Source organism: Watersipora subatra, chromosome 10 (genome assembly GCF_963576615.1).
Source record: "Watersipora subatra chromosome 10, tzWatSuba1.1, whole genome shotgun sequence".
NCBI lineage: Eukaryota > Metazoa > Bryozoa > Gymnolaemata > Cheilostomatida > Watersiporidae > Watersipora > Watersipora subatra.
In genome coordinates, this window is record NC_088717.1 from 45,919,338 (window position 1) to 45,991,426 (window position 72,089).

A 72,089-nucleotide genomic window follows, 5' to 3' on the forward strand; every position below is an offset into this window, starting at 1 on the left:
AGTTTCACAGTATGTGGTATAGGGCTGGCATATTTTTTGGCCAAGGCTCACACTCTTTTTGCTAGTCCTAGCACATTGGTGTTGGGACCCTTTTGAACTCTACCATGACTGGAGATTGCCTCAACTTTCCTGGACAAGTATGGTCAGGCTCCAGCCATCCGTTGTTTTTGATAGGAAATTGCCCATACCACTTAACCAAATAGGTTTGGTTGGGTCAGAGATAAATGACTTGTTATGACTCACTAATCTGGTTTGCAGGTTGAATTTATCTCAGCTTTTTACCACTTGGTAATTATTCAAAACCAGTTTCTAAGCATATAGAAGAGGGTTCTTTTTGGTTTTCTTGCTTCATATTTACCTGCTTTTGACAGAGAGTGTTGGGCACCTCCAGCCTTTTCAGTAGTTTCATCATGCACTCATGTGTTGGCTAAGACCCTGCAAGTGTAGGGTAGTTCTCCAAATAGTCGTGTCTCACTTCAGGTATTAAATGTGGCGTACCCCGATAACCCATCATCAGCTAGAAAAGCCACTGATCTTTTTTTCCTGGTCGCCTTTTACCAGGAGCATTCTGAGTGAGTCACTCAGTTGCTGATTGTCGCAATCAACTACATGAACTCCATTGACCTGAAGGTGGAATGTGGTAGGATGGGATTTTCTCATCCACAAGATTTGACACAGCTCAGTCATCAGTGGACTCTCGAGCTGTGCCCTTTGCTTCATGTAGATCTGTTTTGGCAGGCCAATGTAGTGAAAGAGTATTTTATTCATTGGCTAGCTAACACTTGTCCATGGCTACAGTAAGGGCCAAAGCATTTTGTCATTGTGTAAATTGGACGATCAACACTACCATCTACATGTACTTGTTACTCTTTAGTGTTGTTGGTAGTGGCCCAACCAAATCTAATGCTATGTTCTGCCAAAGTTCCCTGAAATACAGCCTTCACCTGTTTCTGGCTGTCTTTCTCCTACCATGCTTTGCTGCTTGGCAACACTGCAACTTTCTGAGCAGCTCTCTTACAGTTGCAGCCAGCCCCAGTTAGCACTGGGTCAAATAGAGGCGGCTGCCAGACCTACCTACTCCGAAGCATGTTAATGCATGCATTTTTCACTTGTTGGTTTTTCTGACCGCTGGTGCACAGACCAGGCATTATTTTGGTGTGTTCCTAGGCAAAGTCGGAGTTTTGAACACTATGCCCTATACAAACAAATTTTTAGAGTTTGGACATTTTTCAAAGCTCATGGGCCGCAACTTCAGTTGATACCGGGTCAGCAACTCTCTCCATGATTGGGATTAGTGGATGGTTGTCAGGAAGCCTCAAGCATTGATCAGCATCGATGCCCACTGATTTCCATTGCCCCATAAAGTATTTACCCAAAGTGTATCACAAGGTTTCAGAGTGGCTTCAGTCAGCCGGAGGTAAACTTCAATAGCTACTACTTTGAGGCCTGCAGGTTAAATAGCTAGTCCCTATTTTCTAGTTTCAGGGTTAAATCTTTGTGGATGGGTTTGCAATCTTGTAGGATGATTAGCTAGCACTATTGGCTGTTTTTGCTATTCTGCTGGCTCAGCTCATCAGCATTCTCACAGCAAAGCTGGTCTGACTAATTAGTGTGTATTGGAACTTCATCAGGATCTCTAACCATTGTCACATCTATTTGAATGACTACTCCTTTCTGCACTTCTAGAAGAAAAATGCACAGTCAGTTTTGAAAAAGAGTTGTTGAGGTATGTTCGGAAGTGCTCAATGACCTGGACTACAGCCTGCAACTGCCTCAGCTTGACACAGTACTGCCTCTTTGGCAGGGTTTTCTTAAAATAAGCAATCACTCTTTCTGGTACATTTTAGACTTGAAAAAGTAGTATATCCATTATACATTCATTAACATTCATATCTAGGATTTGAGGCCGATTTAGGTTGGGGCATCTCAGAATTTTTCAGGTTGCTTTAGACCATCAAATTCAGCCTGATTTGCCTCTTTCCATGTCTCATGTTTTAACTTCTCTGTCATCCTATGCAAAGGCTGGGATGTGTGAGCAGATAGAAAAATGTACTGACACGGTAGCCTACCAATCCAAAATGGTCCTGTGGTTTCTTGAGCTCCTCGGTGTAGGCCATTCTTTTCATGGTTATTAGTCAACCCTTCTCTATTTACCACATGACCGAGGTTTCCCAATCGAGTCTAGAAAAGTTTTTACTTGAATTGTTTGAACTGGAACTTGGCTCTCATCAAATGATGGTACCTATTTTCTAACTGGAGCGTGTATATGTCAAAATATGGGACAGTTACTACAATGTGGGTCGAGGTAAAATGGTAGGATTTGCGAATAAAAATCATTCAGCTCTTGCTCATTCAGTTTCTAAAAATGGCTAAAGCAAAATGGACTGAAAACAGCAAGACTTCTCGGTAAACAGTGGTTTGCTCTCCCTGTACAGACATGTGTATTCAGGTGTTCGACAGGTGTCAGACACATGTATACACATGTGTATACACCCTTAACCACATGTACTGCTATTTTGTACATGTTCATACACAAGTCATGCGCAAAAATACATATGTATACATGTGTATCGGTACATGTGGTTACACATTGTGTATACATGTGTCTCAAATCAGTATACACATGGATATTCAGCTTTCATGTGTATCGGTGTGTATTACAGATGTATGTGTGTGTACCGAGTGTGTATCCAGATGTTTCAACATGGATACATGAAGTACTAATCTTTCACTAAATCAACCTTTTCTAGAGCTAATAAGCAGCTGATACAGTGTCATGACAGTGTCAGAACACTGTGCTGTACTGGTGTATGAAATATCATGCACTGGAATGATATGAAGGAGAAACAGAAGGGTTATTGACCTGCTGTTTTGTTTGGAACTTCCTTTACAGGTAGAATTTGCCACTCTCGTTTTCATCGTACTTATGTCATATACATGTATCTGAACCGCCTAGGCTACATGCATTACCCTTGCTGTATATAGTCATTTTGATAGTGGGACAATCAAGGAGGGATGTCACAAAACTACAATAAACTATAAATTATGGCTATGTGATGGGCGACAATGAAGCAGTATTATCCATCTAATAAATGTTTGCCATCAACTAAATACTTATAACCAGCTTTTATTTTACAAAGAACAAATTTATATCAAAACATAATGTAATACTTTATGCTGTATGTATAAAAAGCACAAATGAAATGCGGCAAAGTACAAATGAAAGGTCGCAGTCAATACACTTATCCATGTAGAACGTTGAATAAAATAACAAAACGTTTTTACTAACTGTTTAGTAAATCTATGTTGAAACATACTTTATGTACTTAGTGTTATGTATAAATGCAAAAAAAAACATCGCCTTAAAAATGTTGAATGATATTTCTAGACAAAGCTAATTTCTTGACAGTTACTTGACTCTTTTGTTTCCAACCATTCACTCCAGCAGCTTTCCCGCATTCTTAGCTTCTTCTTTCAGAGCTTCGATTATGTGGGGCCTGCATCTCAATCCTAGATCCCCTAGGCTCCTCCCATCCCATTCATTGATTATCTGTCAAAATATTCCACAAAATATCAACTAACAAAAATGCAAAAAAAAATTGATTGCTGTTTGATACTAATTTACAGTTTTACGTAGCCATGAATATCTGAAAATCACATTGCAGTTGTAATACAGATAAGACTCATGGCCTATTTGGTGCCATGGTGGTTAGGTCAGGTGCATAGCTTGTAGCTGACAATTACCAAACGGTTGCATTAATAAGAATTGATATTAGGCAATGCTTAAAAGATAGTCAATGAATAAACTAACCTCACGGAACTTGTCGGGCCGTGTAACCTTTAGTTGAATTATTGGCGCCACCCTTCTCAGTGAGGTAAAATCTTTATTACATTTTTTCAGAGCCTCGCTCTTTGTGGCGCCACTCTTGACTTGTTGTAACAGAAACTCATAAAACTCCTCAATCTCCTCTACGCTGGTCACTAAAAAGTAGTATGCAGTATCTCTTAGTTTCATGAAAACACTAACTACAAAATGAATCACTTGAGGGAAAATAATAAGTAATAATAGCTAATAATAAAACATGACTTTTTGTATGACCACTAATAAATAATAGCTTAACTTACATCTCGTATTCCCAGGTACAGGTGATGCACTAGGGGGAGTTGTTGTCCGTGGTTTGTTCGTATTGGTCACATGGTAAGGGGGCTGGTAAGTAAACGGCTGATAGGGATAACCTGGATATGGATGTATGTATGGTTGTGGATATGGTTGATGCAGTTGATGGTATGGCTGTGGTCGCTGGTACGATTGCGGATGGTATGGATAGGGTTGTGGGTACGGTTGTGGATATGGTTGAGGGTACGGTTGTGGATACGGTTGTGGGTATGGTTGTGGATATGGTTGTGGGTATGGCTGCATGTATAGGTGATTATATGGTTGTGTGGGATTAAGAGGTCCAGGTTGTTGCTGGTGATCTGGTTTTGGTGAATCAAGTTTTGGAAATACTAATGCAGGTACTGGTTTGGGCGGACGTGTATTAGGTATGATGAGATGCTTAGTGGTCCTCTGCTGCTCTTCTTTATCTAGGACTCTATAACATAAATGCAGATGGCAGCAACGTTTAACCTTGTCTGGAATTTGAGAACAACAAGTTCCGATCATAGCATCTATTGGAACTTAGCATATATAGATTCCACCATGCATCTGTTCTCCACACTGTCTCACCGCTTAGGCAAAATAGGAGAGTAGGGTTAGAACAACAACATATAGTTTGCATCTTGATAAATTGTCGACAAAAGCCAATGGATGTTCCGTCTGGACTGTTTGTTCCTGTGTGTTATATCATTTTGTTACATTATAACATAAAAAATGCAAACGACAGAAAAATACATTGTTCTTACTTTACCCTATTCCGAAGTGTGGAATAGGGTGGGAGGTGTGCGGACAACACAAACAATATTTGATTCCAGCTACAATTCATAATGGAAATTGTCACCTAAAATTACATTGGCTTTCCAATTAATGCATACACTGTCCAGCAGAAACTAAGTTTTACTACATACCTTCCACTGTTCTTCCACCACGCATCTTCATCTTTTCCACCACCATCTTCTTCACTTCAACAAGAAATTGTACATTTATGGTTATCTGTTTGATTAGCTTTCAACTATGGTAGGTATGCATGATTGACAGGCATGTGTATGGTATGACTCTTAAATATCTGAACTAAGTATGTAATGCTAACATGGGCTTTCCTCAATTTACTTGTCTTCCAGAGAACTTGGTAGTAGAATATCAAAATTGTTTTGATCCAGATAGATATTGTGTGATATCAACGCCTCAATTATCTGCAGGTTTCATGTTTGTTTGTTTATTTTTATTCATAATATAACTACAAAAAAATAATATGAAGAGTGTTTCTCACAGTATAAAAGGACAAGAAAAATAGAAAAAATGTCACTACAAGGAAGGTGATGATGAGGTCCCTGTGCGCAATAGCAAGGCTAATCAAGACGCGGAACCTGAAAGTAGAGTCAGCAGAAGTCTGTTTAGTTGGTTTAGTCTAATCTGGTTGTCTGAGGTAGCGCTTCAGTTCATTTTTGAAAGAATTAGCATTTACAATTTTACGCAGTGTAACCGGTAGTAGATTCCATAGCAATGACTCTTGATAACCCAAACAAGTTAATTACATGTGCAGCATGCATATTATCTGTCTTTGATACCTGTGTGTACCATACACATATAATGTGTATTGGTACACATGTATCAAAATCAGTTTATGTGTATGGTACATGTGAAACCTGTGTACCATACACATGAACCATGTGTACCATACACATAAAACCTGTGTATCATACGCATGAAACCTTTGTGGTTCATATTATCTCTAAAGCATAAGGGACAGTGCACTGGATAAGAAATTTATTGAAAGGTTGCAAGTCAATCTCTCATCTAGGGACTCGTCAACCTGAACAATTGTTGTCAAGGCTCGGGTGTACTCTCCTACATAATGATTTGATAACAAAAAACTCACCTGGTAAAATCACCTTCAGCTTTTCTTTCCTCTTCCTGCATGCCATCTGGTTCATCTTCTCTATGTTCTTTAGCACATGTGCTATTAAAAGTAAGACATTTTTTCATACACACCACAGCTTTGAGACGAAGGAATTAACATTCGGATGAGAACTATGTGTTTGTTGATGGTGTCTAATGCGCCTTACCTTTTATCGGTGATCAAGTCAAGTTTCTCTAGACGCCTGGCTTTGCATCTAATGCGAGCAATCAGTTGATCGCCGACCGGGGGTTTTGTTAAATCTCCACACTCATCACTGTCACTTGCACTGGCACATCTCTTTCTTGTCTTCTCAGGACTAAAACAAAGAAGCATATCGACATCGATGAATAACTGTGGGTGTATTGTGTTCCAATCATTTATGAAGTGATCACCATAAAGGTTCAACTAATTAATTTATACGTACACATTACTCTACCTACTCTACTGGTTGGCACTACCAGGCCTGTCAACACTCAATCATTGAAAGTGAGACTCACACAATCACACCAAAGAAAAAATGAAGATGAGTGAGAAATGAATGAGATTTTTGATCCAATTTCCACAATTTTATATATACTATCATTGATACATCAATTGCCCCAAAACCAAATCTCAAGCATTGACCCACTCTTGGGTTGGCAGGCCTGGGCACTATCAGAATTAGAATAGATTAGAATAAATAATCAATGAGTTTTTTTGTCTGTGTTCATACAATAATATCATTCATATACAATTGGATGATGATATATATTAATTATGCTATTTAAATAACAATTATAATTATTTTATATGATAAAATAATTTATATCATATACATAATTTGTATGTACAGTCAAACATGAATAACTCAAACTTCACTGGATCGAGCAAAAGTGTTCGAGTTATCAGAGCGTTCACGCTATCAGAGCACTGTCACAAGTCCATGTATTTATTAGTAGATACATGTACATACACAAACTATATATAAATCAAAAGCATAAATGGCTTGTTTCAAATTAAATGCTTCTAATGTAAAGTTTAAAAATTTTTTTTCAGAATATTAGAGATTTTTCTATCACTTGAGATTTGTTTGTTGTTTTAGGTGATGTGACTGCCAAGACGTTTTCAGATTAAAATTGGCAAAACTTGATCGCTGTTAAAATGCCCAGAAGAAAATACATCTTTTTCTTTTGAGCGTTTTAACCAAGATCAATTTTGCCGATTTTTCCTTAAGTTTATCCAAAGGTTACCACGCTTTTCCTTATCTTCGAAGAACCATTGCTAAGCGGATGTTTGTAAAATTTTATTTTTTGCAAAACCTTTAAAACCTATCCGAGTTTGACTCTAGATATTTGAAATATAATAATTATAAGAATAAAATGTTTAGTTGATCTAACCTTCTTTGCTTTGGTGATCCTTTTTCCTCTTCTGGTTTTGGGTCAACAGGGGGACATTTCCCCCTCCCCTTAACATGCGGCATTTTGCATTTTTTGCAGCAGATGATAACGCAGGCTTTCTTCCCCTTGGCCATCTTTGCTTTTTCTATTGCCGACTGCTAGTAGCCGCCGTTATCTTGCCGCGCTAACGATAGTCTTTCTAAAGATGTGCAGTTTTTACGTTTTAATTAAATTATTTCTAATAAAAGTATAACCTAATGTATCATCCATCTTTATTAAAAAATTGGATACCAATGGTATGCTGCTTGTCAACATGTAAGCACAAAATATCACGAAGCATTTTTTTGGCGCACTGCCACTATGAGTAATGTATTGAGTGACCAAAGATACTTAATGAAGGTGGTCACGTGGCTTGATCTATGAGTAATAAACACTATGAGCATAGATTGTACCGCCAAGTGTGTGGACACCGACTGTGTTTCCTGTAGAGTTTTGCGTCTCGATCCGTGCTGCTCCGTCTTTCTTGGTTTTTTTCAGTTTGTTTTATAATTTAAATAATAATTTTATGAGGTTTATGCTATTTCCGGTTTCTTGGTTCAGTTCACTCTAAGGATTAGGGCATGGGTGAAACGATGTATTCATTTACAACTGAGTTGATCCTCCCTCATAAAGAATTTGTGGCTTGGTTGATGTCTGTTAAGTTACTGAGCAGCACCAAATCTTGTGAAAACTGTGTAGATCCAGTCCCGATGAGGCTGCACTGCCGGACCAACCGTAAAGACTTATATGTATGGTAAGTGCTCTTAGTTATCACCTCATTAACCAAAATAAACTCCATAATCGACAGCAGAATAAGTAAAGGTCCAGGTAAATGTGTGATTTTTGGTGATTGTTATGCAGGGCAGTTGAACACAGTCGAGCCATGATCAATTTATTAAAACTTTCACTCACATTGTCACTGACTGTACTGTTGCACACCCCCTTTCCACTTACAGTTACACCACTGGTATGTAATTTTTTCATAGCATAATTATGGGGATTAATGTATGACATGATAATAATAAATGGGTAGTCCAAGAAAATTTGATGATGACTTTTCTGTTCTATCCATGTCCATGTTTTCAGGGACTGTCCACGCTGTAGGTCACAGGTATCTCTAAGAGACAAATCTTTCTTTGCCCTCTTCTCAGATTTTGATCTAAAGGTTATTCTAAGGTGAGTTTTGACAAGCAGGTCATTATTGTGGTCTAATTAATGAAAATGCCCAGTAACTATGCTTTTGTTAAAATGCAGACAGTATTGACCAAGGAGCCGGTGGTTGGCTCACTAACGTGGGCAGTCACGTGCGTGGACAGACAACTCTACAAAAGGATGGGTCATATTTGATCAAGGTTGTTGTTCCTCTTCTCTAGGTACATCTTGGCCTGGGCGTTAAACAACCATGCATATAAGAACATAAGAGTAACTATACAGCAAAGAGACATAGCTTCATACCGGAGGTTAGGGAAAGAGCTTGATAGCATTGCCATTGATTCATTCCACAGAAATTCACCTGGCATTCTTGGAGGCATAAACTTCCGCTTTCAAGTTGATGAGAGCTTGTTTGTGAAAAGAAAGGTAAGCTACATTGAGTCTGTAGAGGGTCCTTGACCTGCGCTATTATAACCACATATACAAGTACATGTATAACACATATTGATATGAATATAATGAGAGCTGACTTCTAACAGTCATGTGTACCAAATTCATTCATTCATTGCATTCCATACCTATTATGAAAGCCTTTGTTGAACATGGTAAATTTTTAGGCAGGAATTGGCAGGCTTATCAAAGAAAGATGGGTGGTAGGAATCCTAGATGAGTATACCAACAGAGCAATATTCCAAGTAGTACCTGACAGAACCCATAGGACATTGAGAGCAGTTATAATGAATCATGTCTCCCCGGGCTCCACAGTGACCACTGATGGATGGCGGGCATACAATGGACTGAACTTGATCTATATTCATCACCGCGTGAACCACAGCATCAACTTTGTGGATCCAGTGACAGGTATTTGCACTATTCGAAAAATGTGAAACACAGCCATTGGTCTTGATTCATTTGATAGGTTTGTGAAATCCTAAAGCCCAGTGATGCTAGATGAAAATAATGTTAAAAAAACTAGACACATCATAGACACTGTGCGATGTTATGTAAATACAAAGTAGCGCTCAATGAGAATTGAATCTAGATGATTTGTAACGTGTGGTTGGTAGAAATAGTGATTATATACATGTAATTATTATCATTTTTGCAGGTGCACACACTAATGGGATTGAAACTCAGTGGCGCCATGCCAAGAAGTTTGTGAAGTTAAGATGCCCTAATGGTGCATTTGATGAGGTAAAACTTCAGGAACAGCTACATGTTTACATGTGGAACCTTTGGTTGGGGAGACCTTACCCAGGAGGAAGCTCATTACGAATAATATATGACATTTCTAAGATTTACAAAGTTTGATATAGTGTATAGTATATAGTAGTATTTGCTGTCAATGTATAATTGTTAAATAAAGGTCAAAAATACTTTAATTGATTACCCTTATTGCTCTCATCAAACAGGAACATGTCAATCTCCCCTACCAGCCAAACTTGCCTATAGTATGACTTTACTCATTGTGAAGATCAATATGATTGTTTTTTAAACTTGATAGTAGAGGTACTTGCTGTAAGCAAATTTATGCCAAACAGGTGGAAGCAACCTCTTCTGACATAACGATCTGTAGGTTTACCCGGCCCGGAGGTTGGATTTGATTTCAATAACATGTTTAATGTAATCTTGAATGTGTGTACCTATGCAACTCTCAGACCACACAATGATTCTTAAGTTTGGACTACAATTAGAGATGAAAGGAACATCTGAACAGCGGGTTTACCTGGCAGAGGTACAATTTGATTGTGATTATAATAAAAAAACGGCCATGTATAGATCTGTGAGTATGTGTACTTATGCAGGGCTGAAGCGACCCAGGCAAAAGCAGGTATTACCCACTCTGAACCCATACACATCTGGTACACTGTCCTGACACTTTTTGGACACGTGTCCGAAACCTGTACTGGTACATATGAATGAGTCCATTGCTCAGCCTTATGCTACACATGTATACTCATCATACACTGGCATGACAGTGGCTGGCCACTGTATACACCTATTGTGTATACATGTGTGTACTAAACCTGTGTATCCACATGTACCAAGATGTATTCCCCTGTATAGCATGTGTATACACATGTACTGGAGCCTTCAGCCACATGTATACATGTGTACCAACAGTGTATAGGTGTACTGATACAGGGAGAGCAAACCACACTTTACCGACTTCTCACTTCCACTGGCTTTTCTTGTGTGTTGGCTTCTAAAGATACTTGCTTGTGATGACACACATGCTCACTGTAAAGTTGCTGCTATAAAATATATCAAAATTATGTCCAACTTGAAAAAAATGTTTGATCTCCTGTTTTGTACCCACTTTTCTGCACATGTAGTCAACCTAGACTTCTATCCTTTTCTTTCACTTTGTTTCCTTCTTCCGGAATAACACCACTAAAAAACTCGAGCATCTTTAGCAGCCTTAATGAGCTCCTTACTGGAAAGATTCTGCACCTGGTGTTTTGTCTCTGCCTCAATTCCCCTCCTTCAGTAAAATGGTGTGTCCTATGCATGATGCTCATCTCATGTCCTACTCTCCAGTGTTGTACATGGCTTGGTAAAGTGTTAACAGTCTTGCTACTTGTTTAGCTTGTCTTGGCTCCTGACAGTTTTATTGCTGCTTGGAACATGCCCTCTAGCTTGCTTAACACCTCTATTTCTTGGGTTTCTGCTTCCCAAGCAATGAAGTCCGAGCAAGAGAAGTGCGGCTTCTCAGTTTTTCTTTTTTTGTTTAAATTTCGACCGACGTGCTCATTCGGTGTGCTAGAGGTTTATTAATGAGGGTCAGGCAAAGCGAGATTTTGCGTCCTTTTGGCCTACGCCGATATAGGATTTTAGACAGAAGGGAATCATAAAAAGCCTTCCATTAACTCTAACTCGTAGTAGTTTCGAGTCATGGAACAGATATTTCAGCCCAGTTTGGTGTCACCATATCTTTCATCCACTGCGCCTAACACCAAGTAGATCCAGCAGATCATGTCTATCCTTTTATGACACAGGTCGTCTGCCTACAAAACTACAGGCTGCCAACACTTCATTGTACACTGGTGAGCCACCATAATTTGCATCACTCCAAATGGCATCCTTGCTGATGTTGCTCCGACAGGACCACCTTGGCCTGTACATTCCGGCATCATATCGGCAACAGCATGACTTTGTAAAATGGCAGTTGTGTCCCATTGGCCATATAAAATGGCTGTTACTTTCTTCAACCAAGTATCTTGCATTCTCAGGAGCCTGCCTAACTCTTGTTTGCTTAACATTTTGATGCATCTGTTGTAAACAAGAACAGGACAAATTATCTTGCAGAATGGGCCGGTCAAAAAGTTTTGATCAAATTGGCTCAGCACCACCCTTGACCCTAAAGACCGTGGCATTTGGCTCCAACACTCAGGAATTTGCTTAAGCGGTCATAAAGTGACCGGAATTGACTGTCTGGTCATAACATGGGGTTTGGCTAGAGATAACTCAGCGACTGTATAAGCGAGCTCATTCTCACTGGCTCTCAGTTTTCTCAGGCTGGCAACGGAGCTTACTCCTGACAATGTTGCCTGCTGTGGATCATCTTAGTTTTCAGTGTTTTTTTCAGCCTGGTCAGTGTCGAAGCATGCAGGCTTTAGCTTTTTATTTCGTCTTAGTTGTTCCAGGTCAGTATGTCGGAAAAAAATTGTGGTCATCTTCCTGTCTAAGGTGGCTGAATCAAAAAACTTTGCTTCATCTTCCAATTTCAAAGGGGTTTGGCAGAATTCTGCTGCGTCACCTCTTGATTCCAAGTGGCAATGGCAAAAAACTGTTGTGTGTTTTTCACATTACTCATTGAACCTTTCTTTGCTGGAGTGCAGCCAGTCTCTGCGCATTTGAACGACAGGCTGAAGCAATATCACCGGAGCTACAACGCTTTGGGCCTCAGTGTAAACTATAGTTAGCACTACTGCTGCAGCATCCTAGCTATTTAATTGGTTTGATAGTTTCTTGATGTAGCTGTCTTCTCAAAGTCTTCTCTCCATCTCCCACAGCACTAAGACTAAAAGAGCTTGTCCGGCACAGCCTCTTCAGGGATGCATAATCCTTTATACAAATGCTGGACCTGCTTCAACAGCCACTGCATCAGGATTGCAAGCAAACTGGTTGTGCGGTTTGGTGCAGAGCCACTTGATTAGCAGGCTTTTCTCATATGGATTAGATTGCAGTAGGTTGGCATGCCCCAGATCGGGTTTGAAAGAACTACATGTAGATGTCAGTCAGCATTGCTTTAGTCAGTGTGGTTGTAAGCACGGCCAGTAGATACCATTGCCAGTTTGGGCTGTTCAAAGTACTGCAGAGCATCTACTTTGCCGTACCTGCTCAGTAGTGGTCGAATAGGTACAAATGCCGCTATAACCAGCAGATGCCTTGTGGTGCCCTTTATAACACACTCAGCGCAGACTGAGCCTACCTGAGATATAAGCCAAACAGAGCCTGTAACGCATCAAATGAGTAGTCTGCTTGATTGCCCTGTCTGCACTTATCTGCTTAATTTAAAGCCTTGCATAAGTGCAGCAGTTTTGCTGTCTCAGTTCACCCATTTGTCTAGACTACGTTTTGAAGCTTACAAAGTTCTATAAGTCATCGGTACCGGCATATTGAGGTTATTTAAACTGGAGAGTCTGAGTCAAGTCTTGGGTACCATCATCAGCCTCTCTAATACGGTGGCCAGATGAGCCACAATTATATTTGCCCTAATGGCATACCGGGTTGCCACATCAGGTTTGTTCTTTACGAGGGTGACCCTTACAAGGTTCAATGGTAGATTGCCTTGTTTAAGGCACCTAGGCTTCTCCCTTGAGCAAGGTTTCTTGTCTCAAAATACTGGTTCTCACTGGGTCTTATATTGTACTAGCACTAGAATAGTTTTAGGAATTTCACTAGGAAGTCATCTATCTCATCTAAACTCAGTCAATATGTGTGCAGCAGACAACTGCATATAACACGGCTTTTTTCATGTTAAGTCTTCTTTTAGCCCATTGGGCTCATTTTATTCGTTTTGGCTGGCTTACCCGCCCCTTTGTCAAAATAACCAGTTTGGTAGTAGCTTGGTTCATTTGTTGTTTGCTCAGTGGCAAGCTTGTCCATTAGGTGCTGGTTTGACTACATCTTGATACCAGCTCGATGGCCATCTGGCTTGTCTTTCATCTTTGATGACTAGCAATTTGTGCTTCCAATTGTCCTTTCATGATATTGGCCTGTCCGATCGGATGCCCAGCCGATTGAAACTTTTCTGGCTCTGTTCTGCAAGACAGGTGTAAGCACCTCTTGGCTCTAAGAGGCAAGGCCATCCATATCAAGACTTTGGGTGTGGCTGATCTTTTCTCTCAAAACATTAAAATAATCTCTTTATCAAAGTGTTTCATTTCAGAATACAATGATGGTCAAATGAATTCAATATTTTTTTTGGAAAACTGAGTTTTTCAGTTTCTGTATTTTTACTACTTGCGAATTCATTTAATAACAATGACTTATATATTAGACTAGTTTTAGTTTTGTCCTGATTAGGTGTAGCTGAACCTAACAAGTGCAAAATTTTGTTTGAAATAGTTCTTTAAATAGCTGTTTTGGAGAGTTGTTTAAATTGTTCTAAAATGAATTCTAAGCACTTCACCTTTGTATGGTAAATGTAATAATCGGTACAGATATGATTACACATCATTTATTTTACTTGCTTACTTATATCAAGTCATTTACAGGCATATATCACAAAATGAGATTTCATTTAAAACAGCATAATCTGCTGACACATGATGCAATGTAACGCGATGAGACACAATGTGGTACAATGGGTTACAAATGGTGACAATCAATGTTCTGTAGCGCAATCTCCTGTGAAAAAATCTTGCACCATGCAATGCCATGTGATGCCATGTAAATTATGACATACTATTTACCATCATGTTATACAATGCCTTGCATGTCATGTGACACTGCACAAAAATTTATATCACATAACACAAATGAAAGAGAAACCTGTCACTATCTGATCCACACATAATGACAATAATACTGCCATATGATGCACTAAGTGAAGCAGTGCAACAAACATTGATGCACTGTGTCTCAATGCTAAACTCCTGAAAAAATACATTACAACACTAAATAACGTGAAGCTACACTAGGCAAATCGTCGCAATACAACGCATTCTCGTTGAATGGGAGTAAGACAGTGAAAATCAACAGATTGCGAAGAATCCAATGTAGTGCGGGTCCAAATCAAAAACTCAGTATAATGCTTTGCATCATGACACAATGCAACGGTATTGATCCACCACAACGATATGTGACACCATACAATACCAAATGACGTGATACAGTGCAATGCATCACACTATCACAACAGGCATCTTGCAATGCCATGGTACACTTTGCAATGCGATGTGTGTTTATGTTTGTCCTACAAACCAAGCGCTGCCATGCGTTAGCGTTTGATATTATGCTAAAAACCATGCAACGTCATGAGACATCATGTGATTCATTGTCATAAAATGTGATTTGTTACAGTGTATTGCCACACCAATTGAAGCCATGTCACTATATAAAACCTCATGCAATGCTTACCAACATAATTCTATGGCAATGCCATGCAAAGAAATGTGGCCCTATGGCACACAATTCTGCACATACAATGTCATGGTATGTCATTGGATGCTATACGATTCCATATAAACCAATCAAATTCTTTAAATGATGTACAACACCTTGCAATGTTGTGAAACAACGCATGATAGCAAGAGATGTCAAGTGACACACCATAATGTTAAGCCATGCAAAGCCATGTAAAGCCATGCCCCACAGCGTGATGCAATGCAACACGTTCAAATGTTAGATGATAGAATATGGTCCATCATCATGTGATGTAATGCAGCATTTTACACTATCATTTAATGTAAGCAATGTAAGGCTTCATAATGAGATCAAGTTTGGCAGATTGTGAGGGAATGCAACAATATGCAGCAGAATGCACTGCAACACAACATAATGTGACATAAGGCAATGCGATCCAAAACATGGTATTGAACTTGGCGCTGACATGGTACTGAAGCAATCATTATTAGCAATGAGACATTTGCGATGAAACATCATGCAGTTCAATGCATTTTGATGAAACTTAATGTAACATTGATTATGACACACTGCAATGCACTATAATGCATTGTGATGCTATTCGGCTCTTTGCAACACACTGTGGCAAAATGTTTGCTTGTGACTCAGTGCATTGAAACGCAATGCAATTAGGCACATTCTAATAATTTTCAGCACAATCCAATGCAATAAAATGAACTATTGCATAATTCAGCTGCATGCAACACACTGTGATGCAGTGTGACAACATGCCACTGTAAGTAATCCATGCAAATGAATGCGATGAAATGTGATCAATCGCGATGCAATTTTACGCAATGTGATGCAAAGAGACACATGGCATCACGCTGTAATACAGCCACTGTTGCATTGCCATTAGAGACATGCCAATTGTAAGACAATATCATTAGAGCCTTGAGATCCGTTTGACGACATGCAATGTAATGATGTATGTAATGCAATACGAAAAGAAACAGAAGTAAATAGCAGACTGAAAAAGCGGTGAACAATCAGAGCTTGGATACATTTAAAATAGAAATATATCGCAAGCACTATGACACTAACCAGTTTAATAAAAAACAACCTCAAACAATTATAAGTAAAAGAATTGACTTGTAGATTTTTTACTTTCACACTTAATCAACTTCGTAAAACGATATAATGTATTTTTTGATTGCAAGCAAAGTAGTTATCACCCCATGAACTAAATTACCTACGAACCACTTTAAATAACTTAACAATTGATCTTTTTGAAAATAGCATTTACCTTTTGCAGAGTTTTCTTTTTTAACTGCAGTAAATACAATTAGCAACAGATGCCACCACATCTTCTCTGCTGTGTCATTTGCTTGACATTCTTAGCTCATCAGAAATTAATGGAAAGAAGTTCTGCTGTAACTAATGATTAAACGCAGCATACTAAGTATTGTTAAATATTTAACATTGCAACAACTATGGTTATAATTTCATTTATGCTACTAATTTAAACTCACACTTTCAATTAATTAAATTAATCATATATCAGTATTCATTTGTAATATCAATGATTAATTTAATAGAGTTTCAAAATATCAAGTAAAATTCCGCAATTTTCATAAACAATTTTTATAGATTGTTAGTCATAAAGATAAAACAATTTGAGCTGCATCACACCCATATTCAATTGATTGTTGACTATGGAATATTTAACGCAGTTTTAAATATTTTGGATGTAATGTTTTTATCATCAAAGTAGCAATTTGCTTCACCTTTTTAAAATTATTTTGGAGAAAAACTGCTTGTTAGATTTATTAAATACAAACACAAACATCACGCATGTTCAAGCAATGAAAGCAAAAAGTATTTGTCTATTTTTATTGTCTTTTTTCGATAATGCCTAATGAACTATTAAATTAAAACATTGTGTATATTTAAAGAGCAAAATATAATGCAAATATTAATGCATATTTTCTTAAATCATAGTGACAAGTTATTCTGTTCAAGTTTATTGTATCTACCTCTGTATAAAACAGCATACTATTAGCATGGATACTTAAAAATGAAGTTTGATCTATCAGACTTCTTGGGAAGAACAATCAAACTTTTCGAGTGTGAAACTATTCAAAATGTCTGCCTCTGAGTGAGCGATATATGAGTTCCAACGCTGAATATATGCAGCATGCAAAATTATTTACATTATATGCACCCTCATTAGATTCCCTGAAAAAAATTGAAAAATGTTTGTAAAGTACCTTTCGCATCCAGCTTTATCAGCAAATTTCTTGTATTTCATAAAAGCATCAGTATTGGAGCCAAATTGAAATGGATGCTTGTTAAATTGATAAAAATCTGAAAGCTAGATAATGTATTTCATAATTATCTATAGTCCAAACTCTGATCATTAAAATTAATGGTTAACAGCTTGTAAACTATAACTTTTTTGCTGTGAAAGCTATATAACGCTATGCCGATGTTATAAGGGTAGGAAGATGCAATATAGTAAAAGCAACTTTCAGCATGTACAACAGACCACTTTATGTCACTCAAATGTTGAAGTATAATTCTTCCGGAAAAAAATATTTTTTCACAGCGGTCTAAATGATTGCCATAACTATTACATCTGCTCTGGATTTAAGATCTATGACTCCGTCTCATTAGGACTGCGATAAAATCCTTTATTGCCAAATTGCTAAACAGATTTGGCTGTGCCAATAGTCAGGTAATTCCAGTTCAAGTATTAGGTTAATCATTTGGATATGCAAATTTTGTATGCGTTCAATCAAAAATATTAATGTTAGTAAAGTTAATTATATCTATATACATATACAAATCCATAAAAAATATACAAACACGTGGGCAGCTACCTCACCAAAGAAAGTCCGGCACTTCCTTCTCTCACACGCACCTGACGATTGTGAGAGTGAACTAAATTTGTCCAACTTCTTTGTTAACACCACAAGAAACAGTTTGTAGGGAAGTGTCGGTACATCCTCATTTTATTAATTATTTTAGACCACATATTTGCACATAATATATAAAAAAAATATATACATGTATATACAAATACACTAATGCACTTTATACACTAATAGTGTAGGGTGTAAGGCTAATATCTGTCAAAATAAATTATCAGAGAAAAGAACTATGATAGGTACAGATGCTATATGCTAAGAAAATAAAGGAATAAGTTAAAATACATAACGTCTGTTGCTTTTATTAAGCTCTTTTTTATGTATGGTAGCTTAAAACATTTTGTTTACAAGCTTGTGCAAAGACAAATCTTAAATGTTACATTTAAAGTTTAATAAAACAATTATTGAAAATATAGAATGTTTACGGTCGGTATAATTTTCTCTTTTTATATTTTACGCCCTATTTGGTAATAAGTTTGTCATTGATATTAAAATGCAACAACAGGGATAAAATGAAAAAGAATACTGGAGTACCTTTGCAATTGAGTAAAAGAAAGAGGAACAATGCTCAGTTAAATACGAAACTGTTGAACATTGTGGTGTTCGGACATTACCCTTGTAGCTAATTGTGAGCTACATGCCTATTTGCAGATTGCCTAAATAAATATGAGCAATGCACTCAGTCAAAGTTATGGGTAAATCAGAGTTGTCTTTCTAGGTAAAGTTGATCAATTCATAACTGTTTGGTACAACAACTCCATATTTGTTGTGCTGACAGCCAATGAATAGGACAAGGGAGCTTTACTTCTTATGCATGGTAAAATCCTAAAGCATTGTTCGTTATGAGTGATCATTCATCACTGAGAGCTTCTGACATTTATGGGAGTACAATTTATATACTTACCTTTATCTGATCAATTTTTTTGGTTAGCATAAATTAAATTATCTTAGATTGTTTTAAAAATATCTATTGATAGTGAGTGATTTTGAGAATTAATGTATTGGAGTGCTTGTGCAACAGCAAGACATTCATTTTTTTATTTGAGAGAAACTTGAAAAAATAAATTGCTGATTAAATAATCATTGTGATTAATCGGAAGTTTGTTTTGTGAATAATATGGGCTAATAGCTCACATTTTATTGATGCTTGTGGTAGATTAAATAAAGATTGTGTCAAAGTGCTCTGACACAATTGGCTTGACGACTGAACCTTTTGTACTAGTGAACTTGCGTCTCTTTTGACATTCAATGGATAAGGATTTGTACAAATCAAGCGAGTGGCCTGTCACATTCGCATAATCATTCATAGTTTTAGTCATTTTGTTTCAGCGACCATATCCAGTTGAAACGCCTCTATCTTTGAGAGTATCAAACATATTATTACTGTGAGCAAAGTAAGTGAACAATGTTTTTAGATCAACGCCTGACTGTATCCAAATTTAGTTATTTTCAAATCTAAGCGAAGGCAACCAAAATAAAAGCTGCCTCCGCAATTTTGCACAGAGTTCCCTTATCAGCTTTTCTTTCAATTTAATAATAACTAATTATGTAACTAAATTACATAATTATTATTTCATTGAATAATTATAAGTCACATTATTTAACCTTGAATTTCCGAGTTATATGACCCACAAACCGGAAAAAGATTCTCACCTTTCTGTGTTTTTTTTCCCAGAAATCTCATTCTGCTTTTTGTTAGTCTGCTTATTATAGAATGCCTTTTAATTCTGAGAACCAAGTTGAAGACATGCGCCATTAGAAAATTACCTTTCACACTTTTTAAAAAGTATTTCCCAGCTTTCTAAGAAATGACTAAGTGTTGGTCCCATCTGAAATCTCGTTTTTAAAACAATGTATGTAGGCTATACAAGTCATGTCACAGCTCAATATATAATTCCAAAACAAGAAAAATAACTTTTTTAACCATAATTTGACCTTGACCGTCATAATAAATATACAAATGGTGAGGCAATCAATGAAGAGCCAATCACATATCGGCATAAAATGAGACAACTCCTTAATATCCATCAAACCTAAATAGTGAAAAATATCTGAATAGTGAGAAAGATAGGTTTGGCAACTTATTTGATATTTACTTGCCATTATCAGATCTATGTCTCTAATAACTGCAAAACATTGTCATTAAAGGAAGGGGTTAAAAGAAAGATAAACTGTCTTGGTCCACTGCTCATTTAGAAAGAGAGTGCTACCATTTGTTATTTGATGTTTAAGCAGTCAATTGGAAAGTTTTAGCAGGTACAGCGATTAGTTTGAATTATTGCTCTAGATAATATACTATATATTAGCTGATAGATTACAAACCACAGTCCACAAGCCAAATTTTAATTTATGTCAGTTGCAAAATGAAGAAAACTTAGGTGTTTCTGTAAATTAGTGTAAAGTAAGTGTGTAACAATAACAGGCCAGGAGAAAAGACAATAGAGAAAACAAAAAAGTAGAGAGGATATGTTGAAATATTATCTGCAGTGATGAAAAATTTCAACGCAGTTGTGAAGTGTTATGAAAGTTAAGGGAGGTCATGGAGGTTGGTAAAGCATGATTCTATTGTTGTAAGCGGATCAAACCAAGGTCTTGTCTTTGTTCTTTTACAAATTGTACTACAAAACATGTACAGTAACAATAAGGATCTTATATAACAAAATGATGAAGTTTGTCATGCATGAATAGACAATATTTGCATGAATCTGAGTTTTGTGCTGTTTCAAAATGTTTGGTCAAAACCTTACACACTTTGCCTTTCTAACTATGCTAATAAAATACGTGTCAATTGATTTTGCTGATTTATATTTTTTTAAGTTTGAAGCTTCCAGTTAGGCCTAAACATATGCACACAAAGCTGTTAATTTCTATTAGAACATAACTGTAACATTTTATTTCATTTCATGAGTTTAAAACTTTGAAAGTCTATGTTGTCGGTAGTCACAAGCAGATTTCATTTTTTTTGTGCAGTTATTTAATTAAATGCAATTAGACCGGTTTCTTACAACAAGCATTCTAACGCTTAGATAATGAACATGTTGGCCCACAGATTGTTATGAATTCTTTTAACTTGCAATGAAATGGGAAATTAATTTTTGCAACCGTCTCTGTTTAATGTAAATGATTGTATGGTTATTTAACGGTGCAGTGTACGTTCCCAACTTTACAAAATATGTGAATATTTGCTTCATTTAGTTACTGACTGTTCACATGATATAAATAAGACTTTAATTTATATTTGTAGGTATAAAATATGTTTACGCTAAAGAATATGAAGGCAAGAACGGTAAAAATCAGAGCGATTATGTAAAAAAACTTGAAATAACTACCTTTAAACCAAATTTTACAAAACTCAAGTTTTTTTATAAAATATTCAAATGGTCAAAAATATTGCATCTAAATTTCTAAAAAAACACATGCTGATCTTTCGCTAGTTTTTACAAAAAGCTACATACAGCGAATGAAATCAAAACAAAAAAGAACAAGCTGTAGAAGACCTTGCACTGTATGCTGTAACATAGAAACTACTAGGTTTAATGGCTGTACTAGCTGTAGAATGTGTAGTAGCAGTAGAAGTTGGAGCAGCTACAGAGGTTGAAGAAGCTATAAAAGCTGCGGTAGCGATATCAGTGATGGTAGTTGTTACAGCGAATCTCTCTTGTGAACGGTAGTAGTCCATCATGTCATCTGTGTTGCAGTCATCGGTATGGCAGCGGCAAATCACAACTCCGGCTTCTTCAGTGCAGCCCTCCCTGTAGTTGCCTACATCTAGTGGACCACACGCTTTGCTTACTGAAACATAATTTAATCAGTCATTTATTGAAATGATGAGCTGCTATCAGCAAGCCTTGTTAAAGCTACTTAACATTTACAAAAAGATCTTGAGATGCTCTCTGGAGCAACACACTAAATCAGAATTAATTTGTTTTGTGAAAATCAAATCTGAGTTTTGTTGAGACTCTTGTAAACCAGGAGTCTCTAAAGTGTAAGATGAAATGGAAAGTGATCAGATTTTATTTACTGTATATTGATATTCATGAAAACTACTGTCATGGCTCTACCATATCAGTTTTTGTTCAGAATTGGAAAATATTTTCTTTAACCTTGTCAGGATGATGCTAAAATAATATTTTTAATCAATTTTCATTTTTAACACTGAAACACCAAAGCTAAAAATTTGAAAACTTTATTTTCTCAGGTGGGTGATTCAAACCTGTTTTATGCATTCAAAAAAATAAGAAACTCGCATTGTTCTTAATACAAACAAAAATTTTAAGTACATAATCTATGCTACATTTTAACCAAAAAGCTAAAGATTAAATTTCAAAAGTTTCTGCAAACCTTTAAAGAGTTATTTGTTTAAGAAGATCCTTTCAAGTCAGTCTAAAACTTCTAGTTATTTTTGACTGAATTAAATAGAAAACAATGTAAAACAACTTAAACTCTTGTATAACTATGTGTACCCATTTAATATATACACATTCTGAATTTTAAGAGTCTAAATCCTGAATAAATTTTATTTACTATTTATTACTATTTTATTATTAATAAATAGTAATTTTATTACTGTTTTATTTACATACCTATCCACACTCACATATGCACGTACATGCAACATTGCTCATCAACAAGCTGAAAGTTAATTTTCCTACTTTAGTAGTGGTTCCTATGTCCGTTGCAATGAATTATCTGAATTTATAAAAATCTTCCTCAATAATATATTCCAAAAGAGGTAAAAATGCAATGTGAAACTAAGCTTTATTAACTTGAACTAGTACTTAATTTGGTATTGTTCTGTGTTTTGATCAGGCTTCATGAGATGACCATGAACTCATTTTACTAAAATATGCATTAAATGTGACACCCTTAAAGACCAATGACAGACAGTTTATTATAATATACTATCCTAGGACACTTATGTATTTGCCTCATCTAACTTTCGCGTTTTCGCGGAGTCATCCTCTCACGACAATTTCATGCACGAAACTAAACTATCATAACGAACAAGCGAAAACGCGAAATTAAATAGCTTTGTTCAATGATAGTTCAAGAAACAAATGGCAGCAAGCGATCAAATTGCATTATCGACCTCGCCCACAACATTCCACCTGCGGTTTACAATTACAAACTAGTCCCAAATTGAAATTTTTTCCTATCAGTGAACCAGGTCCGTATTGCCTGGGACGGCTGGCCGGCTGAGCCGTCCCAACTTTTTAGGAACTTTCCGCGGGCTAGTACAGTCAAACTCGGATAACTCGCCCTTGGATAAAATGTAACATTTCATCTCAAACACAAGGTTAACTCGAACGGATTTGTTTGGTCCGTTCTCACGCAATGATAAATTGCTTCAGATAACTCGACCTCAACATCATTTATTCAAAAAGCTATTTGCCCAACGGCTATGGAGACGGTTTTATCGCTGTAGAATATGTCTTTACTCAAAGCCATAGAGACAAACATCAACTTTTAGTAGTTTTTAGGCATCATTATTATCATCATCAGTGGCAAAATATTATTGTTAACGACCTTTATAAAGGTTTGCAAAATATCAAGTTTTACCAAACGACTTATAATAAAATCGGCTAAATCGATCTTTGTTAAAACGCTCAAATGAAAAAGGTATCTTTTTTTCTGAGCATTTAAACTGCGGTCAAGTTTTGCCTATTTTAATTTAAAAACGTTTCGTCATTCACATCACCTAAAACAAAACAAATCTCGAAAATAGAAAAATGTTGCTGCGTTCCGATAAAAATTTTTAAAAGTTCACACAAGAGGCCCGGCTGAGGCCCTACATAAAAAACCCTGTTTGGGGCTTACACCGCCCCTTCAACAAACCCAGGTGTTCATAACTAGTCGCCTAACATTAGCCGTCCCAACTTGCAACCAGTGAATACAGGCCTGCGGTGAACTGAACCTGGGGAATCTAATTTGTTTTGTTCTACTGCATTTATTTTTACATCACTATATTTTCGCACTCATCAGAGCTGCGAAATTAAGTTGCAGTGAATTTTTACTCTGTATGCTACTCACGAAACTAAATACTAGCAAAATATGAGTGTCTTAGGGTATACAGTTAGACATAAAATAAGTTTAATTTTTCCAAATTTTACAAATAATATCCATCGGAAAAAGCTATCTGCAGCAAAATATACTAGCGACTAGAACAAGCTGTTAAAAAGAAGCCAATAAAAAACTCTATACCTGTGTTTGTAGACTCAGTATATGAGATATATCAATAACCGGTGACCAAGAGAATAGAACAGTCATAAGGAGGAAAGTCCTCATTGTCACAGTCGCCACAGATATGGCAAGATATAGCATAGCTTCCTCCCAACATCATACCTAGCAATCAAGTTCATCAATATCAGATCAAATTTTTCATCAAAAACTTTAACCTGAAGAATTAGTGAAAAAATATTGTGGGATGCTTTCAATACACTTTTTTGCCTAATCATTGTATTCTGGGATTATTTTTTTCTAGCAAATTGAAAAAATTACAAATTCAGAGCTTATACTCCTTTTGTAAAGCCTCGTAAAATATTAGTCTCAGTTATCTCTACAGCTTTTAGGAGATACCTCTAATTATGAATCGTCAAAAACTGATTTCAACTATAATGATTTATTGATGTTAGCTGAGTAAATTCTTATCAGCTTAATTTTTGCTCAAATGTTTGATTGAAAATAATAGGCCAATTAATAAGTGTTCTTGTTAGAGTTTTTTTATCTATGTTCACCTCATGTTTTTGAGCCAAAATCACTCACCAGCAAACAAAATAGTAACCTCAAAATTCATGCTGTCGAGATATACATGTAGTTTACAGATACAGTGATCGTGGCTTGTTGTTGCAGAAAAGCTTTTGTAAGAATGGCTATGAGCCAGAGTTCACTGACAGTGTATGCATAGCAAACTTTCCTTTCATTCGTTCGCGTGTTAGAGGCAGGCAAGATCCTAATGATGATTGGTCAGTGATGATTGTGATGAACTATTTCTTTATCGCTAGGTGGTTTAAATGCCTACCTAAATTTGTAAAGCTAAATTTCTTGTCTATTACAAGTGTCTATTAACAGTGTACTAAAAGTGAGCTTTGTACATCATCGAGCATTTCCTAGAACAAAACTTTTTAAATCAGATTTAATTGAGGCATATCGACATGTACATGTAGCTACAAATAATCGACTAATGTCAATGTCAAACTTTTAGTTTCTGTGGGCTGAGGAAATGTTAGTTTTTGTTTGTTAATGTCATGACATTTACCAATTGGAAATTAGTGACTGGCACTTAGCATATTGGTGATTGTCTATTGACAAATGGCAACAAGCGATTGGTAATTGGAAATCACCATTTGGCAACTACCACTTTAAAGTTTGACCAAAAACATTAGTTTCTCCTTAATATACTTTACTCTGCATTTATTAAAACTTACTATCAATTTTTGCAAGACTTTTCACATTTGTTTCAAGTTTTTTGTTATTCGTAATGCAAGTAATACGTAAGGTTAAATCATTGTATGTAACTAATTCAAATTAGAGCAATAAATATGACGGTACTATTAAAATACCAAAACATGTCTGTAAAGTTTTTGAAGCAACAAACCGTTCGTCTTGAAACAAAACATGAATTTAAAATGGCCAACATTTTTGCCCTTTGCAGTGTAGCAGATGTGATCATTATATGTCACTGCACACATTCGAGTATAAACTTTTGTTAAGATTAAGTTTATGCATAGTGACATGTAGCTACAAACAATCAACTAAGTTTCAACTTGTGGTTTATTTATACTGAACCAATTGTAGTGTTTGCATTTGTTGATATCTTATGACATTCACCGATCAAATACTGGGAAATTGAAATTGCCAAATAACAATTAGTCATTGGTGATTACCAAGTAGCAGTTAGCAATTAGCAATTTACACTGTATAACTAGCACTTAGTGATTGAAAGTCCACATAGCATTTAATCTTTTGTTTGTTTAGCTGGTATATTATATTCACTGTTTAATTGAATATTCTTTAAACGTTTCGATACTTTTTGACATTGCTTTAAAATTTCCTTCAAAAATCTTGAAACTTCAAGATGTTTTTTGTCCTAATGGTATGAATGATGGGCTCTACTAGCTACTGCTAATTGATTCAATAAGACAATGCTATAGTGATGTTACCTAGAGAATTTTATCAGGGATTAAGTTGATGGATTTGCTTGTACACAGACATTCTCAAACTATAAACACTAAAGCAAAAATGTTTATGATTGCACGTACACGGTTTTGCAGTGTTGCGCTATCAAAAGATAGTAGCTCTGTTCAGAGTTCATTTATACAACACTTCCTGTAGTAGGTCAGTTCTAACCATTGTACTTCAGAATTGTAAAATAGACAATTAAAGATGAGGGCAGTGATAGCATACAAAAATATTATTGTGACATCTTTGAAGCAATACCACCACCATGTTGAAAAAATATGAGAATGAGAGTTAGATTAGCTAGGGATATGGCTAGATAACTTGGCAGCCCGACAGCAGTAATATTTCATCATTATGCGGTGTACCATATCTCTCAGCGTGGCAAAATTACTGCAAAGGATGTTAATGCAGAATTCATTAATTTCAAACCAAGAAATTTCAAAATGGCTCATTAAATTCAGAACCATAGTGTTTAGAAAAAATTCAAAGCAAAACATTCACTAGTTAGAATCACTAGCTGCTGGGTAAGCATTTAACAGCCATTTCTTACATAGCCAATCAAGAGCTACGAATGAGCTGGCCGAGGTGGCATAAGCATTTCGTGCAGTTGTCACAATATAGTGCTAATTTAAAACTGATGCTAAAAAATCAAAGATTACAATGACTTGGTTTAATTGGCGGTGCAAAATATTGTATGTTATAAGTAAATATATTTCTGATGTTGCATCTTATAGTAAGCCAATAAAAAAATTGGAGAAGTTGGTCTTTACTGAACAACCTGGATTTAACAACCTCCTGGATAAGATTTTGATCACAATTACACTGATATGTAGGAGCTTCTTTAATCATATTTAGGCTATTATTAACATCTAGTTAGAGATATCGGATTACAAAATATAAGTGACTAGTAACCACAGAATTTACACATAAATGAATGACCAAAATGATTGGCCATACACACAGTGTCCAGTAATGATGGAACTTACACTAATGACCAGTAAGGATGAAATTTACTCATAATAATAAGCGCTGAAAGAAACAAAATATTTCACACTCTTATTCTCTGTGCGCTGAACCGATGGTTGTTCACATTTACTGATAGCTTTTGATATTTCCTTGTCAACAATTAGTCACTAGATTTTTCCAATTAGCACGGGTAATCAGCGAATGGCAATTGGAGGCCCGCATAACAGTAATCTGTCTTTTTTGTAGCTCATATTTTATATTCATTGATAAATAAAATATTCCTTTAAGCTCTTCAATACTTTCAAACTTTGCTTCATCATGGCCTTTGATTTTCTTGAACCTCCAAACTAACTTTTTTGTATCAATAGCAAAAATCGTGTATTTCAGCCACGCCCAACTGATTCAAAAGAGTAATTTTAAATTGTGAATTATTTTTGGGCTTAGGTGTATGACATTGTGTGTAGCCTATACAGGAATTTTTGAAATATAAACAGTAAGGTTGAAATGATTATGCTTCCATGTAAAAATGTTCCTTTTATTATGAACAAAAAGATGATAGCTCTATTTCAAGTTGTTTCATACAATGAAATTGTGATAGATATTTTCTAATTATAGTCCTTCAGCTCGGTAATGTTTACAGTCAAACACTATTAGTGGAAAAAAAGAAAAAAATGGTATAAGGCCTTTGAAGCACTGACAAGACTGTGATGACTGGCAGGCTTGTATTCTTCGGGACGGCTAGGCGGCTGAGCTGCCCTAGCTTTTTAGTGATTTTCGGCAGCTACATGTAAGTGCTAAGGATTTCAGTCTAAGCACATTCACTTGGAATTTTCAACAACTAATTTATGCTTTAGCGCTAGTTGGGCTCTAGCTCTACAGCTGAAGTGGAGAGGCTCGCTAATCTAGTATTGGTTTTGCCTGCCACTAAAGCAGTGAGTGCGAGATCCTTTTCTGCATTGAAGCGAATCAAAACTTCCATGAGGAGCACTATGGGGCAGGCTGGTCTAAATAGTCTTCTAATATTACACATATATAAAGATGCTGAAATAGATACAGAATCAGTTGTGAAAGGATGGACACATTGATAGAACAAGAGCTGTTGCAATAAAGAAGTAATAGCCCTAGAATTCTTTAGTGTCATGAGTTTTATATCGTTCGTTGAATAAAGAAAAGATTTTGCCTGTCATGAACCATAAACAATATATTTATGTAGATTTTGATGCTTACAATTGATTGCATTTATGCATACTTTGAGGGTTGTTAATGCTTGAAATGTCCTGAGCTTCGAGGTGCTGCCCTTGCCGCCTTTGGGAGCTTACATCGTCCCTAAACCTTCAGTTGTTCATAACTAGTTGCCTAACATTTGCTGCCCCAACTTGCAACCAGGAAATACAGGCCTAGTTATGGGTGTTCCACTACCAAATCAAGGGTGACATTTATAAATGACTTGGAACAGATGACAATTGGTAATTGTCTATAACCATTTAGCAACTGGCAATTGAAAATTCTCATAAAAATTCAGTGTTTGTGCAGCTCGTATATCATTCTCTAACTTTATCGCAATATACCAGGGCTTTAATAACTTGACAAACTGACAGCAGTGAATGTTTCATCGTCATGTGGTCTACCACATCTATCAGCGCAGCGTGGTGAAGTTACTATAAACGTTGTTAGTGTAGCATTTAATTTCAAGGCTTGCGATTTCAAAAGCAATCAGTAATTTCAGAAAAAAATTTTATTTGAAAGAATTTTAAAGCAAAAAATTCATTAGTTAAACTGTAACTGCTGGGTAAGCGTTTAGTGAGTCAGTGCTTACATGGCCAATAGTGGGCTGGGAGTTTACTTTGGAGGCTGCATATGCATTTCATATAGTTGCGACATGTAGAGCTAATTTAGATCAGATACTAAAATATAAATGACCAGTAAAGATAGACATTGCACATGATTATGAATGACCAGTAAAGACAGACCTTACACATATGAATGACCAGTAACGGTGATCCTTACATATATGGATGACCAGTATTGATTGATCTTACACATATGAAATACTAGTAACGGTGCACCTTACACATATGAGTGACCTGTAATGATGCCCCTACATATATGGATGACCAGTATTGATGGATCTTACACATAATAATGACCAGTAATGATGGAACCTACACTATGTACGAGTAAAAATGGACTTTACATGTATTAATGAGCGCTGAAACAAACGAAATATTTTACACCCTTAGTTTCTGCATGCTGACCCAACGGTAGTTCACATTTACCAATGTCTTATGATATTGTTCTGTTGACATTTGGTAACTGGATCTTAGAAAATAGCAATAAGTAATCAGCAATTGGCAATTGATCATCCGCGTAACAGTAATCTGTGTTTTTGTATCTTATATATTAAATTTATTACTAAATTAACTATTACTTCTACCACTTTAATACTTTCCAACATTGCTTCACATGGCCTTTAAACTTTTGGACCTCCAAACCAACTTTCTTGTCTGAATAGTAACAATGATTTGTTCAATTAGTGATTCAATAGAGTGATTTTAAATTGGAACTTTCTTCTAGTTCAGGCATATTGCATTGTGTGTTTGCAGACATTTTAGAAACACAAAACAGTAAGGCAAAATTGTTTATGCTTCTATGTGTGGAACATTGCTTCTTTTATGAACAGAAAGATGATAGCTCTATTTCGAGTTCTTTCATACAAAAAGTTTTTGTTATAAATATTTTTTAATAATTGTGCTTCTGCTTGGTAAGTTGAACGATCAAAGATGAGGTTAGTGGTAAAACAGAAAAAAGTTAGTATAGGGTCTCTGAAGCATTGATAGGATCGTGGTAAGTTGTCACTTGATACCAAATCATAGGTCACATTTAAAAAGATTTTGGCAAAGTTGACATTTTGTAATTGGCAATAACCAATTTTTAACTGACACTTGAAAGTCTTTATATAGTTTCTTTGTTTGTGTAGCTCATATATTATTTTTTATTTTTATCACAATTTTTTTTCAACTTTCTAATAATTTTCAACATTTCTTTAACGCGCTATCCAAATTACTAATAATAGGTGAGCTCTAATAATTGTATTTTAACACTTCAGGATAAATAAATAACTGCGACCGCTGATTGTTGGGTTCAGGGCCAAGAACGAGAAGAACAAAGAGAGGATAAAAGAAGAGCAGACCGAAAAGACCAACACTACCAGGCATGGTATATGCGTGGCACTCCTAAAGGCATAACTTTTTGTAGGACCATCAAGTCAACCATTAGGTTGGCTGACAAGTCGACACCTACAACTGAAAGGTGAGGCTTGCTGCCCCCTTCCGTAACAATTTTAATGACAAAAGTTAAAAGATGAAATGGTTTGTTATTCCCACGCATATATCTGTTTTAGCAACAAAGTAATATTAGTTAACAAATGTGCTGTTTGTTGAGTTCGGTACTGCATGCTTACAAATTATGACAAAGTTTCACGTAATAGGTTAAAACAGAAAATTTGCAAAAAAGTTTCGCTTGCAAAAAAATGCTGTTTTAATGCATTTGCTGAGATATGGGTTCTAGAACTCAACAAGCTGTTGAAACCTTATTATCAGAGACTGCTAGGAGACAAACATAAGAATAAAGGCAGCTAGGAGGATTAACTTTTCACAGATCTCCAAAATCTCAACCGTCTAGTTCTATCGGTAAAAAACCAACAAAGAGATGAAAATGAATATTTGTATCAAAAATGCAAAAGAACACTACAATTTACCAGTTTACACTGTTGTACATTTACAAGTGGAACTATTTGGAATTCGTATTTGATGGTATTCTATAGTTCTTTGACCATCATTCACTAATAAAAAGGCTGACTTAATGAACAGCCTTATTAATCATATAAGCACCTTGTTTACAGTAATTACATATATGCAAGATAAGACAACTTTTATTTGGAGCCCACTGATAATAGAATGTCAATGCTGCCATGATTTTTGCTTTTTTTAAGAACCAAATGTTTTTTGCAGAATGTTACATTTTAATATAATGCTTTCCTGCGCCGCCCACAGGTTTATCTTTTATGATGTGGTTTAACCCTTTCATTGCCATCCGTATAATAATTTAGTTTTTGGCTTACTGCCAGCTATTTTACCAAAAATTGCCAATTTAGCTAATGGTATGCATACCATCCTTTTCAGCGTTAATCTGTATTTAGAACATTTTTGTTGTATATTTTATTTTTCCAACAGGTTAACAAACAGTTCTGTGCAAAAAATTCAATGTACGCACGCTTGAATAAGACAACTTAAATAAGACAAAAATGAGACTCTGCTAAAGCTTCCATTGCTAAAGCTATGTGAAGCTACGATCTCTACAAAATTAAAACGATAATTTATATTGCTCCTTACTCTTACAAAAATATTACTTTCACCAACATCAGACTCAATGCTGCCACTATCATTTTCTGTGTATTCATTACAAATCTAAATCTGAATCATCTATATTGTCATCAATATAAGTAATTTCGGTTTTCTAATTTGAGAGGTACTTGCAAATCCAAAATAACAATAAATAAATCGAATGTCAGAAAGAAATAAATGTGTGTTTTTGTGTGGGAAATTTTCAAACAAAAATTTGGGTACAAAACAAGATTTCCCAAACAACAGTTTGGTTACACAAAATCAGACCATGCTTTACAAATAGCTGCATAATTTTATATGTGTTTACACCTGTATTGAGCCTTGCATATTTATAGTTATTGTATTCTCGCATTCCCGTTACCTGTCCACCAGCGATGACACTTGTGCTAGCTATAGGTTAGTTGTAGTGCCTGTGACAACAGCAGAGACATGCAATTAACACCCGGAGTAAGCAGTTTAAAACTATAGTTCATAAACATGAACACTAATAGTGTAGTTACTGTGAATAAGAATCAGGTTAGAATATCAAATGCCCTTTAGCTTGCTCAGATTTGTCTTTTACGCGACAACCATTAAAGGTTGACTTGCAACAAAATTCACATTACAGTTATTTGATATCAAAATATTCAACATGTCTTACTCTGTGGTGTTGTAGGTGCAAAATATATGGGAATGTGATTACAAGATCCTAAAAGCTTAAAAAACGAACAGTTAATCGCAGCCACACAAGACCGCCGTACATGTAGTTTAGATTCTCTTTCCAAAATGGTTCAAATGTGACGTAGTTGTGAGGGATGGTTTCTGTTTACACTTTCATGCAACCTAATTCGTCAAAATATTTTTACAAATACGCTTCACGCATTCAATAAAACCATGTCTATTGTTCTTATGCGTCTGTTTTATCGTCATTGTAATTTTGTCACTTTTAGCAGTGATATCTTATAACTTACCATAAAAAAATCATTTAATTTTTTAGCCTTACCTCAAAAGAGTACATATCATTGTCTGATAATCAAAACGAGCCTGTTGGTCGCTTTTGATAATCGAAAAGTGCTGCAAAAATTATTTGCGAAGTATTGAGTCACATGATCAGATTACGACTTGATGATTAGATCAAACCGAAACAAAACTGTAAAGTAGCGAACATGTATATTTGATACTGGGTCTTCGGTAAAACCAGAAGTGTTTGTCATAAACTAGTGCTACGATAAGGTTTATATTGGGCTTTTGATTGGCCTTTCAATTCACATGAGAACATTATGTGACAAGACAACACCCAAACTGTCATGACTACGTCAAAGAAATAAAGAGATTCCAATGTATGGCGGCTTTTCGTTTTTTAGCTTTTAAGCGCTTGTAATCACATTTCCATATATTTGCCAACTACAACACAACAGAGTAAGACATGGTGAATCTTTTGATATCAAATAACTGTAATGTGAATTTTGTTGCAAGTCAACCTTTAAGCTTGAAAAAGATTAGCTGTAAGTCTAGTTTAAGTAAGTTGGAAAAGTATTATTTCAAAATTTTTCCACTTCCATTTTGTTCTGACACAATACAGGCTGTTGCCATGAAGTTACCTTGCTGCAGTTACCTTGCTGCAATTACCTTGCTGCAGTTACCTTGCTGCAGTTACCTTGCTGCAGTTACCTTGCTGCAGTTACCTTGCTGCAGTTACCTTGCTGCAGTTACCTTGCTGCAGTTACCTTGCTGCAGTTACCTTGCTGCAGTTACCTTGCTGCAGTTACCTTGCTGCAGTTACCTTGCTGCAGTTACCTTGCTGCAGTTACCTTGCTGCTAGCCAAATTATTTAAAGAATTGTCAATTTAAATATTCAGAAGCTTGCATACACACTTAGAAGATTTTCGGTCAAAGGAGAGCTGCTACATTCACTTAGTGCAGGTAAAGCATAAAGTTAATACACTGAAGTCTTAAGAGAAGTAAAAGAAGCATTTTTGAAAAACAAGACTTTGTAAGTGATATTTAGCTTATATTGTTTTGCATTTTGTGTTGAATTCACTTTGCTTACTAGGCTAGCTCTGATTCTTTTTACTGACTACAATCTGTTTGTGGGAAAGCTAATTTTTGTTCACAATCAAGTTCTGCCTGTCATAGCAACAGTAATCTTTTACTTTTTGTGGTTAATGGAAACCAGGGACTTTAGATATAAGTAAAAATTTACAAAATAGAAAGCAATTATTAAAGTATATGTGTATATATATATACATGTATATACTATATACAGAGTATATATATAGAATATATATAAAATATATATGTAGAGTTTGGCCAATATATATACTGTATTTTTGTGATTTTAATGCAAAAAATTTAATTCCCATGGGATCGAACTGTTTTCTAAGCATAATTTATTTGTTTTCTATATAATTAGCAAGTGAATTTAAGTTATTTTGATTGACTGTCAAATTATATTTAATCTTCAATTTCAGAAACTTTATGCCAGAGAATGAGCTTACGTGATATGGGCACTGTTTGAACTTTATCTGGTCAGGATAATTGTATGGTAAGCGCTCTTATAAGGTATACTTACTAAAATGCACATTCTATATAAAATAAAAATGTTATGTATTTTGATGTCATGCTACACAAATAATATCATAAAAAGTACAGTTTCAAAGTTAACAAAAATTCTTAAATTCGATTTCCATTATCAGACTCTTGTCGTTAACCTTAAAAATATCTGTTTCAATTTTTCCAAACATGCGAGATAAAACGACACTGAAGGATCGTTATTATAAATCCTAATACTCTGGTAAACTAGTTCCCCATTAGAAATTGTCAGTTCTGTTGACTAAGCTTGGAAAGTAAGTAGCCATGCAATAATGCAGATATACTTAAAGGAGATCTATTGGTGCGGGCATTGGGGGTGATCAATCGCACTGAATTTCACATGTTTTAGTGGGGTCAAAAACTATATTTTATCCTAACCTCACCCCCACGATAGATAAACAAACAATGTAACAGACGCCGCTCTTACTATGTATAGTAAGGATAAATATATTTTTGCTTTCTTTGTTTTAGACATAAAAAATATTTTGCTATAATTTCTCTCTACAGAATAGACACACCTTGCTGTCTACCAAATATTGATAAAATCAACATTCAAAGTGTGCGTTCTCCTTTATTTATTCTAAAATTATTGCAATCATAAATCATGAAGCGACTGCAATTGATAAAAAAGTAAACTACTTGTCGATACAAACCATTGATACTAATGGAAAGTTGTTAAATTATAAAAGTTCATTTTTTTGGAAAGGCTAAGATAGTGAGTTTAGGAAGGTCTTAGATCAGGTTAGGCAATTTACCTGTATCTTACTATTTGTATAACACAAAATCCCCACAACGTAAACATTCAATGAGCAGATTGTTTACATTGTATGATAGTCGATTGTGAAGAATGGTGTTTGTTGTGCAAAAGAAGTGATACTGTGTTATACCTTCTCTCATGTTTGTAAACATGGGCTGTATACATGTATATACATTGTGCCAAACAGGAGTTATACTCTCCTCTCTGTTTTTACAAGCAAGAGGGTATAACTCGTGATTGTCACAGTGTATATATAGCCTGCGTAAATGCGTGTAACTCATGAACAGCTTCAGAGAAGGAATTGACAGTGTATGTGTTGCTCCATGTATGTACGTATAAAAATGAAGGTTGTTTGGGTTCAAGGCTATCAAAAAAAATGTTCAAACAGCCCAAAGAATTACTTTAGGTGATAGCAAAATTTAAAAGGGAACAAAATTTTGATTAGAAAAGTTTTTGAGGAATATTACAAACCACAAAAAGTGAACCACAATGGATGGAACCACAAAAGGTAAACGTGAATCGTTGAAGGTCACTGCAAATATGATGATGATTATTATTTTTTATTTTAACAAGATTTTTAGGATGTAAGTATCAAAGCATAATGATATTAACACTGTATACCTGTATATCTAAAACTTTATTATTCAATTTTTTTTCTATTTTATATTTTTAACAAATTTTTTAGTACCGTGGGTGGTTTTGTCACCTATGTGATGCCTGATTAATTTTTTGTATAGGTGCTATGGCAAGTTGCTTTAAAGACATTTTGGCCAAATAAACCATATATGTGAGATAAGTTGCACAGTGTGAGAGAGTTACGCAACCAATGGAATTTTATTAACAGCTCATTAGTTTAAAAATGGTATTTTGCTATATGGACCACTATTTGTATATAAACCCCAATGGAAAAACCACAACATTTCCAAACTAAAATGACTCTCACTTGTGGCAGCTCTAAAATTGATTGTTTTATTATACACAATTTAAAAAAGAGCAACAATACCTACAATTTTGTGCCAACAATTTTATCATTCCAGACAAGATAACCCTCTTAAAAGTTTATTTTTTAAAGTTTAGGTTTTTACTTAAGACTATCTTTCTTTTAAAATTATTAAAATTATTCCAAAATTGACTGAATGTTTTTGTTTCATAAATCTATTTCACAACTTCGTCTGAAAATGCATGGCAATAATTTATTTTTTCACTACAATTCACAGCAAAAACTGGCTTTTATGTGCAAAAAAGACAAGTTAAGAGCTTTGAACCATTGAAAGCAGAGTTCAGGTAAAAGCAATGATGCTATCAAAAGGTATGGTGCAATACTGAAACGTCTTTATTTTTACCTTAATTATTCAACCCCAAAGATTTTCAACAAAATATATTCAGCATTATTGAGCTTGACCTCTTCTGATCTGATTGTTCATTTTGTTTTGTCTCATTGCAGGTTTTTTCCTGTTCAAAAGAATTTACAGTAACCTCTGACCTGTAATTTTTTTGCATTAGCCAAATTAGTGGCACCCACACACTTTCACACAAAACCTTTTGGCATGACCGTTTTGAAAGTTTTTAGTTTACCATTGAAAGATAAGGAAACTTTTAGCCATGTGTAGAGCTTTCACATGTGTGCTAAACACACTTAATGGCCATATAATAGTGTAAAAAATTATCTTAAAATTACTCAAGTTATTCACTAGTTTTCATAGTATAAAATTTAAAAAACAAAACAGATTGTCACAAGGTCTATTAAAGTCAAAATGACAAAACATGACTGACACGGGTTTGGTACCTTACTGTATGGCTCTTTTCTACATTGTAACTTGCTTTTGGAGGGTGAAGAAAATGTAAAGAGCTAAGGAAAGACAGCATAATTATGTATACTGTCATCAGACTGGTAAAAGAATATACTTTGGTAAGTGATAAAACAAAAGGTTATCATATGTTGCGTTGTGCTCTCAAACTGTGCTAATACAAAATTGTTTGCTAAATTGCTGTTTTGCAACATAATTTACGACACTTAATCGCAAAATATTGTACCATTTGAGTTCCCATTTTGTACCATTTTTGACCAATAAAATATACATTAACGTTTTGAAGTTTTATTAAACCTCTCGCTGCCATCCATGTACAAATTTAGCTATCAGCCTACAGTCAGCTGTTTTACCGAAAATTGCCAATTCTGCTTCATGATATGTTTAAAAAAATTTTCAACTGCAACCTCTATCTAAAACATTTTTATTACATATTTTATTTTTGCTATCATGTAAAAAAATATTGCTATGCAAAATATTCAACGTACCTACATGTATAGTTTGTGCATTGCTAAATATATGGTTGCAACCAAGGTAAAAAGATTCTCTACAATGTTCCTTACTTTTACAAAACTATTAAGAAAGTAAAATTATTTGTTTTCTAGTTGGAATTTTCCAAACCAATATTTTTAAAACATTTTCCTGATTTTAATCTAATTTTATAGATAAATTATCTGACGGCACTGTCAATACCATAAAAGTTCTAAAGATGGTTAGTCATGTTGTCAACCAATAATAAAATTAAGTTACTACACAATTGCTGGGAAAGTAGCAAAAATGCGCCTACGGCAGTCGACCAAAGATTTCGCATAAATGAGCATCTGGCAGTGAAAAGGTTAAAGACATATGCAACTTCAGCTAGTTTAAATTGGATGAAATTTGATAAAATATTATGAAATATAAATGAGAAAAACATTGCTCTTAATATTGCTTCATAAAAAATCACTCATCCAAAGAATTTTTGGCTTGGTGTTGCTATCAGCTATCATTTTATAAACCGCTCCTCTCTCATTTATCATTATTTTATTGCTTATCTAGATCAGGCGCAGCCAGTTTAATGAAAAATGCTAGGCCACTGCTGTCTTTGAGAATGTTCCAACAAATTGCTCTTTCAAGATCAACCTAAATAATTGTAGCATTGTGTGGCCTTGTGGATAGCTGGGAGTGTAACAAATAACTTAGCCATTAATAACAATCTTAATCTAATATACGCTGTTTGGGTTTTGCTAGGTTAGCCAACTCTAGTCAATTTCTAACTTATCTAATTCGTATTCATATTTTGTTACAACATGGTAGTGTTACAGTCATTTGCAAAGGTTTAAGACCACTGTTGTACTGTAATTATCATTAAATCACACATTGTTGGTACTTTTTTTACATTGCTTTATTTCCTGCTAGCTGATTGATAAAAATAATATTTTCTCAACTCTAAACAGAATATCAGTCTGCTTTATCTATTCCAAGTTAATATTTGGTGTGGCCACCGTGTTTTTTGATGACATTCTCTAGACGCCTTGTCATAATCTCTATCAATGTGAAGCAATACTGATGGCTGATTTGCAAGCTAAAATTATTAGGGTGTTTGATCACTCTGGGTAGTGTTATGCAACTGAGTAATGTGTGAGTTGTGCAAGACATCATTTTATGACTCAAAGTCATCCCTAATGAGATCACAAATATGCTTTGATGGTTTGAGACTGAACAATATCGTAGTATGAAAGCAATCATTGATAAGCCAAAAAACTGTAACTGGAAGTGGCCTTAAACTTTTGCAAATGACTGTAATGCATTAAATACTCTGCTGCCATATTTTTGGGTGTTTTAGCAATGCGCTCATCCTTAATTTTGAGTTTAAAATGTAAAAGGACCAATATTAGAAGTTTTACTTATTACAAAAGTTTTGAATGATAACTTAAAGCAGTTTTAATTGTGTTTTAATATATGCACACATCTAGTTTGCAATGCTGAAAAGTAGCGAGTAAAACTTACCAAATATAACACTGCTAACTTTTTAACCACCTTCACATAGTCATCTAAACCGATCAAACTTTTGAAAGGACCATTAACAGGCCCTTAGTTTGATGAAACATTATATAAATTAATCTATTCTTCAATTTGACGTCTTACCTTCTCACATTATTTAAGCCAGTAAAGCATTACTAAATGGTGCAGCTGGGTGTCTGCAACCCCATGTTGGTAATGATTAAAAAAATTGATCAGGGAATTTTGGAGTTTGTCTGCTTTTGCAACACTTGTTAGAGGCAGCCAGCTTTACTGAACGCCATTCCGTATGGACCTGTGTGCTCAGTTCTTCGATTGATGTATATCAGAAGTATAGCATTTTGAATGATATATACATGTACATGTATTTTCTGTGTCATGCTTTTTAAGAGTAATTCGAAAGCTTTTTTTGCAGTTGTTTGGTAGTTATAGCGATTGACCAAGTTCTCTCACTTGTAACAAACCAAATACCAAATAAAGCAGTCAGAGTGTGGGAAGTTGTCGAAGAAGTTGGTTATGCTAAACATATATTTTAACGATAGGATTTCTGCCTGAAATTGAAAAAACTTTTTAGAAACAGATTAATTGTTAAGTATTTGATTAAATCATTTAAAGCGAAAACAAATATATCAATAAAGAGTATTAAATTATATTTGTGCACAGTCCATCATTATTGGTGATCGATATGGGTAATGCTAACTATTACTAGTCAATCATATGCATGTATATAAAAACTATTATCACTGGTCATTCATATGTACGATCTATCATTAAAAACCATTCATATGTATAAGGTTCATCATTACTGGTCATCCACACGGGTAGGGTCTATCATTAGAAGCCATTCGTATGTCTAAAATTCTATCATTACTGGTCAACCACATTTGTAAAGGTCATTATTACTGGTCATTTATATGTGTAAGATTAACCATAACTGTTCATTCATATGTGTAAGATTCATCATTACTGGTCAATCAAATGCGTAAGGTCCACCTTTATTTGTCATATACACATTTATGTGTAAGGTCAACTATTCCTTGTCCACCATGTGTGTAAGATCCATCATTTCTTGTCAACTATATGTGTAAGGTTAATCATTGCTAGTCATCAATATTTGTAAAGTATCTTGTTATTGGCCAATAACGCTGTGAGGCCATTCACTACAGGCCAATTTCCGTGTATACTTCTTTTTCTAGTTGGCTCTATTGTTCAACCTCATATCTAGTGGTTCTTTATTAGATGTAATATTAGAATAGCAAGCGGCTTTATCCTTTTAAAAAAGCTCATCAGAGTTTGCGGAAAATAAATTTAATCCTCTGCAGCCAAAGTGAAGGATTTTGAACCATCTAACAAGTGGAGTCAAATTAATTTTTCAAAATAGAAATAATTTCCTATAACTTACTTCCAATTTTAAATAACTTAGGATTTGAAAGCTGAGAAATATCTTTATTGGCTCATCTATGCATAGACTAAACCTACAATTATATTTTTGCCGGTGTTGCAATCTGTTGAAACTTTCAATTTTTCTCTTTGTTCTAAATCTGAAGACATATTTTCATCATTTAAATAAAAAAACGCTGTAAAATGGCACCTAACACTTATCAATATTTTTGCTATATTTAGCAGCAAAAAGTGACTTTTTATTTGCAATAGAAGAATAATGTGTGCCAATCCACCAAAAGTTAAGTTCAAAAAATTTATTAATTCTCTCAACCAGCAAGTAAGTATGTGCTATAAATTTGCAAACTTAAAAGCTATAGGACAATCTATCAAATGTTAAAAATGTATACATAATAACCACTGACTTGAACAAACTATATTTTTAGTAAATACAGAAATGGAATTATCATCTTTGAAGCAAAAAACATTTGCTTTGTTTGCTAGGCCAGTTGCTTTCTGGTAGTTGATCTCATTTAGAGACATTTCATCTTCTAGCTGTACAATACCTTTCAGAGTTTCCTCTGACTTCCAAACTTTATCTGCACAGCTGAACTAGTTGATTTTACTTTGGAATCAATTATTTTAGGAGAGAAAAACTTATGCTTTTTCATTTAAAATACCCATTTTTGTGCAAATAAAAAGAAGCTTTTTCCGCCGTGTAAGTTTGTGTGTGCCAGCTCAGCAAATGTTTTAGCCTCAAATGCTGAAAAAGGTTCTATAGCATTTGATAAATCATTTCTCATATTCTTCAAATATCAAGGCTGTCTTGAACAAGGAACTAGTATTAGCCAGATGTTTTTATTAATTGTTTCTATGGTGTTGCTTTTATAATTTATACGAAAAAGTTGTAGAGCTTTCAAATTGTAAAACTGACTTATAATTAGATACCAACAGCATCCACAAAATAAAGAGCTTTTGATATAACCCAGCTATTACTATTACCATTCTGTGGACACTTTTTGCTATCATTAGCTGTTATAGTTTTACAAGAGTCGAAGAATGTCAAACCTGCGGTTAAATGGAGATGGCAACCGAATAAAGTTTGACGCTGTATTTTTCAACCTTTCTCTCATAGTGTTAATCAAACAGAGGTGGCTTTAAAAAAACGTGGCTTTCAAATTGAGGCTTTACTATATCTCTTTGACATTTTTTTAACCTAAAAACATTTTCCTTGACAACAACTTTCAATACAACTAAATTAATTAAATATGTAAATCATCAAAAGGCAAAATAGAGAGCATTTATGTAGCCAACAGCGAATGTTGAATGTTTCAAATCCTAAAAGAACCAAACATTAAATAGGGAGTGTAGCTTATTTTTTATATTACGTGGTAAAATATTAGTACAAAATAGAAGCGCCCAAAAATTAACAAGCGACATTAGAATGTGTGTACGTGTGTGCGAGCGTGCGTGCGTGTGTGTAAGATACAAACAGTGTTACACGAAGCAATGAGGACATTAGGCGCAAAACTGCAACTTTACGGATTCATGTTGGTATAAAAATATTGTGTAAACTTAGGTCCTAAGTTTAGTATAAAGTGGAGCTATAATCAAACGTGTTTAAATGAAGTTGATGCTCAATGAAAAAATGATAAAAATTGCCACTTCTGCGTTGCTTACCACTGACTTACTGAAGTCACTGAACAGTATACCTCTCTTTTTCCCAGATTGACAACAGTTGTAGTGTGCTGTTGAGCCTCAGAGTCTTTCTGCAACAAGTCTACCATGCTGTACTTGGTCAGCTGCTATAGGAAAATTATCCAAACTGCTGATGCGTAGATGAAGTTGACACTACACATTCCGCCTTTTGGAAATAAAATTTCTTTCCCTTTAAAATGGCATCATAGTCAACAACCTTTTAGAGGCTGAGGGAGTGAGTGCAGCGCAATTCCTACATTCAGACACTTGTGTGGAGCCTGGATGACATTATTATTATTGGAATAGTCTGATACATCAATACTTGCATGTAAGATGAAGTTTGTCCATGGACATTCAGCGAAGCAGGTCTTTTTTTTACACTTGTGTATGTGATATGGTATTATTTGTGTGCAAATAGATATTACACAAGTGATCACCAATGCAAAAAAAATTGTTAGTGGCAGTAAGGAAAGTGCTTAAATTTCTAATTGAACAGAGCTTCAGACTAATCAGAACATAAAATCCTTAGCAAGTATTTTTTCAAAATCAGTTTTTAAACACTACGTAGGGGCAAAATTGGCTATCTGTTAGCATTCATTTAATGGTCATCCATGCTCAGTGAATTGTTAGATGTGATTGGTTAATGACTTAGAAGAAACTGTTATCAAAAGCTAAGATAAACTACCCGTACATACCTAAATCAAAAGGTTTGCTGTAAGCGATGTACCAAAACTCAGTCTCGAATTGAGTAGAACATTTATACAGAATGTTTCGATCACCGTCACAATATCCACAGTAATAACAAAATATAGCGGAGCTTCTTCACAACACCAAACTCAGCCATAAAACTTAAAATATCACATAAAACAATAATTTTAATTAGTGGCAGATCAATGAGGTTGAAATCTTTTTTTAAATATTATGAATGCATTTTTCATAATCGTCATTTTCTAAATGACTCTGAAAGCTACCAGCTGCAAGTCTGAAGCCAGCACATGTTACATATATAGCAACAATGGATTATACAGGCAGGTAGATAAGATTAGCCATTTTTGTACATATTTTGTAAGTTCCTGATAAGCAATATCATAAAATTATGCTAATTAAAGTGTATTTAAAATTTAATTCTTAATTTTACAGATTAGGTTTTAGGATAAATGTTTAATAAATTCAGATTACTTTGAAAGCGACGTTTTGAATAAACAATGACTCACAAATTTTAGCTGAATAACTTTGTAGTAGTTAATGATTGCAAGTAGTCTTGTTACAGTAGTGAAGATTCTGAAATTCATGATTCAACTGTTCATTTTTCTTAAAAGCTTTATCCAACAAAACTCACTATTTTTTTGAAATTGAAGTCAATTTTTTAGAGTCTAAATTGTTCACCTGAAAGCAGTGTAGTTATTGGTAACGGTGCATCTTAGGTCGGTACAATGAGTGTGCAACACTCATACAAGGCACTTGTCATGCACAAACATTGTGGATACAACGCCTATACACTATCATCACAACGCACATACAACGGTCAATAGAAAATAAATAGAATACCTTGTGTAATGTTTTAGACCTGTTTTAATAACAAACTATAAATATAAAAAGAATATTGAATAATAACATAATAGTATTACCACTATAATTTGTTATTATTCTTACACATTAATATTATTATTAAAATTAATGTGTTAACAGTGTCACGTTGTGGCACATGTGTTGTTAGTTACTGGTGTCGGTGTTGTATCCACAAAGTTTGTGTGTTGCAAGTGCCTTGTATGTGCCTTGCGCATGCGTCGTATGCACGTTGTACCGACCTAAGATGAACCGTTACCGAAATTCCCGACAGTGATCTTCAACTTCATCATGTTAAAGAAGTACATGCATGTAGCTTCCTAGATGCAGGGCTTTTTACTTGACTTTTGATTGATTTGTGTCAAAGCAATGAGTACAGATCTAAGTTCAGGGAATGCATTTACGCACATAACGAAACTACTGAGCTTTGCTTTTATTGGTTAATATCTTAAAAGCAATTGCAATCTTACCGACAATTGGTGAACGAATTCCGTGATAAAATATTTTGGCACTATCTCGATGGTGTAGCTAAATGCCTAGCTACTGTTTAAAGTATTAGGTTTATTCATCCCTAATGGTTTTGTAGACTTGGGTATCATGCTTGGACCCCTCCTACAAGATCTAAATTTATAGGTTGACTATAGATTGAGTATTTAGTTTTACAGCTGCGGATTCTGAGTGGAAAGCATAGATAATTCAAATTTCACATTTCCAATACCTTATGACAGTTGGAAATTGACAATTGATATCTGGCAGTTAGGAATTTTGAGGTGTCAGCATAGGTTTCTTGCCTGAATGAAAAAGATCACATGGTCAATAAACAAAAGTAAAGTATAGTAAATTGGGATAAATTTTTGGCAGAGTTTTGGTTGATGACATTGAATTAAAACAAGCAAACGTTATCTATAATACATGGTTTACTACAAATTGTCTAGATCTTTTGTTATATTATGATATGAAACTAGACTTCACATTATAAAGATAAACTAACGCATGCTATTTAAAAGTTTGGTAGCAGTTTTAGAACCTACCCAGCACCATAAGACTCTATAAATGATCACTGGGGACTTACTAGGTTACACAATGATATAATTATATTATTTACTTTAGAATGAGCTAATTTATGTTAAAGGTTGGCTTGTAACAAAATTTACATTACAGTTATTTAGTATCAAAAGATTCACTATGTCTTACACTGCTTGGTGCAAAATATGTGGACATGTGATTACACGCTCTTAAAAGCTGAAAAAAACGAACAGTTAATCACCCCCTCACAGGACCGCCATAGATTAGAATCTCTTTCCAAAACGGCTCAAACGGAATGTAGTTGTACAAAATGGCTTCTGTTTACACTTTTACGCAACCTTTTTCGACGAAATATTTTCACAAATGAACTTCATGCATTCAATAAAACAATGTTTATTGCTTTTACGTGTCTATTCCATCGTCATTGTAATGCTGTCACTTTCAGCACTGATATCTTATAACCTACAGTGAAAATTTGTTTAACTTTTTAACTTTAGCTCAAAGGAGTACACATCATTATCTGATAAAGATGGCGAGTCTGTTCATCACCTGTGATAATCGAAAAATGCTGCACAAATTATTCACGAAGTATAGGTCACATGATCAGATTACAACTAGACGATTAGACTAAGCTGAAACAAAGCTGTAAAGTAGCAAGCATCTATATTTGATACGGGGTCTTCGGTAAAACCCGAACTGTTTGTCATAAACTAGTGCTACAAGAAGTTTTATATTGAGCCTTTTATTGGACTATCAATTTACATGAGAACATCAAGTGACAAAACAATAACCAGATGCAATGACCATGTCAGAGAAATAAACTGATTTTTATCTACGGCAGTTTTGTGGTGGCTGCGATTAACTGTTCATTTTTGAGCTTTTAAGAGCTTGTAATCAGACTTTTACACATTTTGCACCTACAAAACTACAAAGTAAAACACGGTGAATCTTTTGATACCAAATAACTGTAATAAGAATTTTGTTGCAAGTCAACCTTTATCTGGCCTTACACTGGAGTGTGGCTAATCTTTTAGCCAGGTTTGTCAACCTTACAAATTAAATGTCATTTCAAACTCATACTAAATACACTGTCTGAACTAGACTAACAATCAAAATATTTTGTTATTACTGTGGATATTGTGACGGTGATCGAAACATTCTGTATAAATGTTCTACTCAATTCGAGACTGAGTTTTGGTACATCGCTTACAGCAAACCTTTTGATTTAGGTATGTACGTGTAGTTTATCTTAGCTTTTGATAACAGTTTCTTCTAAGTCATTAACCAATCACATCTAACAATTCAGCTTAGTCAAATAGCTATTGCATGTAAAGCCTATAATTTTTTGAATTTATAAAAGATTGTTAGTAGATATTAAGATTAAAATGTTTTATTGGAAAAAACAGTTGTTTGGATTGATTCAAAAATTATGATTATTTATTTTTTATTTCTATATTTTTAATGCAATCACAAATAATAATTACATTAGGTTGCTGGTTACTTCCTGTTATTTTTTCTTCTTTTATTCAAAGAAGATTATTAGAAGCTATATGAAATTTCAAATGATCTCTTTAAAAATGAGTCTCTCTTAAGTTTTCCAAACTTTTCTAAAAGCTATTTTTGATGATTTCAGTTTGAAAAATCATACAAGTCAGGTAAGTCCCTGAAAATGTATTACATTTTAAAATCTGAATTGCTTATTTTTTCTGAAAATATTTTAAATGTCTGAAAAGTCAGACAGAAAAAAATAAATGTTTTCAATTTTCAGCAGATCTTTGTTTGGTGCTATGAACATAGAAAATTGCAAACAAAGATGGATTACCTGAGTGAAGAAGTTAGTGAAAATCACTTTCCAATTAACAGAAACTGGCGTGTAAATTCTCTGAAAGTAGGTTTTCATAAAAGCCATTTTTAAAGTAAATAAAATGTTAACTCTTGCCATTTTACATTGCAAGTTGTGACACATGAATTACAGTAGAATATGTATAATTTGTTTGTTGCAAACAAAAGCTATGTAGTCATATAATAAATTAATCATAGTTTTAGGTGTAGTTGCAAAATCTATTTTATGTTGCATGTGTTAATTTCAAACAGTCCTAGCAAAATTTGTTGGCAGCGGAAATCATCACATAATAAAATAGTTTTGATATACAGTTTTGAAGTCTTGTGGTACTAAAGAACTCAATGCAATACCTGTGGGTGATAGATGTGCTTCTGTACCTAGATACGTGCATTGCTGTTGTTGCACTGATGACTGCAACAAAGATAACCTAATAGGCCAATACCGTAAACAAAGTACTAAAAATTACAGTTGTTCTGTTGCAAATATAGAATTATGGCTATCAAACTAATAATAGCTTCATATGCACTGCTTTAAGGTCTAACAGGGGAGCTTTCAAGTTTCCAAAAAGAAACTGGGTAAGGCTTACCAAAATCAAGTCTGATCAGTTTAAGATATGACACCCAAATGGTTGAGCTTATGAAAAAATCTGTCTAATATAAAGAGTATATCAATTTTTCAACACTGTGATGAAAAACCTCCGCAATATCAATGAGCTGTTTGATTTAACTGAAAATGCACTTGTTTAAAAACTTTTTGGCTTCAATTAAACTATATGTTATCTTTCCATATAATCAGTCTCCTTTGTTTATTTTGATTTGATTGTCTATCTTGTTTAGGTGCAGTCAATGAGATGAACATGGTTTGCTATTCCTATTTTTGAGAATGGCGAAATAAATATGCTCAGTCAGTATCAACCAAAAAAGTTTTGCCGTGCAGATATTGTGGAATAATAGGATTGTGACTTAAGAATAAGCCCTTAATTTTATTCCTAGCCTAATATCTGCTGCTAGAGGCTTGCTAGTTCAGCTAAGCCTTTGTCAATTCCTAGAGAATATAATTCACACAAATGTAATGTTTCAACATAATCGTGGAACTGCTTTAAAACCTTGACTGCCACACTTTCATAGGTTTTAACACTGCCCCAATATTTAATTGTTCAGCTCAAAATGCTAAAACAAGGAATATGTCTTATTTGCTATGAGGAATTTTAATGATAACATTAAGCACAGTTTGGACTATGTGTAGTTATCTAACTTGCTCAAAGGCATTGAGTACAAATTTCCAATTATAATAACGCTGACCTTTCAATCAATGTTGCATACTGATCTGTACAGACCCAAACCTCTGAAGTTACTGTCTACAACCATCCAGGTTAACAGACTATTGTATAAACCGATCTTCCTTACATTTTGACACATCATATTCTAATCCCAGGACCAAACAAGCGGAGCGCAGTGTGGGAGTTTTTATGATAAATGCATGTGCACATAACTTACAAAAATCATTCATCAACAATGAGACGAACCCTCATCAAGAAATTTCATCAACAAATTTAAGCATCGTTTTGTAAAGTCGTTAAAGTATAATAACGATATAAAACACATTTAAACCTATTTAAATATGTTACCAAGCCTTGAAGGGTTACCACAAATTCCTAAAACTAACTCATTAGATCGGATTATACACAAATAGCCAGATTAATTTGGACGAAAATCGCCACAAAACGCTTGAAAAGCTTGGTTTAATAAAAGTTAAGACCAGAAATTGAAACGCCGAGCGACATATAATAGAACGATGAAGTCTTGCGCATTTCACGAAAAAATAACGTGCACTTTTCACCAGTCTATAGCATTGTCGAATTGCCGAAGGTTTCGGCAATTAACATAGGAGTACAGAAGTTGTTTCATTTTTGCCGATTTCAATTTTTTCATTTTCATTTGCCGGCACATTTGAATACTTTCGCATTCTAAGTGATGTCCAACGCAGTATAAGTAAAGCAAATGACGATGATATTTTTTTAATGTTTCCTATGAGATTATTGCAATAATTAATTATAAGTTTGGATGACTACGGAACAATGACTACGTAGTACAGATTTTCTAAAAATCTAACGGAGTGTAAGTAAAGGCATGACAATGATAGTTTTTCTAGCGGTTCTAATTATATTATTACAATAATTAATTATACTTTTGAATGACCACAGAACATTGACTACGTAGTACAGATTTTCTGAAAATTTATATAAATATCACAACTTTGTGATATTGTTAGCTATGCCATTTTGAAATGTAAACCAAAATGTGCATTGGTTTTTTATTATTACTATATAAATAATATTGGTTATTCTAATAATATCAGTGCATTTTACTTCTAATATTGGCCAATATTGCATTTCTCTTTTTGCAGGAGGAGAGATATAAACATATAATCTTTTCTTTTCATTATTGCTATTTGTTGTATATAATAACACCCACACCCAGTACATTACAGCTACCATTGCAGTTATCTTGTTTGACTGCTAATATTGCATTTCTCAACCACCAGTACCCTTTCTTTTTTCCAATATCACATTAGTCGTGGGCTGTATGACAGTGGAATTTCTAGTATTACTTTAGTAGTTGAAAGAAAACTTAATTGTGCAATCAATTGTCTGTAAGTACAGGCTGTAAATGCTTCGAACATGATCTGGAAAAGAGCTAAAGGTTAGTGAAATTGTGAGTTTATCTGTCATTGCAATGATTGTTAGTGTTAGCCCAGCTTACTGAATGCTAAACTGCATAAGCGTGTTTACTCGGATTTTCAATTATTTTAAATCAAATAAATAAGATACTGATTAGCATAATTATATTTTCGGTGCCATGTTTCTTGAAGCGTAATTGCTACGTTTGCAGTCTTTTAGAATTTAAGTAGTTTACCATTTTTTCACTTACAACAAATCAAGTACTAAATAAAACAGTCAGCATCTAAACATTGTTGAATGAGTTTTTTTGCAATGAGTACATAATTCAAAGATTAGAGCTGTCTCGAACTAAAAAATACTTTTCAAAAAAAGAATTTTGAGTAGTTTAGTAAATCATTCAATACTAAAATAACTGTATCAATAAACGGTACTAAATTACCTTTATTACATTCCATAATGATTGGTGCTCTATAATAAGTGTAACATATATCATTATTGGTCGTTCTTATTTGCACAGTTCATCTTTACTGGTCAACCATATGTGTAAGGTCTATCATTACTGGCCATTTTATGTGTAAGGTCTATCTTTAGTGGTCATTCATATATGTAAGGTTTATAATTACAGGTAAGTCATATATGTAATGTCCATCATTACTGGCCATTTTATGTGTAAAGTCCATTATTACTGATCGTACTTATATGTAAAGTCCATCATTACTGGTCATTAATTGTGTAAGAAAATATTTTATTATACGTAGCTTTTAATACCGCTATTTGATTTTGTCAGCTAGAGCATTTAGGGACAGACGTACAGGACATTATTCACTTGAAAAGTCAAGTGAACTGTATACGTGATCTCTTAGGTACAGTGCAAGATGATTTGACACAATACATATAGCTATTTGATACATTTTAGTTTCCTAACACTCGTGATAAAAAAAGTGAATGTGTGCATACTAATTATATCCACAGAGAAAAGACACATGGTGAAATAGTGTATACCCTTATATTACTCATGTTAAGCCTATCTCTTTCTGCCGCTTTTCACAAACTAAGCCAGAATGGTATATCATATGTAAAAAACAAGGTTAAAAATACCTTGTTAAACACCAAGTTTGCTATGTGTCACATGATTTATATGACTCAACAGACTTCCTTATCATTTTCAATAGTGCAGAGATTATTGACGCAAATGAGCCAAAGAGAATTGAAATGATATTGCTTTGTGTGTAATACTTTATCTGAAATGTTAGGCTTTAATTTTGATACCATATCTTGAACTAGATAGTCAGTTATGAAGCTTGTCATTTTTAGGAGGAGTTGTGTACTCAGTATTCTAAAGTTTGCTCTTGGGTCAGTTGCTGTATAATTCAAATGGCTATTGGCTTATTGGTTGATTTTTGTTTGGCTGAATAACCAAAAAAGCAAAGTGAACACAAATTCAAAATTGTCAGAGCAGCTTAAAACTTACAAAATAGACAACTCCAGTTGTCTCAGTTGGTATAAACAGCAAGAACTCGATGATGATCATTATTTCATTAACGGTTTAATACACGTATCTTACCTAATCTAATAATCTTTTATCTAATGAGTATATGCTAGAGATAAGTAATTATAGCAACAGAAACATCAGAGATAAGAGACTTTCTTACTTGTGGGATTTTTAAAAGAATATTTGAGCCAAAATCATAATGACAATCAAACTAATGCACTTTTACTTTGTATATATTCTATTAAATATGTGCTAAACAAGGTTTAGATTTTGCTAATGAATATAACATGCTAACAAACTTTTGTTGTAAGTTGAGTGTAGGTCAATTTGACAGCAGTGACTTACACAAAATAAATTTACTTCTGATATTAATTGAAAAGGATGGAGTTCGAAAATCAATTTTGAATGAACTTCTGAAGCATATAATATTTTGGGCTACTTACATATGTGCAGGATTACATGCTTGTTCCTTTATAAAGTAGGTATATTTGATGTCTAATACATTTATGGTCAAATCTAACATCTGGTGTCTCAACATGCCGATCAAAAGTTGTATCAAACTTGCATGATTGCTTGATCAACATGCTTTACTCTTTTGACAAGTTTTTAAATTTACCAAAAACTTATCACAGGCAGACATAGCAGCTACATTTCAAAACTCAACTCTTGACATCAGCACATGATGTGGATCAGTTGTGGGTCAAAAGGTTATGAAGGGTATAAGTAAAATTCAAATGCTAGCATAAACATGTTACATATGTATATATGTATCATATACACGCATATATATATGTAACGCATATGTAACACATATGTAACATGTAATCACAATCAATGTTTGTGTTCACACGTACATTTTGGTACCTCTTTTTATTCACTAACATTTGGACTGGGACAGAAATGTTTTTGAAACCAGATTTCCACAAAACAATGTAAAACCTGTTTGTTTTGGTTGCAATACCAGGCGGGTTCAAACATTACAGTTCTGACTTTTGATTATATTTGTGTATATAAGATACATAAAATATCTTTGCTACTAAAAAAAATCAGCGCAATCCTGGTACCTAATACAATGATTCTCTAAAAAGTCTTTGATTAACAACGTTTCAACAAAAATACTACAAAACTCTGCATACTTTTATTAAAGAATTCAGTTTATTCATAATTAGTGCTGAGCGACAGGTTTTTATTTACAAAAAGATGAAAGAAGTTAATGTAACCAAAACCATCAAGGAAAAAGTAGTGGAACTTGCGTTAGACAGTGCAACTTCAGTACTAATCGGTTCAATGGTTCTAGTAGATCTAGAACTTGGAGGAGCTGTAATGGTTTTAGGAGCTGTAATAGGTGTAGCAGCTGTAGTAGGGGTAGCAGCTGTAGTAGGTGTAGCAGCTGTAATAGGTGTAGCAGCTTGTGTATCTGGTGTACGGTAAGAGACTATCAAGTCATCCGTGTTGCAGTAATCATGGCGGCAGCGACAGACTGCAGTTCCGGCTATAGCAAGGCAGCCATCTCTGATGTTGTAATTATCAAGTAGTTCCATACCACATGACTTTCTTACTGAAATGCAGATTAATCATCTATTGTAACAACGAGCTGCTACTAGCAACGCTTGCTAGAAATCTTCAAAATTTACAGAAGCATCTTGAGATGCTGCTACACTCGAACTGAAGTTAATGTTTGCATGCGTCCTGTTTTTTTTTTCAGCAAAACAATTATTCTACTAAAAACCTGGAACCTCATGAGTGTAAGTTGAAATGAAGAATGATCACATTTTATCTACTATAAAGTTGGGCTAATCAAAAGCTTCTGCCATTGTTGTATCAGACCATTTTTAGTTTGCTAAAGTGGTAGTTCTATTACATCATTTTGGAAGCTTACATGCACTCTCCTAAAAGCCGTTTGCCTAAGGCTAAGCCATTAAGTTTTTTATACACATATCTAAATGTATTATTGTTATTAGCACAAAAAATGAGTCGAAAAAGTTTAAAACCTTGTTCTCTCAGACGGGTGATTTAAACATATATAAGAAAAATCCAGCAACTTGCATTGCACTCAATGCAAAAAAGGGGTTTATTACTTTACTTATGATATATTGTTTTTTAAACTAAATAGCAGTCATTTTTGTATTAGGATCCAGTAGATTTTTACACAAATATTGCTAGAAAATCTGGATTAAAATTGTTATATGACCATTAGCAAGTAGAATTAAGGCAAAACATTCTATACTTTCAAATAATTATGGCTACACACCTAATAAATACCAGTTCTAAAAGTCAAGGATCTTGAATAATGTTCATTATTTGTTTAATACAGATAGACGATGTAAGCGGAACGTCTACTAATATACTTAAATTTTTTTCTCCAAATTTTAAAAAATCAAGTATAATATATAATGAACAAAGACCACTGTAGCAAAACATAGCAACAAACTAACCTAGATGCTATTGAAAATTCCTTAGGAAATTTTGTATTTCTATCTATAGAATCAATATATGTGATATAGGGACATGAAGAAGTAATTGAACAAATGACAAAAAAACCTCATACCTGTGTCTGTAGACTCGGTGTAAATGATATAGCAAGAATCGGCGCTGAAGATAATTGCACAGTCAAACTGCTCATTGGCATCAACGTCACAGTTTCCGCAGTTATTGCAAGATATAGCATAACTTCCTCCCAACATCATACCTAGTAATTGAGTTTACAAGTGTTAAATAATCTTTTCACAACATATTTTTGAGAGAAATTTGTCGAAATAGGTTTTTGACGTACTCCTAATCTATTTGTTCCACTAATTTATTGTATTCTTTTTAGCCTGAGTGTTAAAAAAGTTTTCGATCACGAATTCATTTTTGACCACATCATGAATTTATGTTTTCAGAATTTTAGAGTCTCACTTTTACAGAATGAGTTTATGATATTTTTCTAGTCTAAAAAACATAAATAAAACTAGTATGACCTACTAACTTTAGCTGAATGGTGTTGTACTAGTTTATGCTTTTGTTTTATTATGATACAAATTTAAATGCCAATAGTAACATAGTACATATTTAACTTTTACAGAAGTGTTGGTTTAGACCCAATTATTGTTTTAATGTCAAAATTACGCACCAGCAAGCAAAATAGTGTTCTTCAAATCCATCACATTGAAGCAGTGATTTACAGATACAGTACTCGCCACTTGTTGAAGAACTGCAGATGAAGGACTGAATGTGAATCAAAGTTTACTGTTGGTGTATGCATAACCAATCATTTGAACTTTGTTTTTATTGGCCGACTCTTTAGAATTAGGCAACTTCCCAATGATGATTGGTCAGTGATGATTGTGATGAAAGATCCTGGCGATCTTTACATTGGCTACATGCCTAGTTAACTTTGTAAAGCTGAGTTTCTTTACCACCAACAGTCTACATGTAAAGTTGTGGGCATTATGCATAATCCCTCCTTACTAGTGTAAAACCTTTGCATAAAATTCAGTTTTGAAATTTCAACATCTACATCTGCATCTTCGGTTGTAACAATAAACAATAAAATAAATTTGCATTTTTAGTTTGCATTTTCTAAAAACTCATGGCAGTTACCAAACGAAAATTGGTATCTTGGAGTAGCTCACATATTAACATATTCATATTGATATGAAAATAACAAGAATGTTTTCCTGTTATATGTTCATTTAATTTTTTCAATACTTTACAACTTTGCTTCAAACTGTTCTTTAAATTGTTTACGATTTTGAAACAAGCTGTTTCTCAGAATGGTAAGGATCATGCGCACCAGCCACACTAACTGATTCAACAAGATATTGGTTAAATGATTTTACATAAGGATTTTTGTTAGAGGTTTGCTAAATGATATCAGATTAGAAAAAGAAAACTCTGTCTATCTAATATCTAGTACCACTTGCTCTCTAGATAAGAAGCTATCATATGTCTACATAAATTTGCATTGTTACAAAGGTTTATGTTATGATCACATAGTCAAGTATATGCGTTTCTAGAAAGATAGTTTTTGAAGCCGATTCCATTACAATGTTAATATTATAACCTATTTGCGTATTTCAATTTTTATTGTTGTTGCAAATACCGTATAGGCCTATTGTATTTTTACTGAAGATCATTGTTGCAAAAGATAAATTTAGCAGATGTGAAAACACAATATTTTGAATCAGCTATAAAATTTTGTTTTTTGGTGCGCTTTGATGTATTTAATAATTGGTTTCCTACTACCAGCTGATCAGCTAAAGTACATTACAGTCTTAATTGCTACCATATTACCACCATTTTCGTAGCTCTTCACTTTATAATTTACATTAAAATGATATAACATTCTGAGTGAGCTTGAGCACTATTACTTGGGTGTGCTGAGAGCTTTACTGTAGTTTGAATAATACCTAGCTTTAAACAAAATATTTTCTTGAGGGCTTGTGTAAAGTAAAATAATTATTCATTCCGCTTAAAGTAGAAAATATGGTAATATAATAACAGTTGACTGGTTAATGTTTTTTGCAACTTTTCGAGAGCCTAATGTATGTTGTCTGTGAGTTTTGTTTATTTGAAGCGAACTTTACCAAGCTCATTGCACTGTTACCGCTCGCAATCCAAACCTTGATTGATACCTTTATTGTAGTTGCTTATGACTTGCCATGCATTTACATTTATAAATGCTATGAAGTTGAATACAAGTTTCCTCCTGCCTTGTGATGGTTTTATAGCTTGCATTTCTCTATTATCATTTGACAAAATTAATACTCTTTTAATCGTACACCTTTTTTGTAAAACAACTAAATACTCGCCACTTGTCAGAATTGGCTAACTAGCCAATTCTGGCTTGTCAGCCAACTAAAGTTCTAGAACAAATACATGTAGGCAAAGTTAATTCTATTATCAATGTTTAGTCATTTGCAAGCCATCTTGCTTTGGACGATCATGCAGTAACCCTAATGTCATGATTGATTGTTTGACGGGTTACACCGAGTTCCGTAAACATATTTGCAAACTACATTATAAAAATTTTATTGCCAACATTTTCTGTGGTTCATTGTTGGCACATAGATAAGTTTAAATGATTTACCAATTGTGATCAAAAACAGTAGTTTTCCAAAAGCACTAACAGACTAAATACTTCACAAAATGCTGCTAATTTTCCAATTTTCACAATAAATTTACTGCTTTGGTTCTGTAAAATAAAAATATGTTCTTCAAAGACCAATCAATATTACTTGCATTGAACTATTATCAAAATCTGCTATTATTTTGAATTAGATTGAAATTATTGAAATATAATAAAAAAGAGTTAGTAAAGCTGCCAAACAACAATAGTTACAATCATACTTAATATTATAAGATTTGTGTAAGGTTCATCATTATGGTCATCCAAATGTGAAAGGCTCATACTTACTAGTCATTCATATGCGTAAAGTCTATCATTACTGGTCATCTAAATGTTTAAAGCTCATCAATACTAGCCATTCCTATGTGCAAGGCCAATAATTACTGGTCACTCAAATTTGTAAGGCTCATTATTACTGGTCATCCAAATGTGCAAGGCCTATCAATACTAGTCATCCATATGCATGAGGCCAACCGATACTGGTCATTCATATGCATAAGGCCCTCATTAATGGTCATCCATATGTGTAAGGCCTATTAATAGTCGTCATCCCTATGTGTAAGGCCAATCAATACTGGTCATCCGTATGTATGAGGCCAATAATTACTGGCCATTCGTATGTGTAAGGTCCATCATTTCTGATCATCCAATTATGTAAGGCCAATCATTACTGGTCATCCATAATTACATTGTATGTGTAAGGTTCATCCTTACTGATCATCCAACTGTGCAAGGTGTGAGATAAACATATATTGATGAGATAAGTTCTCGGCAGCAACCGATAGTCAAGCTGTCACTATTAAACCATGACCTTTACACACCAACATTCTTCCACTCTCACGTCAAAGCTAAATGAGAGTCGTTCCAGCTTACACTAATTATAATGAAAGTTATTTTTACATATATACAAATAACATTAGATGGTAAAACAATATCATCTAAGAATTCAAAGCCGGACCCTGATGTACGCTAAATATATATATTTGGATGCCAATATGGCATCTGACATCATAACATGTCAGGTCTAATAGCGAAACCTGTTTATTCAAAATACAATTATCTTTGCTTGCTTGATGCCTCTGTCTCCGTTGCGTATATATATATATATATATATATATATATATATATATATATATATATATATATATATATATATATACATATATATATATATAAACTATATTAAGAACTGAAAACTTTTAAAACATTTTACAACTTAAAGTTTCATGGTTGCTACCATTCATCAGGTAAAATTACAATGATTTGAAGCTCATATGACTGTACGTAAAAACACATCGATTAGCTTAACGATAAAGGCCAGCTACATATACGGTAATACAACAATTTAATTGGTTCATGTCACAGCATTGCAAATTAAGTGCTTATTTGAATGTCTGCACTTTGACACAAGCTCGTTTCTTGAGTTTAAGCTTGCAAGCTCAGGTTTGTATAAAATGAAGTATTTCTCCCAAATACACAAATTACAGCATTTACTGGTCTTATTGTAACTACTCGCTTTTTTCAATACTCTCCACTTGATGTCATACTGGATGGATCGATCTTTAAGCTGTCATATATAATTACTTAGTTCTGTTGAAGTTCGTTTTGATGGATTGTGGAAGCTGCTACGATGGTTGTAATATCTTTTCTTGAATGAGCCCTCTGTCAAGCCAACATATGTCTGTTTGGTAGCATTAGGTTCTTTGGTCATAACTGTAGCCTGATAGATGACGGAATTGGACAAACATGCATTTGGCAGTGGACATGTACTTTTATCTCGACAGTTGCATGTTGCTGTTGGCTTTTCGTTTGATAACTGCGCTTTGTTGTTATTTGTAATAATCTGTCCAATATTCTTCATGCAGCTATAGCTAAGTTTTAAATTGTTTCTATTAAATATCGAATAAAGTTTGTGATCTTTGGGAAATTCATCACTCAGAGCTCTGAAGAAAAGCTTTCCTATATTGGTGGCAACATTTTTAGAGAAGGGGGGGTTATACCAAAGTATATTTCTCCTGCGTTTGCTTCTGGTGTTATGCGATGTTATATTCTCACTAAATGTCAGTTTATAATGGTATCCACTTCTATTAAGGGCTTCTTGGTGCTCTTTTGTATTTTGTCTAAATATATCTTGATTTGATGATATTGCGGAGAGGCGCAGGTTGACTGATGCTGGAATGTTTTTGATGATGGAAGGTGGATGGTTAGATCTTGTGTGCACATATCTAGGCACATTATTAGGTTTGCTGAAGGGTCTATATAATTCATTCTGTAGATCTAACGATATATCCAAAAAGTCAACGGTGCTTTTATTTGCATCTACAGATATTTTCAGCCCATATCGATGGAATAATGTGCACAGATTTTTCTTGAGCTTCTCAGTCTGTTTAGGAGTTGCTATCACTACCCTAAGTACATCATCTCGGTATAATCCAAAAGTCTCTTTTGTGATTTGGTTTATCTGATGTAACATAAAGCAGCCAACCAGTTCACATATTTCTGCTCCATCATAGGAGCCCATAGCCACATCGAAGCAGTCTGCATAAACGCTGTAATTTGTGTATTTGGGAGAAATACTTCATTTTATACAAACCTGAGCTTGCAAGCTTAAACTCAAGAAACGAGCTTGTGTCAAAGTGCAGACATTCAAATAAGCACTTAATTTGCAATGCTGTGACATGAACCAATTAAATTGTTGTATTACCGTATATGTAGCTGGCCTTTATTGTTAAGCTACTCGATGTGTTTTTACGTACAGTCATATGAGCTTCAAATCATTGTAATTTTACCTGATGAATGGTAGCAACCATGAAACTTTAAGTTGTAAAATGTTTTAAAAGTTTTCAGTTCTTAATATAGTTTATATAAATGCTCTATTTTAATATTGAGCACTCTCTTCTAGTGAACTGCAACCTTCTTCTTCATCAGTATATATATATATATATATATATATATATATATATATATATATATATATATATATATATATATATATATATATATATATATATATATATACATGTATATATATAAGCAAATGATGCTCAGTCATTGGTGTCAGCTAATCGGTCATTTTTCTACACGACACATCTGCAGGTGGTACTTTTACAAATATAGTTTATATTTGAGAACTCCGTCTTATTTCATGGAGTAAATAATTTGATACAACACTGGGCTTTCTCATAAAGCTCTTTTTAAGATAGCAGAGTTAGAATACTATGCTATCACACGCAACGGACAGCAATGGGAAATAGTGAAGATAATTTGTTGATAAGCCACCGAGATTTGATGAATCAGAGTAACGAGAAATTTGCTGCCATGGGAGATGTAGTAGACCAGCAGCAAACTGCTCCCAACGCAATAGATTGCAAGGTTGAAGATATAGCGGAAACGATGCGAGCACTGACTCCGAAAGCGTCGCAGTTGACTGACAGAGAGCTAGAAACGAGGAAAGAGCCTCTTCTCGTCATAACCAAATTATGAGGTACGGTATTTTGGACCCACATCAAAATAAGACAATTGTGAGCTTATAACATCTTTCCGGAGTGACTGGGTAACTTTTGGACTCAGTTTTATGAGTCGTAGTGATGACGACTTTGAGGGATTTGCCACGCAGTTCAAAACTTGTTGTTTTTTGAATGAAGTACAAAAATCTTCATACATTTTAGTGTTACATTTGTATCTGAAAGATTTAGCAGCAGCATATCTGAGGGAAATATCAAAGGCTCAAGGTAGCACAGTAAGCTACGATAAAATAAAAATACTTTTGGGATCAAAATCAAATCCTGTAAAAAGTTAGGAGCAGGCGGCCGTGGAAATCTTAGCAGTGAGACCAGCGTGAGACAGCGTTTTCGCAAAATTGGAGCCTGTGGAAGTGCTGGGGAAGACAGCCCCTTTGCCTTTCATGGCCTTTTAATCGGGTTTAACCCCACATATCAAGGGAAAAATGATAGGCATCCCTTCGAAGAGCTTGTCTGAATTTTTAGGCTGGGAATTCTTGGAATTATTGCCATTCAGGTGGAAACTGCCGTTGGCAGGTAAAACAATCTCTGATGTTGCAGCAAATTCTCAGAGTGCTCGACTTCACCCTAGTCTAAACAAAAGGTTTGATTGGACTTTAAAAACGTTTGGTATGATTGTCAGATAAAGCATATCGCTCATTGTTGTAATAAGCTGGTGGTTAGCTAAAAAAGCCATCCGAATCTAGCTAAAAATGTAGGCTTCTGACTTTCCAACAGCCTGTATAAGAAAGAGGTCATTGCAGAGCAGCTGAAAAACAACACTGGGTGCTCCGATGGTTGGAAGGACTGGTTTGCAAGCCAATATCAGCCAGCAGTAGCATATGTTTTGGCAGCAGTGCCTACATCAGCTATTGAGAAACAATCGACTATGCCAGGACCCAGTCAAGCGAAAGACAACATTACACTCATCTTTGACTGCATGGCAATAGAAATGACATGCCTGTTGGCATTACAACAATCAGACTAGCCGAAACAGTACTTTTTAAGGTGGTCACTGTTGTGCCGGTTGTCAATATTAAGTTAGCTAATAACTCTCAAGTAAGCTGGGAAGTAAGCAAATCAGCAATTTTTAGAAGGTTGCGCTAGCTGGCAATAGTGGAGTTGTCTCAGCTGTTGTGCGCAGTCAGGAAAACCTAAAACAGACATACAGTTTTGTTTCATTGGATGATACAATTAATAATGAGCAATCAGCAAGCAATGGTGAAGCGCGTGTAAGCAAAGTTACTATTAAATTGAATTGCTAGAGTAAACAAGCAAATGGTGCAAAAAATGATTAATATCATCCTTCTAGACCACCAAATAAACATGCAGTGGAATTGGAATGTCATTAGCAACACTCCTCCTGTTGTCATATTTTGCACTGTTGGCTGTGGGCCAGGCTCAGTAGCCTATGCTTTGTGGGATTGGGCATACAGGGGCAAATTTTCCATTGCCCAAGTTACCACCTTGTATATTGCCTGACACTACTGCTGCACATGAACCGTACGACCTGACTTTGACTCTGTACAAACCCAATTTAATGCAATACCAAAGTGCAGCATTTTATTGTAAAATTGTACAGACTAAGATTGTGACACACTCTAATTTTTTGGTGGTGAACCGACTAGAACTGAAGACTAATTGAATCAACTAGTCTTACGAGACGCTTGTTACTCTATGCATAAGCGGTACGCATTTTCACATGGTGGAATCAAATGGTTTTTCAGTACTTTTAGTAACCTCATGTCTACAGTTATCACCAAAACACAGGCTAATTAGGATGACATGACTAAATACTTTTTGAATGTTTATAACAATACTGGCCATAGTTCAACACCATTCAACCCTAGCTATATGCTGTATAGAAAAGACCTAGACATGCCCTTTGAGCTCTGCATGCCAATCCGGCCAGCTATAAATCTACCATGACAGACACGTGAAGGAACATGACTATGCAGTAGCCGACTGTGCACGCACTACATTCTGGTACCTAGAGTAACGCTTGGCAAAGTAAAGAAATTTACCAGTCAATACCATGACCCATATATTATCACAAAACAGAGAGGTCTCTAGGCTAACATACGAGTCAGGGGCACTTCAGGGACACCAGTAGGATTTGAATTTGTCACGCATTTACAACAACTAAAGAAAATCAAACCACCACTGCTTGATAGTGTGGCTGTGCTACAATACGTTTCAGTGAAACAAGTGCTGAGAATGCAATAGTGGACAACTGGACAGTTAACCCTAAAACAAATAATGAAAAGGAAAGTGAATAACCTACACACACCAACAACCTTAGACCATGGGCTTAATATTGGTTATAGCTTAGCTAGCTTTTGCTACTACTAATATTTACTAACAATGATCTGGCTATTGCTTACACTCCTAATAAGCTAATGATATCATAGATCCTATCATATATCATAGATAAATGAATGCAGAAAGGAGCTATTTAGAAGCCCTCATGCTGTTATCCAACTGCCTCATTACTATGCATTATATTAGCTTGGAATTCATTATGTAAATAAACCTTTGGTTACTAAAACAAGTTTCTCTGTAGCCTCAGGCAATTGAGACATAACCCGATTAATAAGTTCTCTGTAAAGCGTCTAAATTAAGAACTTGAGTAAATAAATCAGTAATTGAGAGAGCAGCCCTTTGCCTTAGCGCTAGAGTTTAAACAGGCTAATAAAATAAAAAAGGTAAAATATTTAATAAAATGGCTGAGTATTTAACGGCACGCAACGTTATGATATAAATAGACGTAAATTAGGAGTAATCAAATGGAAAAAAGACACTGAGTATTACCATTGACAATATTAAATAGCTTGTCTTCTCCTTCACTACCACTATATATTGAGTCAATATTGGCAAGTTGCCTTAAATAAATCAGTTCCGGAACGGTACGCCGATAACTTCTGTCAAAAAAAAAATTGGATTTGTTCAAATTAATACTAATAAATATATGAATATCTCGTTTTCAAACAATAAATATTTTGAAATTATTATTTGATATTTGAATAATTATAATATACTTGACCATTTAATTTTATAGTAGTAATAATATAATTGCAAAAATGTATTGTTTTTGCGTGTATCCTTTTAGTGAAATACTTCAATGGTTCTATAGTTCTACATGCATGTGTAATGGTTAGCCTCTGGACCTTGAGTTCAACTTCTCCTAAGACAAATTTAAACTGCAGAACAAGTAGAATTTCTGCCCACAAAATCAAAAAGTTGCTAAAAAGCAAATTTTAGCCAACAAATCAATCAATGAAGATGGGCACTACCATAATTTTCCTTGAAATTGTTTTGACAGTATCGCACTGTTGTCAATAATGAGCCCAAGTATCGCTGCTCAAACAAGTAGTGTTAGGCTTGTGAGGTTTGGAACTGTTTGCATGTAATTATCTTATAATTGACATTAACATACTACAGGCTTGCTTCCAAGTGTCTGTGAACTCTTTTTTCTTCAAAATGTTAAAATAACATTTATTTTGTCAAGACTCACTAGCTCATGCAAAAATAACAATATGCTCGTACACTTAGCCTTGTTTGTTATGGCCTCGTTAAGTTCAATGACTACAATACATGTCTATTAGACGTGTAGCGATAGCTCTTTCTGTTAGCAGGGGGCTGAAAAAGCAGGGGGCTCAAACAAGTAGTGTTAGGCTTGTGAGGTTTGGAACTGTTTGCATGTAATTATCTTATAATTGACATTAACATACTGCAGGCTTGCTTCCAAGTGTCTGTGAACTCTTTTTTCTTCAAAATGTTAAAATAACATTTATTTTGTCAAGACTCACTAGCTCAAGCAAAAATAACAATATGCTCGTACACTTAGCCTTATTTGTTATGGCCTCGTTAAGTTCAATGACTACAATACATGTCTATTAGACGTGTAGCGATAGCTCTTTCTGTTAGCAGGTGGCTGAACAGACTCTCTTCTCTCAGGGCTTTAGGCTTCCTGGCTTGCCACCTCTTTGAGTGAATCAAATTTGCTGCGTACTTTCTCGGCAAGCTGTTTGCTACTGGTTCCTTGGCTATTTTGGGCTTCTGTTAGACTTCTTCTATCTTGGCTCCTCTCTCTATCTCTCTCTCTCTCTCTCTCTCTCTGCGGTTCCCTTTTGCTGTCTGGCTGGCTGCCAGCTTCTCTTCTTTTCTGGTTGACTTTGCCCCTCTTTATACCTGTCGTGGAGCCATTGTCAAATGTCATTGGTGGGTTGTGTTTTACTTTCGGCTTTTGAATAATTGTTTTGCATAATATTTATTTCAGATTCTCTGTGGCAAGCTAAAATTCCTTACTGATCTTGGAGTCTCAAGACGATAAGCGAAAAATATTATAAGTCTGGAAACAAATCGTACAAAACTGGCTATGACCTAAAAACTAATAGTAGTAGCATCGTGAAATTAACTTTTCAGTAATACTAATCCTAAGCTAAGATGCTACTAGCTAGCTAATTTATATGAAACAATACAAATATTGTCATTTTATGCCATTTTTTTACAGCCATTAAGTCAACTTTTTTCATAAATTACAAAATTCTTAGTTAATGAATAATTGTGCAGTATTTTTCTACTGCTATATAATGCAACATTTTCAAGACTAAAATCATGTTATAAACTATATTTACTACTGTATACTAAACAAAGTGTCGTAATTAATTGTCTCGCTGATGACTAGTTGCTAATCTGGTGCATGCTGACTGCTACTTTGCTCAAACAAGTCATAAATCTGGCCGGCTCCTGTAATATTGGTGATATACCTCTCCTTGTCCCTGACACTCTGAAGAATTGTTCACTTTACTGAATAGCCATTAGTAATTGTTGTAGCCAGTTTTTCTCTTTCAAATTAAGTGGTGTTGATCAATAATAATCATGATTTAGTAACAATTTTGTGCTGTTTTTTAACAAAAATCTTCATGATAATGATCAAACAACTATTCACTATAATTATCAGACAACTCCTAATCCAACTGACATCCTATATATTCACATTGCATCGACTGTGATGGCCAACTCTCATGCTTGATATTTTTAGCAGCATAACAATTGCCCTAGATTGTAATGTTTGCTAGTTGATGTATCGTAGTGCTTGCTGCGATGTTTCTTCTGCAGTTGTTGTATTACGCAAGCCAACAATGTATTATTTGTTTTGACTTATTGGTCAGCTATCATTGCAAACCCTGACACTTCTTCTATGAGTTTGCAACAAAATCAGTAGGATCAGTACTGTAGAAGGTGGTAGAGAGGTTGCGGTTAGACTTCTTAGTTGGAGAGAGCTTGTTGGTAGCGGCATTAGTAGCAGCGTCAGTAGCAACGTTAGTAACGGCGTTAATAGCATCTGCTATTTTATAATCAGATGACAAATCAACTAAAGAGAAAGGAGAAATAAAAAGCTGTAAATGAACACTATAAACATGTATGAATTATATAACTTACTTCTTGTTAAGCTAACCGCCATACGCTTTCTTTCTAACCATAACAGTTAAGGTCTGTCGGTACCATCTAACAAAAGGGAAATGCATACTGTGTGTACAGCGACACCTTGGGTATAGATCTCACAACTCCTATACAATATATCAGCACTATTTTTATATGCTACGCGAGTTAAGCTGATTTTGTATTGATATTAGTAAATATTTAATAGGTTATACTTACACATGTAGATAATTAGATCAGCGTTATCAAATAAAACTTAAATGCTGTTAGATACATTGATCTGGCTAACATCGGAATTTCCTCGAATAATAATTAAATTGTAATAGGTGTAATAATCAGGAGAATTGATAGAGATAAGGTATTTTTTAGATAAATTTCGGCTAGAACAATAGCTTTTGATAAGGCAATGTAACAATAGCAAATGGAAAGTAAAGAGCAGAACATTGTTGATAAAAGGTCTGATTGGAATGCAAAATATCAATGAACATTTAGAAAAACATTTTCTCACAAATTTTGATAATTTTTGAGATTATTGACTTGCTTTGTCAAGATTTGCATTATTTTATCTAAACTGGTCCTCCAAATTAGCACGCATTAGTGAGCGTGCAACTCCTACCGATTGCTGGAATAGCAGTCAATATTCAGCTCTTCTTTCCTTAACTTACTTAAGAAGCTACACTAGTCTACAACCTTGACTCTACAAAAAGTGCCCAGAGTACCTAGGAAACGATAAACACCTCGGACCTGAACCTACCGCCTTTACCTGCCCTCCAGCAATTAAGAATGAGTCAAGTAGTTATACGTCAAAACAAAGACAGAAAATGAAACCTTTTTATTTTGCTCCCAATGCACATTAATTGGCATCTTACGCAAATAAGTGAGAAAGGTTACATATAATTTAAATAATTTGTTTAGTACCATTCTCATAAAAGATTTGAGAATGCTATTCACCATTTGGTCGTTTTGGCGTTGCTAGAGTGAACTTAGTCAGAAGCCTTGAATATTAGAGTAGGGCTTCCTCTCATTCTGTATATTGGGAATGTCACTTATAGTATTATAATCGTTATTATTAACATGCAACATATGCTTTGTAGATGTTTTCATTTATTTTCCCAGGATAATAAACAAACAAAATGTTGGATATCGCTACTACATACCATGTGCCGTTGACAAGATACATGAAGGCACAATCTTTGTCACGTAAAATTGGAAAGTGGTTAAACGCTCCAACACAAAAGCAGAGTAAACAAACACTGATCCTGAGCATTACTAAAGACTATACCACTACTATACCTCATTACATTAACCCTTTAAACCCTGGTCTTTTGTGTCTATGTGTGTCGGTAACCCTGGGCAATTTGTCAAATGATTCAAAGTTTTTAAACTCCTATTAAATATATCGAAATGTGCCTATAATTTAATGATGTTCAGTAAAACACTAGTAAAAAGGTTGGGCAAACCAGAACAAATGTAATTAAACAGAACAGAAACAGTTCTTTACCATTATTCAAGCTAAAACTACAAAAGTTTGCTTGATTTTAAAAACTCGTAAAAACATTTACAATAGCAGTATATCCATTGAGCATATGTTCATCATAATTTTATGGCGCAAAGTATACTCAAAAGCTATAACTAATACTATAAATTTCTTTATTCGCATCACAATCATTTATGACCTGCAAAAAAACATATATCTCATGTAAAAATCAAATTGAATGGTTTACACTGTAATGTAGAAACAACTATTGTAAGCAAAGCCATATGATTGCAAGAATCCCGGCTGATGGAAATTCCGACGCACACTTCAAACTTGGGGTTCAAACTTCAAAAGGTTAATGTGGCGAGCACAAATATTGGTTGTTAGAAAATAGGGAAAATCAGTAAACAAATTGAATAGAATTATAGTCGCATTGTAAAATTTAAAATATGTCTGATGTTTGGAACTTTCAAGCATAAAACCTGTATCAACAAACCCAATACGCGGAAAACCTGTTGGTCAAGAGGTACTCGTGCCAAGTACTACCAAATACCTGATACTTAAAAACTCAAACGAATGGGGAGTTTAAACATATTGGCCAAGAAGTACTCGCGCCAAGCACTAAAATAATAGTTTAAAAACTTTAGATCGTTGGACAGATTGCCAAGGTTACTGACACGCATTGACAAAATGGTCACGGTTCAAAGGCTTAACATGCGAGTTATGAAACATTTTTAGAGTGCATGGCGCAATATACCAAGTTTTTTGTCCACTTTAGTCGACAGATTCGTGTGCCAAAACCCAAAATCCCAAGTGAAAACCCAAACTCGCAAGATTCAAATGCTCAAAATTTCTATTATCCGAGACTCGAGAGATGATAACCCCTCAAGTTCAATGAGTTTTATTACCAGTGCCCAACCCTATTCACTAGTGTAAGGCCCATCATTAATAGTCACCCATTTGTGTAACACCATTCATTAATAGTCATCCATCTGTGTAAGGCTCATTATTATTGCCATACATATGTAGGAGGTCTATTATTGTGGTAATCAAAATGCCTAAGGTTTATCATTACTGGTCATCCATATGCGTATAGTCCATTATCACCGGCCACTCACATACCTAAGGCCATCTTTTATTGGTCATCCATATGTTTAAGGTCCCTCATCACTTGTCACTCACATGCCTAAAGCCCTTCCTTATTGGTCACTCATATGTGTAAGTCCCTCAATACCGGTCATTTATGTGCTACATATTACCGTTTTAACCAAAAGGATTGTATATTTAATAAGAGATTTTAGTACTACTAGTTGATTTGGTTATGCGAAACACTTTGAAACAGAATATGAACCATGTCATTATTTACACGACGCTACTCTGTTGCATATTCAAGGAAGCTGCATACACTGACACATAGGTAGACTGAAACATTATCATAGCAACTCGATATATTTACTGTAAGTTCCTTAACACTTATGATAGGAAACTTTTACTAGTGAAAAAAAAGGACACAGGGTAAAAAAGTGTTTGCCTCTTGTTTTGCCTACATTAGACTTTCTCCTTGTTTTTCACTCAACCTAAAGTAAGGCAGAAAAGTGACATAAAATTTTTAAAAATGTTTAACATGATTGTTAACTCGGCCACTGGTCGTCACTATGTTGTTTTTAAAGTCTCTCTAAAAGTCTTCAATGATGATGGAAAAAACTTTGCTCAATACATGTACTTGGTTTGCTATCAGTCACAAGATTTTAAATGACTTAAAGCTCGGGCTTATATTTATTCAAAAGAGATTATTAATCAGGACAAACAGACAAAATGGAAATTTAATGATCACACTTTTTATGTGGTTTATGCCTTAAACTTCAAACCTCAATTTTGATATCTAATTCTGGTACAGATCGTTGATTAGAAAGCTGGTAATTTGTAAGAATAAATTGTACTTAGCATTTTGAAGTATGCTGTCGGCTCAGTTGCTGTAGTTGTGAAATCCTTAAAGGCTTGTTATTCAGTTTAGACTAAGTAAACATACAATAATAGACAATTCCAACAGTCTCAGCATGGATAGACATAATAATTTTAAGAGCTTTAATACCGGATTAGCAGTTTATTGTAAGAACATTAGAAGAATTAATATTATTTAATCTAATGGATATATGCTAATTGTTTTAAAACATTAGAGACAACCATTTTCTGGTTTTGCAGAATAATATTTGAGTAAAATTCATGATCGAATTCCTCCTAACACATTTATTTGTATATATTCAAGCAAATATATGTTTGAAACGATGATTAATTTCTGAAATTGCGTAACATATTCTAGCATGCTTCAACATTAGCTTTAACTGGTATGTATGTTAGTGAGTCAGTAGCAACTTACACAAGGTAATCCCTTAACCCAAATGTTTTAATTCTGATTTTAAGTAAAATGATTCAATGGCAAAGTGAACATTGAATAAAATCCCAAATAATTTAATTAATTTTAGGCTATTTGCATATATTTAGGGTAATATATTTGTTACGCTGCAAGATAGGTATTAATATGAATCTTAAAGTTAGTATTTTAAGATACTGATACAAAAATTTGTATTTATTAAACCCGTATGACTACTAGTTCAAATAACTTCACTTTTCCTTACTTGTACTTGGGTATGCAACAAATTTATCTGGGACCGAAAAGAAACTGACATTTTCACGTTCAACTCTTGACCTTGACACACTATCTGACACCAGTTTGTGAAAACAAGGAACACAAAAACTGGTAGCATAAACATGCCTGCTCTAATGTTTGCATTTCTTGAATGTCTGTATACTGCTGCTTTTTGAAACAGGATATAGTTTGGTCACGTAGAAGAACTTAAATAAAGCTTCACAAATCGTAAACTAACATCGTCCAAGCTTGAACTTGCTAGCATAAACATTTCTGTTGTAATGTTTAAATTAAACATGTATTTAAACATTCATCCCTCTCTACGAAGATTGAGCTACCTTGAAGTTTGAATTTAAAGTATTGCATACTGTTCCATTACTTAGAGCGGTAATGTGTAGAGCCTTCATCTTTCTGTAGTTTATTACTGTTAATTCTTTTGACATTGTCCAAGGTCTAAAGTGATCTTTACATATCTGACCGTTTATTGACAAGTGAAAGAAAATCTACCAATAGTTTAGTTAGCACTGACACGCTAAATTTCTGATCGCTAATGTATAAAGTACATTTCATAAAGAGTATATTCCATGTACTCTATGAAAATCATAGAAGGTAAAATGAAAAGAAAACAATGTTAGATGCCCTGGGCAACTAACGTTCTTTGTTCCAAAAAAATACTTTTATATGGACTGCAGGGCTTATGGCAACATGTGAATATAATTTTGCTTATATTTGACACTGTATCTGACATTGTATTCTACACTTATAATATATATAAAATGAGAACAAGGATGTATTTAAGCTAGTGATTCTGTAAAAAAGTACTGATTTAACTAACTTTGTGGGAACAAGTCAAATCTCTGGCTTTTTATACATATAAATGCTCAATGACATATTATTCATAGCTGCGACCAATACAGTCATAAATGCAATTAAAACAAACTAGCAGGAAGAAGTATAGAACTTGTAGCAGGCATATTAATTCTTGTACTACTAGGTCTAATGTTTCTAGCTGCTCTAGGAGTCATAGCAACTCGATAAGTTGTAGAAACTCTTCAAGTTTTCGTCACTGGTGTCTGTCGCTTACATAGACCTATTAACTATACATTATAGTTTATTGACTATACTGTATAGATAATAGGTCTATGCTCGTCTATGAGAAAAGATTATTAGGTCTTTGGAGTGGCAGTCATTGGCCTGCTATAGAGCGGTTTAGCTGTCACTGTAACTGTTTTTATGTTTTTTTTGAAACCCCTTCATTGTATCATGTAGTGAAAAACTACTACTAGCATTTTCGGTGAAATCGTTTACCTTGAGATGCTGCATGGATCTACAATTTAAACAAAATTTAGTTTTTTGTATGATAACATACTTTTCTTTGCTGTGAATCAAGTCTATTTCTAATGCAAACTAAAAGCCTTAAGAGTGCAAAATAATAAGAGAGGATCGCATTATTTTCATTATAAAAGTGAGTTCATAAAAAAACTACTGTTAATAGCTCTATCACATCAGTTTTCATTAAGAATTAAAAATTAGTTGCAATAAAATTGTTATAATGGTACTAAATTGTTATAGTGCTGTAATTTGTATTATTTTGTCTAAGACAAAAAGAACAGTCAACAAAGTCCAAAAACTTCATTTTCTCTGAATGCTGGTTTGAACAAATTGTAGTTATACAAAAAATCAAGCAACACACATTGTTCCAATGCAAAACAGTGTTTTGTACATCAACTATGCTTTGTCGTTTTCTTAACTAAACATATGCTAGGGTTGGTTGACAAAAATCAATATTTCCAAACTTTTTAACAAACAATAAAAAAGGTTTGTCTGAGATTTACATGTATATATGCCCATTCTCATTGGCAGAATTCAAATTTTTGACTAAATTTAATTAACGGTTTTATACACTCAGACTATATAATGTGAATGCCTTTTGTAGCTATTAAAAGTTTTTTGCAAGTTTTGCAACTTTACAAATTTTAGAAACTATACACTTATTAAAAAAGCCAATTGTAGCAACAAATAACAGAAACCTGGAACAAGGTATTAAGCATAAGCCAAATGGAAATTTATAGCTGTGACTGTAGACTTGATATGAGTGATATAGCAAGAATTGGGTTTAAAGAAAATAGAACAAAGACACTAAAACAGTCAAACTGCACATTGACATCATTTTGACAGTGTTTACAGGTATAGCATGAGATTGCGTAGCTTCTTTTTTACATCATACCTAGTAATAAAGCTTGCTAATATCAGATAAACGTTTTCACGCTAGATTTCAATATGAGCATAATGTAAACTATGTTTTTGAGTTGCTCTCAATGCACTTTTTCTGCAAATTCATTGTATTCTCGATATACTAAGTACATAATTACAAATACCAGCTGCAAATTTCTTTTAAGAAAATATCATGTTTTTGAGGAACATAGCGCTAAAGGAACAGATTTTCTCTTCAAAATGTCATGAAATGATTAGACTAACTTTAATCGAAAAATTCTAGCTTTAGGCCGTGTTAATACTTAAAACTTATAAAAACTATTATTGTCCATTTAATCTAACTAAGTAACGCTGCACCAGTTTATGACTTTGCTTGACTATGGCACAAAGCTACTCGTCAGTAGTAAAATAGTAAGTATTTAATCTTTTGCAGAAGTTTTTTACTCCAGCTTATTACTTTAAAGTAAAAGTCACTTATCAACAAGCAAAATATTAATCTTCAAATCCATCAAGTAATGGGAGAAATATACAGACTAAGTACTCGCTACTTCTTTTAAAGACTGCTGGGAAGCAATGACTGTGAATAGAAGTTCACTGAGTGTGTATGCATAACAATTCTTGTGAGCTTTGCATTTTTGCATCTTGAGAGACATGTATCTCAAATTGCCATGAATTTTGATTTAAGCACATTTTGCCCTTTGATCATTCTAACCAATGCTTCTCCTTCATCATCTGGCAAAATGCTTTTTTGATCTTATAATTTCTGATGAAACTATCAAACACATGTCATCTAGACAATTCTCGCCTGTCAAAAAGCTACATAACCAAAGCAAACATGGCACTTCATTATATAATCAGTGTTTTTGCTATTTGCAATCTAGCTTGCTGCAGATCATCGTTCGGTATCACTTCTGTCATGATCGACAGCCCTACAAGCGACACCAGGTTTCATATATGTTTTTGCCAACTGTATTATAAAAACCTCATTGCTGCCAGTTCTATGGCTCGCTGTCAGCGCAAAGATATTTTAAATGATTTACCAACTTTTGAGTATAAACGCTAATATTCAGTAGTAACTAGAAGGCTAAATACTTCACAAACCGCTGCTGCTATCTTTTCAATTTTTGCATGAAGTTTATAGATTCAGGGCTGTACAATAAATCTGTTCGCTTCTAAACATATTTACTATTGCATGCATTTG

The 72,089-nt window shown here is 34.4% G+C and overlaps 1 protein-coding gene across 1 annotated transcript; it reads left to right on the forward strand.

Annotated features, from left to right (window-relative positions):
• The first annotated feature begins 8,052 nt into the window (after positions 1–8,052).
• LOC137407135 (uncharacterized) lies at positions 8,053–12,689 on the forward strand. Its single transcript, XM_068093736.1, has 7 exons — positions 8,053–8,225; positions 8,558–8,647; positions 8,845–9,049; positions 9,241–9,484; positions 9,732–9,861; positions 10,429–10,485; positions 12,605–12,689. The coding sequence occupies exons 1-7, from the start codon at positions 8,053–8,055 to the stop codon at positions 12,687–12,689; spliced, it is 984 nt and encodes a 327-aa protein (XP_067949837.1).
• Positions 12,690–72,089: the final 59,400 nt, after the last annotated feature.

What these genes read in the sequence shown, in the direction of transcription:
- LOC137407135 (XM_068093736.1), top strand. Translation starts at nt 8,053, where the DNA reads ATGGGTGAAACGATGTATTCATTTACAACTGAGTTGATCCTCCCTCAT. An exon ending in GCTTGTTTGTGAAAAGAAAG is followed by an intron (nt 9,050 to 9,240) that starts GTAAGCTACATT and finishes GTAAATTTTTAG; the next exon opens with GCAGGAATTGGCAGGCTTAT. An exon ending in CTTTGTGGATCCAGTGACAG is followed by an intron (nt 9,485 to 9,731) that starts GTATTTGCACTA and finishes TCATTTTTGCAG; the next exon opens with GTGCACACACTAATGGGATT.